The following is a 72,089-nucleotide window of genomic DNA, read 5'->3' on the forward strand; positions in this document are numbered from 1 at the left end:
TGAAGCCAACTTTAACTGGAATGGGCACAGAAATAGAAATATGTCAACACGATAAGTTATAAACCTCACGTCGTGTGCTAGTGTTACACTACAAGTTTTTATCCTTGATTAGATTTTGAAATTATTTTCAGGATCTTTAAGACTCCCACTGTCCTCTTGACATAGACATTAATCCAACAATGTTGGCTAGTACTACATTTCATGATTATGAAATATGATAAGTGGATGTCAAAACCACTTTCCTTAATGGAAAGTTGGATGAGGATGTTTACATGAGTCAGGCAGAGGGTTTTGTCAATGCAGAGTACCCTGATAGAGTGTGTAAGCTTGAGAAATCCATTTATAGATTGAAACAAGCATCTCGCAGCTAGAATCTTTGTTTTGATGAGAAAGCCAAAGAGTTTGGTTTTTCGAGAAGCGAGGATGAGTCCTGTGTATATGTCAGAGCTAGTGGGAGTATAGTTAGTTTTTTGGTACTGTACGTGGATGACATACTACTCATAGGAAATGACATCCCAACTTTGCAGGAGATTAAGTCCTGGCTTGGGAAGTGTTTCGCTGTGAAGGACCTTGGAGAAGCTGCCTATATCCTGGGGATAAGGATATTGAGAGAAAGGAGTAAAAAACTAATTGGACTTAGTCAGAGCACCTACTTGGACAAGTTGTTGAAGAGGTTTAACATGCAAAATTCTGAGAAAGGTGATTTACTGATCCAAAGCAATGCCAAACTAAGGCTCGGAGCCTGAGTACAAAGACTGAGATAGCTGAGATGAGTCGATTACCATAGCTTCTGATGTTGGCTCAATCATGTATGCTATAACTTGTACCCGCCCTGATGTGGCCTTTGCTTTGAGCATGGTCAGAAGATATCAGGGGAGCCCTTGCAAGGCTCACTGGACTACGGTAAAGAACATTCTTAAGTACCTGCGAAGGACTAAGGATTGGATTTTTACCCTTGGTGGGAGTGATGACTTGAGAGTCGTAGGGTATAGCGACGCCAACTTTCAGATAGACAGGGATAACTTCTGCTCTCAGTCGGGCTAGGTGTTTACCCTGAATGGAGGAGCAATTACTTGGAAAAGTTCCAAGCAAGAGACGGTAGATGATTCGACATGTGAATCAGAGTACATAGTAGCGGGTGAAGCAGTGAAGGAGGCGATATGGCTGAAGAACTTCATCGAAGACCTTGGAGTTGTACCAGCCATCAAGGAGCCTATGGAGATTTTCTGTGACAGCAATAGTACGATTGCATTAGCCAAGGAACCGAGGGATCATGGCAGATCTAGACACATTGACAGAAAATATCACTTCATAAGACACAAGATAGAAGAAGGACTCCTCGTGGCAAAGAGGGTATCGTCAGAAGAGAACCCAGCAGATCCACTCACGAAGGGACTGACTATGGTTGGCATTTATAGCATGCGAGGTGTATCGGGCTGAAGGACGATATTAGTTTTACAGATTAGATAGCTTTGAAACTTGTAAAATGTAATTGACATTTTATGATTAAATAAAAGTTGTTGTTTATTTATAAGTAAGGTGTTGCTATCTTGTGTCAATCGTTTACTATTCCTTCAACTTTGCATGTTTTGACTTCTAGAATAATTACTTTATTAAAACTCTCCACAGTCGGTCATATGTTGGAAGTAGGTATGAATGAAGACTGTCATGAATTGGGCTTGTAGATGTCTAAGGTGTTGGACATAGCAAGAGTTGCTACAACATTCATGAGTGCTCATAAGTTCTGAGTATTGGATTAAACCCACACTCACTTGTATCACTTCATGGAATTTGTCTCGAGTGATTGTGAGACGGTAATATCATATAAGTCTTCAAACCTAGATATATCAGTTATTGCTTATGAGTTGGTTGTGCATTGATTGAACGAAAACGCATCAGTAACTTGATGTTATAAAATGTGCCTTTGTGTATAATTCAACAAGTAGTAGAACAAGCATATGAGTTGAAGTTTATCTGTTCCTTTTAGTCCTTGGAGGATTAGAAGCGAAATCTGGGCCCCTCGATGATTTTGTTTTGACCTATGTGTCGGGTACGGTCAGAACCAAATTCATGTGTTCATTTTAGTTCTATGTCAAACAAATCCTAAATGGGGAAACAAACTGTTGGACAATAAGTACGACGTTATTCCATGTATTTTTCCGGCTGATATCTTGAGAGCAGATGATTATATGATCACTTATCTAAAATGGCATTTCATAGTTCAACAGAGTTTTAAGAGCTACGATTGTTGGTTGATTCCTGAAGTCATACTTGCAACTATAGTTATCAGACTTATCCAAGTGTGAGACTGGATAACGTGTCTAAGTCCGTAACTATATTTGGTATGTACTTGACCCGACCCGGCATGGTCCATTTGGGTTACACTTCACCGAAAAAATTTGGATTATCTTTTGAGAGTAGTATGTTTATGATTTATTAATATATTATAAGTTATAATATATTAATATGAAATCATATTATTTAATTAGTATTGATCAATAATTAATTTGGAATTAATTTGGTGATCAAAAAGAACTAATTAAATATGGACTCTTATATATATATATATATATATATATATATATATATATATATATATATATATATATATATATATATATATATATATAGAATGGGCCAAAGTTCATTTAGGATGGGCTAAGCTTGCATGGATAGTCCATGGAGTTTTAACCCATGGATCCTATGGAAATGAAAGGTCATGGATATTAGGGTTTACATATGGATGTAACCCTAATCCACCATACTATATAAAGAGGTCTTTGGCACATGAAATGGCACTAGTGTTTGTGAGAACAATGGTGGGCTGATTTCTAGTGTGCTTCATACTCTCTCAGAGTCTTCCAAGTTGTTTTGGTGATTTGTGATTCCACTTGAGGCATCCACATTATTGGTGCTAGGCTCTAGAAGCTCAAAGCAATCAACCACAAGAAAAGGTAAGTCATTCTACTAGTTTTTATTTTACAAGTACCCCATGATATGCTAGTAAGGATGAGAACCTTCGATAAATCAAATTTTCATGTATAATAGAGAAAACATAGATCCAAGGTTTCTAGGGTTGCATGTATACCATAGGAGTGTTAGAATGCTCAAAACCCTTCATAATAGATAACATGTACAAAATGACAGCATGTATTGGGTCCACATGTAACAGCCCGGAATTTCAGGTATTGTTTTAAAACTATTTTTGGGGCATTTTAGGAGGGGACTCGGCGAGTTGGTGCCTGACTCGCCGAGTAGGACCACAGACTTGGTCGCAGATTCGCGACTGGACTCGACGAGTCCATTAGGGACTCGGCGAGTCGACGCTGTTCAGCAGAAACCCTAGCCGTTTGGTTTTGGATCGTTTATAACGCCTCTTAGGCCGTCATTGTTCGTTTTTGCTTACTGAGAAGAACCCTAGAACGATTGTGTGCATCTGGAACAAAGATTGAAGACCATTGTTGGGTTTGGAAGAGTTGTGTGCAAGGAAGAGGAAGGTTTAGCTAAAGGAACAGCAAGAGGATCACGTTCTGAGGATTGGGGACACAGAAAGTGCATCAATCAGGTAAATCTCGGATTTCGTTCTTCTGTGATTGATGTGTATATGAAGTTAGGGTTTATAGAACCCATTTGATGATTAGAGGGATTATTATGTTGTTACCCAAGTGTTTATACCCCAGTAGTAGGATGTTTAGAGGTCCAGATAGTCCCATGAGTGTGTATTTCGGGACCATACGTGTTTCAGGAAGCAGTTGATCGACTGCATGGCATGGACTCGCCGAGTCGGATGAGCAGACTCGGCGAGTAGCTTGAAGATTCACTGGGACTCGCCGAGTTGTTCTTCAGACTCGGCGAGTGGAGTCGGGGTGGCCCCGCGATTCTTTCACGAGGACCTCGTCGAGTCAAGAGGGATACTCAACGAGTAGAAAGGGGAGCAACAGGGAAAATCGGGGAGTACGTCTAGACTCGTCGAGTCGCCTTTGCACTCGACGAGTCCGGTCAAGTTGACCGTTGGCCAGAGTTGACCTGCATGTAATTTCGTAGGGTCAGTTGTCTTGTTTGATAAGATTATTAATAAGGGTATATGGTATTATAGGGAGACTGCAGATCGGCGGACTGAGTGCGAGTGGTTTCAAGAGTTTATAGTTTACATACTACGAGGTGAGTCTTCTCACTATACTTCACCCGGAAGGGTATGACTGTGAGACCGGAAGGTCGTATATGATATGTGTTATTTATGCTATAAATAGAAAGGTAGATGCTATGCATGATATGTATGTTTATACGGGCCGGAAGGCGAAATGTTATGTGGCAGAAAGGTCAGGTATGATGTATGACGTATGTGCTATGTGTATTATATTAAATGTATTATGTGTTGTAAATGTTATGGGCCGGAAGGCAATATGATACGGGCCGGAAGGCAATATGTTATGGGCCGGAAGGCGATTATGTTACGGGCCGGAAGGCAATGTATTGTGGACCGGAAGGTCAGGGCCTGGAAAGGCGTATGTGTGTAAGTCGTATACTGGGGAACTCACTAAGCATTTATGCTTACAAGTTGTTATGTATGTGTTTCAGGTACTAGCGAGGACCGTGGGAAGGCGCCGGCATGATGCATACACACTGCTGCTAATTGAGATCTTGGGGATTTTATATATGTATTGATATGAAACATGAACTAAATATTATTGGTTGAATGAAACTACTTTATTTTTAATGAAAAATTTATTTGAAAATTTGCGTTGTTACACCACAGCTAAAAGACTGGATTACCCCTGATCCCACAGTATGAGTTTGGCTTGCCTATCAGGCCTACAGCTCATATATGGCTTGCTCCCAAGCCCACAACATAAGTTTAGCTTGCCCTCGGGGCCCTTAGCTTATATATGGCTTCCTCCCTCATTCATCAGACTTGAATACTAATTTTTTCCCTTAGTACGACTCTAGCATACCACCCGGTCCTCAGCTCATATCTGGAATGCCATTAAACCCTTAGTATGAGTCTGGCATACCACCCGGTCCACAACTTGTATCTGGAATGCCACTGAGCCCTCAGTGTGAGTCTGGATTACCCTACCCGACCCTCAACTCACATCTGGAATGCTACTGAGCCCTCAGTATGAGTCTGGTTTGCCCTACCCGGCCCTCAGCTCACATTTAGAATGCTACTGAGCCCTCGGTATGAGTCTGGTTAGCCCTACCTGGCCCTCATCTCATATATGCAATGCTCTAGGGTTTGTTGGCTATAGCACAAAGCAGTACAACCCCAACCCAACACAATACCCATATATATACCGATAATCATACATACAAATCACAGGTAGTCCTACAGATCTACCAGACCAGCATATCGACAACTAGCATAATCATGCATATATAATCCATACTCAGCATATCAGATAATAACAATATATCAAACCGAGGGGCTGGCCTTTGTGCCTTCGACCCGTAAATATAGTGAGGAAAATTCACATTGACAGACGAACCCACGAATAAATCTCTGACTGCAGATCCGCTATAATCCCCGCGCTATCAAACAAATAACACCCAATTAACAATTGGGTTCCAATATCAATCCAATAATCCATATATGGGGTAAAAGGACCATTTTACCCCTCACCTAGTTTGGTCCAAGACTAAGGCCCAAACTCCCAATCATAAAGGCCCACAAACCAATAATCATCTAAAGCCCACTTATGGACCAATTTTCTAAATTGTGCCCAAACCCTTACATGGGCCTTACCCTAAATCCCATTAACTTTTCCCTAATCCAAAACACATATTCTCAGATGGACCAACAAAGCCCCAAGCACCAAGCCAAAAAGATAGCCCAAACATACAAGGCCTAACAGACTGAATACACGGGGTGTACAAGCACGTATGCACAACGTACTCGCTTGGAGGCTTGTACGCTAATCGTACCTGCTTGTACACCCAGCGTACTCACCCTATTCAGCCTAAACTTGATTTTTCACTTAAACCATTAAGACAAATTTCCAAAACATAGATCTGATTTCCTTGAGTTGGATTATCACATAATGTTGCCAACTTTACATTCATACATGGCTAAATGAAGCTCTTAAGCTTAAAAGGGACTTAATAGATGAATTAATGCATTCATGACACCAAAATTCACATACAACTAGCACCTTGATACCTCAGAAAGCTTCCCCACAAGATGATGATCGTGGATCCAAAGCCTTTCCACCAAACAAAACAACTTCAAGCTTCTCTTCTTTCTTTCCCAAGGGAAAAATGTGCACCAAAACCTTCTAATAGCTCAAGAACACCACCAAGAGGCTAAAAGGGTTGATCTAGGGTTTTTAGGGTATGGAGGCTGGCTAAGAAATGAACAAAAGAGCCTAACATAAAGCTTATATAGGGTACATCACAAAATATTATGGTTTCTTACTCACCCTCGTATGCCCCACGTACTAGGTCTCACATCCCGATCCAAGCTTTGCACTATGCTAAGCGTACGCCCCACTACGCATGGCATAACACCCTTTGCATTAGTACTCCCCGCGTACTAAGGTTCCTTCTCAAACCCTAAAATACTCTGAATGTCATAACTTCTTTGTTACAGTTCCGATTTCGACGATCCTTATATCCATGAAAAGGTGACGAGAAACTCTACCATTTTATCAACTCATACTTGCTATTCAACTCCCCGAACGGAAATCAAATTTCCATAAAAGCCTGCTGCCATTTTATTAAAATACCCCTTGGCTCCAAAACCAAATCTAAATGCCCAAATCATCTACATATCATCACCCACACCCAAATGGGTAACAATTCGGAACATGGCGTTACAAACCTTCCACACTTAAATTAGATTTCTTCCTCGAAATCAGTCGGAAACAGTCCTTAACTTTCTGATTTCCAAAAGAACACTACCCCCTCCCAAAAATTGACCAAAAGGTCAAATGCCTGGAAGGTTTCCAACTTAAATGCTTTATTGACACCTACAAACGCTACCACCAAGTCTAGATGCGGCGGGAAGACAAGGAAAAGACAGTTTTCCACACCGATCGAGGCACGTTCTGCTACCCAAAGATGCCATTCGGCCTTAAAAATGTCGGGGAAACATATCAGCACCTAATGGATAAAGTCTTCACATAACAGGTCGGAAAGAATGTAGAGGTCTATGTCGACATGGTCATTAAAAGTTGTAGTGAAGCAACATTGCTCCGCGATGTGGAAGAGACCCTCCAGACACTAACACAAGCCCAGATGATGCTTAACCTGGGAAAATGCACTTTCGGAGTAGAGGGCCAGTTCCTAGGATACCAGATAACCAAAGAGGGAATCAAGCCAAATCAGGTCAAAATCCAGGAATTCATCGATTCCAAGATCCTCACATAATATAAAAGGAGACCAAGAAATCAATGCGAGGCTAACCGCGCTAGGCAGGTTTGTTGCCAAGTCAGCAAAAAAAGCCTATCGCTCTTCCAAACTCTGAAAGGGTGTGTCGACAAGAACCACTTCAAATGGACGAAGGAGGCCGACGCATCCCTCCAATGCTTAAAGGGGGGCCTATGTCAGTTACCAAAAATGACAAGCCCCCTCCCAGGAGAAACCCTACAAGTATACCTCACGGCCGCTAATGAAGCCATCTTGTCGGTTCTGGCAGTAAAGAGAAACAAGAAGCTGTCGCCGATACATTTCGTGAGCAGGGCGCTGCAAGGTCCCAAAACCAATTACCCTATCCTTGAAAAACTAGTACTGTCACTAATCTACACAGCTAGACGCCTACGACTCTACATTCAGGCGCACAAAATCGAAGTACTAACCAACCATCCAATAAAATAGGTCCTACTATAACCCGAAAATTCGGGACGATTGGAAAAATGGGCAATAGAGCTGAGGGAATACGACATAGAATACCGGCCGCGAACCAATATCAAGGCCCAAGCCTTAGCAGACTTCTTGGTAGAAATACCAAACACGTTCAGGGGAATACGAAAGGCCTTACCTGCAGACCAGCTGGAGCCCGAAGAAAGAAAAAACGTACAGGAACTATACACCAATGATGCTGCGAATAAGGAGGGTTTGGGCGCGGGCCAGATTTTGAAAAACCCAAGGGGGGAGGAAATAACATATGCCCTAAGATTCGATTTTCAAGTTTCAAACAATGAGGTCGAATACGAAGCGCTCCTTTCAGGCCTTCGCTTGGCGCAGGAAGTCAGGGCGAAAACACCTTGGAGCGTTTAGCAATTCGTTACTAACAACAAACCAGGTAAATGGCACTTACGAATCCAAAGATCGGAGAATGAAAATATACTTGGAAAAGACACAACATCTAGCACACTCAATTAACAGCTTCGAAATCAAACAAATACCAAGGGGGAAGAATACAAGAGCCGACGCTCTTAGTAAATTGGCCTCAACGTCCTTACACCATTTAACCAAGAAGGTGCTGGTAAAAGTACTCGAAGAAAGTGTCGGATTAGTGTCGAAGTCCATAACTATAATTGGTATGTACCTGACCGATTTGGCATGGTCCATTTGGGTTGCATGGCATCCGAACAATTTAGATAGACTTTTGTGAGAAAAAAATATTTATGATTTGTTAATATATTATAAGTTCTAATATATTAATATGAAATCATATTATTTAATTAGTATTGATCAAGAATTAATTTGGAATTAATTTTGTGATAAAAAGGAGACTAATTAAATATATGAGGATTAATTGTGTAAATCATTCATTCTTATATATGTGGGCTTATGATCCATAGTTCTTCATGTTAGGCTAAACCCATGAAGTAACCCATGGATACTCCATGGAGGTTTTAACCCATGGAGCATGAAGAATATGGAAAGACATGGGTTACATGGTGTAACCCTAATACCCACAATATATAAGGACCCCATGGCTCAAGAAATCGGACTAAGGTGTGTACACATGAGGGCTAGCTGATTTGAGCATAAGAACTTCTCACTCAAGTTATTTCAAGTTGTTGGTGGTGTTTTGTGAACCATTTGAGGTGTCACACTTGAGGCACTAGGCTCGTAAGCTCCATGGAATCAAGCTAGAATACAAAAGGTATGTTACTCTAACTAGTATCTTATTTGGTATATGAGAATGCATGTTAGTTATAGGTTTAACACCTTGGAATCCATTTGCATGTATAATTAGTGAAAACATAAATCCAAGGTATTTAGGGTTGTATGTGCACCATAGGATGTTGTAGTATAATAAAACCCTTTAGTGGTATCCGAGCCTAGGTTTGTTTTCAATTATACTTGATGCAACTTATTTTTCAAAACCGAGAATCTGACTAGACTGAAAACTTGACAAGTTCTAGCTATTAACTCGACGAGTTCATGTGTTAAGGCATGAACTCGATGAGTTTGTCTTCCAGTGGCAGATTTTCGTGTTTTAAGGCTGGAATTGGTCTAGAATCATTACCTTAAACTTTTTTGGACTTATAAAACCTGTTTTTGATGTGGTAGTGATTATGGTAAACCAATTTCAAGGTTATTATCAAAATTTCATGTTTTATATGTGTTTATGTAATTCTTGAAATTGTTGATATGATTCTTCATACACTTATGAGTTTTGGTAAATCAAAGGAATTATTTGCAAAATTGTTTGTTGTTAATTCTTGATCTAAATGTATTTTAATGGAGTCCATAATTTGTCCTCAAGTTACGGATTACCAAAAGTCATTTCTTTTAAAGATCCATTAAAATGCATAGGTTACAAAAAAATATTGAAGAGTCTTTCTGTTTTATGAACTCCATAACTTGTTCTCAAGTTATGGATGTTCAAGAGTCTCTTAATTAAAGTTTTAAAACCTTAATTAAACTCATAAGTTATGAAAATCCAAAAGTTTTTCAATAGTTCAAAACTTTCCCTCAAGTTTTGGAATTTGTAAAGTTTCCCCTCATGAATACTTCAATTCCAAGTTAAACCCTTAGAATTTTAAAAGTTAAAATTCAACCCTTATACTTTATAGTATTATAAGTTAATAATATATATATATATATATATATATATATATATATATATATATATATATATATATAAGATCAAAGTCAGTCTTACCGTTTGTAGGACTCATTCATGAAGTCGGTCTATAAGGGGGTATAAGGTTAGTGCCTATAAAATGACAGTTTAATGGGTGTCCACTCTCACCCACCGCTTCCTTGACTGGTGGAGAGTCGTTAGCCAAACAGGTAGGACAAAGACTATAATTCTCCCTTCATTAAAAGTATTAATGATAAATACTAAGTAACTAAACACTTATAAATTCCCAATCTTAGTTACTTAGGAAAATGTGAATTTGGTGCTAACCCATGAAGTTACACTTTGCACTTTGCCTAAATCGTTAGTGGAGCGTGTGTGGTTAACCGGGACACTAACCTGGATTTAACAAGGAAGGAAAAGGGTAACTTAATGTTTATCATAGAATCGGTGGAGCGCGTGTGGTTAACCGGCACATCGATTAAATGATAAATATTAAGGATACCAAGTATATTTGCATGGTTATTCACACCTTGTTTTGTGATCCTCAGCATCCCAGTCACAAAACTTGAGAGGGAACAATCGATATTGAAATATACCATTGAAAAGTTCAATGAATCTCAAAAGATCTAGGAGTTTTAAATCCAATTAAAACCTAATAAATTATTTCATTGTTCATGGTGGAAATTGGTGAATCGACATTCGCCTACCTTCAAATATTCTATAGCTTGGATTACGGAATCCCTCTTCCAAGTTATAAAATATTGTGTTGGGTCCTAGCCTTAATATTTCATATTGGGTGTTATATTAAAGACTTTAAATCAACTGACTTGAATTTCTCCCAGTCTAAATGTCTGGTTTAGACAACTACGATCTTCCCAAATCTCATGGAAATCATACTTCTCTTCCTCCACCTCCTCCAATTATTCTCCGTATCCCACAAGTTCTTGAATAGTTCAAGGTCACCCAAGCCCTATTGGCAAGCAGAGTCTATGTGTGCTCACATATTGGAGATAACGTCACATATTGACAAGCCGGGAGAGTTAGGTGTCAAGGTATTGAGAAAGTTGGTTGTTCAAACACTTTCTAAGTCACATAGTGAGTTCCTTTGGGACTACTATGTAACAGACTATGACATGACCCTTAATGATCTAATCTATTTGCTTGGTACTGCAAAATCAGCAATGATTTGGAGCACTGGTAAAGTAAATTTGATTGGAAGATCGACTTCCCAAACTTCCATAGACATTGACAATGGTAACAGTGGATATCCAGAAAAGCTTTCTCTTCCCAATGGAAAGGGATCGGCCATAGTCAACTCGGTTGACCAAATGGTAAAGAGAAAGGCTAAGTCTCAGATAGTACCATGTACCATTACCAAAGAGTCCATATGGTTATGTTGCCAAAGTAAGGGGCATTGGTTGCGAAGCTGCTCTAACTACTTGAAATATCAAAGAGAAGGGTAAGTCAAACAGTTTGACTCTGCTTCAGGTAAGCCCACTATCTAACTCTGTTAAGTTCCTTATTAAAGATTATTAATACAAAATGTGACTCGGTTACATTTTGATGCTTGGCAGGATCAAGCAAAGGGAAGAAAACTTAAAGAAATAGTATGTTGAATCTGATCGCGAAGATGGATTTCAATTGCATAGTTCGAAGATCAGATTCTTGAGCTACCACTTAGGAGTTATGATAGATTGCTAGAAAATATGTATTAGCATAGTTTTCATTTAAAGTTGCATTGTAAGGAAAATGTTTTTTCTGCATTTATAAATAAATAAAATTTTGTTTTATTTTATTTTATATCTCCTTGCAATGGCATTTATGGAAAATTGATGTTTGTATGTTTCTAGCAATAATGGAGATATGAATTTGATTCTTTCTTTTGTGGTAGTGTCTAAAATTACCAAACAAGGAAAGATTCTCATCACCTAAGTTTCAATTAGAAAGAAACTTGGAATCATGCAAGTCGTATGATGAATAAGAATTTTCATCTTTGGAAAATTAAGACTAATTCCTTGTTCACATGTATATGTGAGTCAAGTGAAACAACTAAGGGATAGAGTACACATTCTTGTGTACTGGTCAAGTCCACCACAAAATATTGATAAGACTATTTGTCATGATTTACTAAAGTTTAGTAAATATGGTTATACTTACAAGGTTAAGTATAATTCTAAAACATTGGAAAAGGTTTCGATGTATGGCAGAACGAATGAGATGAATCAAATTAGGCAGAAAGATAAATGTTTCTCAAATCTGAAGAGATGGGAGAGTACTTTAGTATCATGTTTTATGATCATCTTAATGATTAAGAAACCATATCACAATTGGTCCTCTAAAGATATCTTAGTGCATTCTTATGGCTAAGAAGAGGAGTCATGAATTGTTGAAATGGTTAAATCAAGAAGATGAGTCATACTTCGTTCCAAAACAAGTCTTAGAGTCATACTCCAAGATTGTAATTTTAGTGAAACATCTTAAAGAAGGTTTATTAACACTTGTCAAATGTAAGATTAAAATGTTTCCTACACTTATACATTTGAAATTGGTAAGTTGTGATGTTTTGGATAAAACAAATACCAACTAAGGCCAATTGTGTGAAGTGTTTGTCTTGATAAGAATCCGCATTATCACTTGAATATTTGGCAAGAGAGTCTTATATGTCAAGAGGATAGTAGGAGTCTAAAAGATACTGAAAGAATTTCAAGATCTAACCAAGAATAAAACTTATAGTTTCTCACTAGCTCACGACTTGAGGTTCATAACCTATCGTGTTGACATATTCCTATTTTTGTGCCCATTCCAGTTAAAGTTGGCTTTGCATATGAGTTCTGAGAGTTCTCAATTGGTTGCATAAGAACTTGGAAGCAATGGCAGCCCCTTATGCTACTAGGTGGCAAGAAATTAAATTGAACAAGTTCAGTCCATATAAGTTTGGATTTGTCACTTACCTTGTCTTATGATTATGGTTTTGACAAATTCACATGGACATGAACACATACACCATAAAATCTAAGTTTCATAAGGTTTCTCTCCGATTCATGAAAATGATGGTGAGGAAGCACTTTCACTAATTTATTTTAAGTAGATAGCAATTATGATATTTGCATTCTCAAAGTCGTTAGTGGAGCGTGTGTGGTTAATCGACACACTAACATGGACTTGTGAGGAATGGAAAAGGTCTAAACAATTGAGATTATGATTACGACATCCCTTTTCATAGTTCTGAAATTGTTTAGACACGCAGGTGTTCTATCTAAGGAAAGGTGTATGTTTTTGATAAAGTTTTATCAAAGCATCTCGTATCAAAAGTCTGAACCTTGGTAAGAAAGTCAATAAAGTATTGATTTCTAGAAGTCCAGCTGATTTCTAAGTACGTGTCAAAGCTAATGGGAGCATAAGTGTTATGCTAATAATTCTCATGTTAGTGGGAGCACGATAATTATGATAAGTGTTGCAAATTATAGAAAACAAAAGTTTCAATTGGGAAAAGTTGTTTTGCTATAATTAACGGAGAGGAAATTATACTTCATTTCAATTCTAAAAGCTTAGATTGAGATTTTAATCATCTTTAGTCAATGATATATATATATATATATATATATATATATATATATATATATATATATATATATATGAATTTTATGTTGGAATGGCTCAACTTAAGGAAATTCTATATATATTGCGTTCTCAAAATTCAATTACGATTACGGCATCCCTCTTCATAGTCGAATTATGAAAACATGGAAAATAAAAAATATTGTAGCAAAAGACTGATCTAGAATCATGTCTTTATGTGAGACATCATGAATCGTGTCCTGTATGCTTCGGATATAGGATCAACTGCATGTGCTATAATATTCATATGTTCTAAATTCTTCCAAATGTCTATGGCATTAAGAGGGAAAAAGTACTAGAACTGGATATGACTAAAATGATTAAGCAATTGTTGAGGACAATCTAAGGTTTACTAAAGATTGGTTGCTCAGGGACAGTTGGAAGTATAGTGTTAATTTTGGAAGGACCATATTGACAAATTCTGAAAGGAGGCAACTCTTGTTCGGAAGTGATAGTCAAAATGGGAATATGGAAGTGTCTCCATGGGTGGGAACTATTTAATCTGTGTAAGATTAGAAAACTTAATGCAAGAAGGATGTTCAAAGAAATGTACTTTGAATATGAGACTTCATTTCCATGGAGTTGATCTCTATTGGAATACTCTGTAATGTATGTTGACAAGTCTTTGTGACTTTGTGCATAATCATTACAGAGGATCAGTGCATATAAGTTTAAAATCTAACAGATTTCGGTAAATGGCAGGAATTTGGAATTCTTGCATTTGCGATAAGGATTTGGGATAGTGAAATGAGAATCATTGGAATTACGTTCAATCGATCTATTTCACAAAGTAAAGATCATACACAAACTTAGTGTTCATACTTAGTGTATGGCATAACTAATGTTTGGAAAAACATAGTGTGCGTACTTGGTGTATGGCATGACTACTGTTTAGAAAACATAGTGTACATGCTTGGAGCATGAGACAACTATTGTTTTAATTCAAGTATAAAGTTGATAATTTGAAACAGTATGCAATGAATGATGTGTAATCAATATGGTGATAAATAAAAGGTGTTCTATTTATATCCATAAGTTCTGAGACCATATTGGATTTGATTATTCTTATGTTTCACTTTGCATGTTTTGACTTCTAGAATTACTAGGTCATTCTTCCTAAATAACTAAGTTATTCAAACCATCCACAGTCAGTCATATGTTGGAAGTAGATATGAATCAAGACTGTCATGAAGTTGGCTTCTAGATGTCTAAGATGTTGGACATAGCAAGAATTTCTACAAAACTCATGAGTGCTCATAAGTTCTGAGTATTGGATTCAACCCATGCTCATTTAAATCACTTCATGGATTTTATCACGAGTGATCATGAGACGATAATATCTTATATTCTTCAAAACTAGAGATATGAGTTGTTGACTATGAGTTGGTCATACATTGATTGCACGAAAACGCATTGGTAACTCGATGTTATAAAACGTGCCTTTGTGTATGATTCAACAAGTAGTAGGAAAAGTATATGAGTCGAAGCTTATCCATTCCTTTTACCCTTGAAGGGATAAAAGTGATATTTGTGGGGCCCTCGATGATTTAGTGATGACACTCCGAAGTGCTTGGCTAAGCCTGGATTGATGTGATTTGTTCAATTAGTCAGTCGTTATAAATCAGAAATCAGGAAACAACAAATGGACAGAGGGAATGATTATAATCCCATGTCTCAGTCCATATGATATCTAGAATGGAGGAATATATGATCCCTTATCTAATGGATGCGTCATTGATTTGTTCAGAGTTCAATAGCAGCTCTCAAGAGCTACGATTGCTAGTCGGGTTGTAGAGTCATACGCAATAATAGTTTTAGACTTATCCAAGTGGGAGACTGTTGGATTAGTGTCTAAGTCCATAACTATAATTGGTATGTACCTGACCTAATTTGGCATGGTCCATTTGGGTTGCATGGCATCGGAACAATTTGGATAGACTTTTGTGAGAAAAAAATATTTATGATTTGTTACTATATTATAAGTTCTAATATATTAATATGAAATCATATTATTTAATTAGTATTGATCAAGAATTAATTTGGAATTAATTTTGTGATAAAAAAGGAGACTAATTAAATATATGGGGATTGATTGTGTAAATCATTCATTCTTATATATGTGGGCTTATGATCCACAGTTCTTCATGTTGGGCTAAACCCATGAAGTAACCCATGGATACTCCATGGAGGTTTTAACCCATGGAGCATGAAGAATATGGAAAGACATGGGTTACATGGTGTAACCATAATAGTCACAATATATAAGGACCCTATGGCTCAAGAAATCGGACTAAGGTGTGTACACATGAGGGCTAGCCGATTTGAGCATAAGAACTTCTCACTCAAGTTATTCCAAGTTGTTGATGGTGTTGTGTGAACCATTTGAGGTGTCACACTTGAGGCACTAGGCTCTTAAGCTCCATGGAATCAAGCTACTATACAAAACGTATGTTACTCTAACTAGTATCTTATTTGGTATATGAGAATGCATGCTAGTTATAGGTTTAATGCCTTGGAATCCATTTGCATGTATAATTAGTGAAAACATAGATCCAAGGTATTTAGGGTTGTATGTGCACCATATGATGTTGTAGTATAATAAAACCCTACAAAAAGGAGCATCGACAACAAGCAAGTCGATGTCGTGACAGAACTACCAGACTGGACTAAATCATTCCTAGATTACTTGCATCATGTGATACTCCTAGATGATCCGAAAGAGGCCAGGTAGATAAAAATCAAAGCCCCCCAGTTCTCGGTGAAAGGCGTACAACTGTACAAAGGGGGGTATCTAGCACCGTGGCTCAGATGCATCTTGCGCAACAAAGGTCAAGCTCTCCTAGAAGAAAGCCACTAAGGTGAAATAGGAGCACATGAGGGGGCGCGAGCATTCACAGAGAAAACACTATGCCTAGGGGTATATTGGCCCAACATGTACAAGGAATCAGGGGGAGTCACGAAGAAATTCCCGGAGTGCCAAGCATTCTCCCCAATCCAGGACCTACCAGCGACAACCATGACCATCATTAGCAGTCTATGGCCTTTCCATGAATGGGGCATTGATATAGTGGGACTATTCCCAACGGCCCCGGGGGGATTAAAGTTCCTATTAGTCGCAGTCGACTACTTTATGAAGTGGATTGAAGTATAGCCTTTGGCCACAATCACGGGAAAACAGATGATCAGCTTCATGTGGAAGGACATCCCGACTCAGTTTGGAACTCCCAGGATCCTGGTAAGTGACAACGGCACCCCGTTTGAGGGTATCCCCTTCAAAGAATGGTGCGAGGAGACGCAAATCCATCATCGCTTTACCTCAGTCACACACCCCAGGCGAACGGACAAACCGAAATATCAAATAAGACCATCATGAATAGACCTAAAAACGCCTAATGAAAACAAAAGGGGTCTGGACCGAAGAGTTGCCAATGGTGTTGTGGTCATACCGCACTACCGAGAGGTCAGGAACTGGAGAAACACCCTTCAGTCTAACATACAGCACGGAAGTGGTGCTCCCGCTCGAGATTCTGAGCGAATCACTACGGGTAACACACTTTGACACAAACTCGAATGAGGAAGAGCAACGACAAGACCTGGATATGCTAGAAGAGAAGCGTCAGGCAGCATAATTGCGACAAGCAGCCTGCAAAGCCCGCACGAAAAACTTCTAAAATTAACGAGTGCGAGCAAAAAACTTCAAAATCGGAGAATGGGTGCTGAGAGATAACAAGGCCAGCCACTCGAAGCCGCAGGGAAAGCTGAGTGCAACCTGGGAAGGCCCGTACAAAGTAGTAGAGATGCACCAAGATAGAGCATACACACTGGAAGCACAAGACGGAAGACATGTACCCCGAACATGGAACACACGCAACCTATGCCACTTTTACTTATAAAACAATTGGCGAATAGTATAGCAAAAACAAAAAAAAAAAGGGGGGGGGGGGGGGGGGGGGAGGACAATGCCGCCCGAACTTTTATCCTCGGGGCTACACCCAAGTCAAAGTGACAACACGTAAACCTTCGAGATTTTCTCCAAGCTCTTTCCAATTAGTAAATTCTTGCTAGAAAATAGGATCGATTTTACTCATCAACATATACGCATACGCACGCAGATGCAAATATAAAAACCAAAAACAACAAAGAAAGGTTGTGCAAATTTGCCAAATGGAATCACAAGTTGATCACCCACACTGTTTAGGCGGACCAAATTGCCAGCATGCAACTACAAATATCGAAAAGAGATGATTCCTCAGGGGACACGTTGGTTCGGCCAAACGACAAGGCCTCTAAGCTCTCGAACCAAACGTATTCAAAGGGTATGAAGGATCACAACCTTCCCCTAAAAATAAAAATATAACAGATGCGGATCTAGGGAGCCTCGAGGTGATGACCTCGGCTCACCTTAAGAGACCACAAAAGGAAGGTAGTAGGTCACCCGACTCAGGGCCGAAGTCCAAGCCTACAAAATACTCTCTGGGGAGATGCTTCCCCAAAATAAAGGAAAGCGTGATGATATTTCAAAAACATAAAAACCTAAAACATTGAAAGCATCTTCTGGTGTCAAACAAACAAAAAATAACAACAGCAAGCGTACAAAAAACATCCAGTAAAACATTAACCCTAACAAGACTGCGTTCACATGCTACCCTCAACGTCGTCGTCTGGAACAATGTCCTCCTCCTCAGAACATAATTGGCAGAGATCAACAAGACCAAGCTCGCCTAGTTTGAGATAAGATGCGAAGTCCGTCTCAGCGAAAGCCCTAACGACAGCGTGCATGGCATCAGTAGGCTGAGCGATGACGCCCGGTTCGGATGGGCCGAAGCCGCTACCAGAGGACAATACCTGCACCGTCTGTTTTCCCCTCTCCACACCAGCAGCCACATACCCGGCCTTCACGCCGCGAATCCCGAGCGCAAACTCATTGTTCTCAACAACATGGTCCACTACACGGACCACCCCATTTCGAAGAACCCAAGACCTCGGCCGCGAGCTCACTGCCTCGCAACGCCAAACGTTCCACTAATGTCGTTTTCTCCATAGCCAAATCTTGGACCTGCTGAGATAGGCGGTTGACCTCCCCATCCAAAGTCGCCACCTGAGCCTCATCAACGGTTTTCTCCCCAAATAACACAAGGTAGCGTTCATTGAACTTACGTCGCTCCTTCTCGAGGAGCCATATCTTCTCTGCAAGCTCGTCGTACTCCGATTTAATGGGAGCCAACTCCGCCCAGTCAACCCCGATGAAACAGAGACAGCCGACAGCAGCCACCAAATAAGGAGCCACCTGAACAGCGGCATACTAAAGATCATCTACCATATGAGAATAACAAAGGCATCAAGGGCCTCTAGGGTAGCAGAAGGAAATGCATGATGATACTATTCACTAGCAAGACCCTATTCCGATAGAAGAGAACTTGGTGTAAGGTTCTACCTTGGGAGATACACACCAGGGGGGCCCGAAAAGGAAGGCCCCACTTTCGAAGGGACGCCATTCGAAGCCGAGGGTGAGGTGGAGCAACCTACCGGAGTGATTGTTTTCCCTCGATGGTGTGAACAAACCGCCTCTGCCACTAATAACTCATCACTATCAGCAATATCGATAATAATAAGTGACTTAGCGAGAAAAGGTTCGATGTTGCGTTTCCGGCATAAGCGTCGTCCAATAGTACCACCACCAACATCCTCCCCAAGTGCAGAATCTGCAACAGCGGCCGAAGACGGGATATGAACTGAAAGCTAGGCACAACCGACCCCTTAGATGGAGAGGCAGCCTCGGCTCTCGCCACGGCAAGAAAGGCCTCGCATTTGGGAGCAGGCCCGACAATATCCAAGGCAAGTAGTGCCTCCACCAGGGGAACCTCGTGATACTGGAGATCACCCCCAAATAAGAAGTCGATTCCTTTGGGAAGGTGATGATGACAAGAGGAAAATAAAGTGGGTTGATTGGGATATTGTAATCAAACTGAAGAATCATGGAGGTCTAGGACTTGGTTGTTGTTGAAATTACCTCCATTGGACTGCCCTCGGTGTGTAGACAAAACTCTAACCAACCCCAACCTCGAACAACCGTCGGAGTTGACTTCAACGACCACCGCCACCATCGCTGCCTATTTTGGCCACTTCTAGCCACCCATTTTCAAAACCGAAACTACCACTAGAACCACTAAAATGTGCACAACAAACCCCCTCTAAGCAAACCCATGTGGCAAATCGTCGAAATTTCAACTGTTGAAACCCCAATTGTCGTCGCCTGTAAGGGAGGAAGACGAAGGTTAAGGTTAAAGTATGTAGGGGTAAGAGCGAGAGGAGACGATGACTAAGGAGACGACATTGTTATGGTTGAAATCGAAGATTAAACGTATGGTGGTGACGGTTAACGGGACAGTGGTGGTGGTTGTGTTAGCTGACGCTGATGAGAGAGGAGTTTAAGGGGAAGGGTGTTATTTATTTGATCTTTGTATTTTTTTTTTTAATCTCTTAATCATAAAGAAAAATGTAAAATAAATTAAAAAGCGTACAAATGTCTTTTTTTTATAGGTGAGAGACAAATCATGATAGAAATTACAGGAACCTCCAACGAAAAAAGTTAAAAACTAAACGTGATATTATAAGAATCCACTCACACAATTTATCAAGATTTGTCTTTAATTAACACAAAATTTCATAAATGGCCCTTATACATTTTCAGAATCTGAGCTTTAGCCTCTAATTTTTCTTTTTTTTTGTCCTTATGAAGGTTCTTATGATTTCAACTTCTATCGTGGTTGGTCCCGTGGTTTCATTTTGTTACAAATTTGATATAAAATTATTATTTTACCCTTGATTAATTTGTTTTAGTTTTTTTGTATTTTTAATTTACATTAATTATAAAACCATTTTTATTTAAAATTAAAAAAAAATATTAAACCAAAAACCACATTTGCGTCTATTGGCTCCCACTCCCTAACGAATTATTCTTCCCTTAATCGACAACCACCATCGACCATTTCCTCCCTCTATTACCCACTGCCCACCACCATAGACAATCCGATGGAGATCAAGATCCCAGAGCAGAAGTTGAAGCAACCATACATTTTATAGCGAATGGATCTGACAAACAAACTTATTGTCCCAATGATGTGATGGTTTTCTTTCGTTCCCTGTTCTTAAGCCTCGTCGGAGAAACAAGGAGGTCTACGGAAAATAGAAACTAAAACTCACTCACACGCACACATTATATATTTGCAGATATAGTTTTGGTGATGGTGGAGCAATAGTTACAAAAAGAAGGATCGAGAGTAGGAAATTCGTTAGGGGAAAGGGGATCGTCGATCCATAGTGGACTTGGCGATGTTCCCTGTGTCGATGAAGACGGAGGATGGTTCTTTGATGGCGATGATGGTTCGTTTGGTGGTACCGTTGTAGCGGTGGTGGAGGAAGTGGTGGTGATTTCGATGGGTTTAATTGGGACGAATCGTTTCCGGCTTCGCCATTAGGTCCGACGTTTGCTTTTGTATATGAAATGCTTTTATGTATCGCTTTCAAGTGTAAATAACGTAAGGCGTGATTTGGCGGCAATGTCAAGCCTTGGCAAGTCACGTCGTTTGTAAGGCGTGACTTAAGACGATAATTTTGTATATAATTCATATTTTATATGTATTTTCAACTATTATTTATTTTTATACACATATATGAGTCAAAGCGGTATTTTGATAAAGTTTGGCGGCACATACAAGCCATGGCGGAGCCATGACGAGCTTTTTAGAACCTTAATCGTTTTTTTGAACTACTTTTGATAGGATCTTGGCTGATGGGAGTTGCTGATCCTAAAAGAGAGAAGGTTTCCTTGAGGTTTAATCAAATATGGTAATCTGTCATTTACACAATCTGTGTTTCACTCCTGAATGAAACAACCTATTCTTTTTAACTAGAAATTGATGATGGATGTGGTGGTGGTTCGTGGATGATGAAGGTCTTTTCTGGTATTTATTGATTTGAAGCTGTGGGGGTGAGGTGGCGGAGGCGTTGACTTGTGGTGGTGGTGGTGGAAGAAGGGAGAGAGAAAAGGGTGGATGGAGAAGATACTGTCATAGTTGTTGTAATGGTGGAAGCCTTTTCTAGTGGTAATGGTGGTGGATGGTGTTGGAAGATGGTGGTGGTTGTCAGTGGCAAAAGAAGAGATAAGAAAAAGGGTGAGGGTGTAGACTTTTTCTAAATTCTGATTTGATAATAACATAAATATTAATTTAAATTCTAATTAACCAAAAAGAAATAACTAAAAGAAATTAAAAAGATATAAAAGTTATTTTACATAGACCAAACACGCTGTAAACTGAAACGCTATAAATTGAAACCATACAGATTTTCCATAATTTCCATGAAAAAAAAAATAAATACTAAAGCCTAAATTTTGGCAAACCACATGGCCATTTATGAAGATTTATCTTTTAACTAATTATACTTATTTATTCAAATTAATTCAAATTATAAAAAAGTAAGTTGAAATATGTGACTATTTCTTGGATTTTAAAAAGAATGATTGTAAAATAAGATGACACTTAGGTGGTAGGAAAAATGTAAAAGGTAAAATCAAGGTTTTAATCGGTCGAACCGGGAACCGGTGTAGTGTCCGGTTTAATTAGGACCGGTTTTATGTTAAATTTCATGCCGGTGTGAATCGGCCGGTTATTGTTATTTTCCGGTTGAACCGGTTGTAATGAATCGGATAAATACCGTTTAAACCCGTGGGTAAACATTTTTGGGCTAAAATATGGAACGTGGGCTTCACAAGTTGCAGCAAATATAACCAATTTAGACTGAATGTTACGCACAGTAAGTCAAGTTCTTGTCTATCGTCATCTCCATGGTCGACGTAATCAATAGTTCAATATTTAATCTTCCATAATCACGTTGCTTTTTTTAATATAACATTCATTGTCGACAGGTAAGAATTGAGCACATATGTTTTTTTAGTTCAATTTTAATACATGAACCTACGATCCATAGTTCATACATTATACATGATTTTAATCAAGTAAACTGAAAAAAATCAATACATAATTCCTATCCTCTTTACTTTCACCATACATTATTCTAATTAATTTTGGTTATGAATGATTACCCACTGTTTAAGTTTATTAATTTTGGTTATGACTTATGAACGATTACCCACTGTTTAAGCTTATTAAATTTTAATTTATGTTTATTATTCTGATTTTGAAATTGGTTATGGTTTTGAACATGGATTCTAGAGACAAACAACCAATGGAAACACAATCTCAATCACAACCTTTCGTTCAATCAAATGTAAGAACGAAGACGGATAAAGCATGGGAACATATAACTCTAGCTAAGGATGATAAAGGAAACAAGATTTACATATGTAATTTTTGTCAAAAAATTTGGCGTGGTGGTGGCATAAGCAGAGCTAAGAAACATCTTGCTGGTGTTACTGGTGACATATCACCTTGTACTAAAGTATCCCCAGAAGTCCGTTTCTTAATGCAAGGTCTTTTGAAAGAAACGGCACGAAGGGAAAAACGTAAAGCTAGTGGTGATGGCATAAACATTGTTACTATCTCGGATGACGATGAAGAGACGGAAGAAACACAAAATCAAAATGTCAAAGCACGACCTAATAAAGAAGGAAAACGGAAAGGTACATCAAGTTTTCATCCTTTCTTCACAAAAGGTATAAATGATCCTTCTCAATCCACTATTAAATCTATCATGCAAACTAAGCAAAAAATACATGATGTCGATTTAGCAATTGCGATGTGGTTCTATGATGCATGTGTACCTATGAATGCTTGTAACTCTCCTTATTTTCAACATATGGTAGATAAAATAGCGGGTATTGGTTATGGGTACAAAGCACCTAATTATCATGCTTTGAGGGTCAATTTATTGTCAGATGCAAAGAAGTCTGTTACAATGTTAATTGATTCATATAGAAATCAATGGATTGAAAGTGGTTGCACAATCATGAGTGATGGGTGGAGGGATACTAGGCAACGCCATTTGATTAATTTTTTGGTTTATTGTCCGAAAGGAATATCATTTCTTAAATCTATTGATGCATCTGATATAGAGAGTAATGCTTCAAATTTGTGTAATTTGTTTGCTGAGATTGTTGAAATGGTAGGACACAAGAATGTGGTTCAAATTGTCACTGATAATGCTGCCAATTACAAACTTGCTGGTAGTAACCTGTGTGAAAGATATCCTTCTATTACTTGGTCTCCATGTGCAGCACATTGTCTTAATCTTATATTAAAGGATGTTTCAAAATTAGATAATGTAAAAAGTTTGGTCACTCTTGCATCCAGGGTTACTGTTTTTATTTACAATCATAAGTGGCCCTTAAATTGGTTAAGAAAAAGAGATGGTTGGACAGAAATCATCCGTCCAGGTGCTACCCATTTTGGTACTGCGTTTATTGCATTGAAAAGTTTATATGACCATAAAGCCGATTTACACGCAATGGTCATATCTAACGACTTTAAGAAGATGTTGAAATTGAGAAATGCGGCTAAATGTAAATATTGTCTTGAATGAAAACTTTTGGAAAAATTGTTTGATTACGGTAAAAGTGATGACTCCTTTATTAAGGCTTTTGCGGTTATGTGATTCAGATGAAAAACCTGCATTGGGTTATGTTTATGAGGGAATGTATGGGGCAAGAAGAGGAGTAAAGGAATTATTTAAGAAGAAGAAAGAATTATACAGGCCTTAATTGATCGTCATTGGGATAAAATGCTAAGAAAAAGTATTCATTGTGCAGCGTATTGGTTAAATCCAGTTTTTCAGTATAATCATGAGAATGTTTGTTCTAAGAGAGAGGTGTTTCAAGGTGTTCTCGATATGGTTGAGAAGAATTTTTCTGGTACAAGCATTTTAGATCTTACACTATCTCTTGGCAAATTTCGTGACAGTGAAGGTACTTTTGGTAGATATAGTGCCATTGCTTCTCGTACTAGTACACGTCCAGGTAACATTTAACTTTTGTATACTATTATTAACTATATTATTGTGAAATATATTTTTTTTCTTACCATTTTATTTGTAGATGAGTGGTGGAAGTTATTTGGCGGAGATACTCCAATATTACAAAAGTTTGCTATTAGAATACTAAGTCAAACCGCATCGTTTTCCGGTTGTGAAAGAAATTGGAGTGTCTTTGAAAGAATTCACACAAAAAAAGAGGAATAGGTTGGAACATCAAAGATTAAATGATCTTGTATTTGTGCACTACAACTTGCGTTTAAAAAAATAGGTACATTATATTATAATAAAATATTTAATTAATAATAATGTCTTTTTATTTTTTACAACTTTTTTTTGTGAGTGATTTTGTATACTAAAGGTTGATAAAAGGTCTTACGATCCTATTGACTATGAATGTATTGATAAGACGGATTTTTGGGTGGTTGAAAAAGAGCCGGAAGGAGAACTTGATTACAATGATTTAGAAAATATGCTTGACGAAGAAGAGCATGAACCAGTTTCTCAAACACATTCTCAAACACAAGGTGACATTTTTTACCATAATATTAATGTAGTGTTATAATTTTAGTTTATTATTAATCTATTTTGTGACATTAACATTGTTTGTTTATATGGTAGAAAAAGAAACAGGCCTTATTTTTAATAATGATGAAGTTGACAGTGAATTTCATTTATTAAGCGATCGTTAGATTGATGCATATAACACTCCAATGTCTCAAGATCCATGATTTGATTTAATCTTGATGCGTTACTTTTAAGCTAAAACTATATTTTTATTAGTTATTATCTTTTATGTTATTTTGGATGTATTTGGATTGATATAAAACTTATGGGAATGTGTTTGGATTGATCTACAATTTTTTGTCATATGCATTTTTATTGTTTGAACGTGTGGATGTTAAATTACTGGTTATATATATATATATATATATATATATATATATATATATATATATATATATATATATATATATATATGTGTGTGTGTGTGTGCAGGAAAAAAATAAAAAACATAAAAAAAAAATTAGAAAACCGGTTGAACCGGAAACCGGTCACGAGACCGGTTCAACTAAACAACCGGTTTTTAAAACATTGGGTAAAATATGACCGCACCCTGCGACCTTAAAGGTATAGGAATCGAATCCCAACCATTGGCTGATAATTTGGTATTTATATTGCCACATCAACATCGGTTGGATGCCACATAAGCAAAAAGACATAATGTCAATCATTCAAAAACTAATACTACATTGCTATCATAGGTAAAAATTAAAGTTCATTGCCAATATATTAGTAATAAAAGAAAAAATGTGTTGCTATTTTCCCGGAATTTCTCTAACATTCTATAAACAATTGTGTAAAATGTACATCAGTTTACATTACATCTTTTGAAGTTCGATTTCCATAAACCAAGTGAAGCAGGAAAAAAAAACTTAACATTTTTTAACTGACATTAAACCTACTAACAAAAATAAAGAAACCTAACTTTTGTGATTATAAATTTACCCATCCAAAAAAAAAACCCTACAAAATCAATGAATTTAATTTTAACAAGACCTCAACTTGTTGGAAAGATAGAGCAATTGACTAACATTTGTAGAAGGGTAACTTTGTAATAACTTGAGATTTGCTGTGAAATCTCCAGCAAGCAAACGCCTCCTAACCAGAATCAGCATTGCACAGCAAACCCGAAGGAGAGTCTCCTGTAAATGTAATAGAACGAGAGAGTAAATGACCATTTTACCCTTGTATCTAGACAATATAGAAATGTTGGTTGTTGAGTTGACTCACTTGAGGTCCCTCAGGGTCGCTTAAGAGTGCATCCCAAATGTGAAGACTATCAGAAAAGTTAAACTCCTGAGTCAGTAAAAGTGTGATCCATCTAAATGCGTAGAACTGTGGGTTTACCTGTCATTACAAGAAGGGCATTTTAGTCTTTTCATCAACATTCACTTGATGTAAAAAAAAATGAATTTCCGTTTACTTTTAGACAAGAAGGAATCTTGGCGCATGTTCTTTTTTCTTTTTTTTGCAGCAAGTGTTGTATGAACATTGAACAGAGACCTTTTTTTTTCTTTGGACAGAGTAAATGACCATTTTACCCTTCTATCTAGAATAAAACTGACTATTTGAGAACTAACTATTATAAAATGGAACTGCTGTATGGATAGATGATGTCTGTTGTATTGAAAAAAAAAATCTACTTTTTTTGGATTGAATGAGTGTGTCTCAATGAGAGTAAATGACCATCTTACCCTTCTATCTAAAAGTAAATTTGAATAAAAAAGACTGCTTATTTGCAAACTGTTATAAAATGAAATTGTTGCATGGATAAAGTGCTCAATGGATAGTTGATGTTTGTCTTTGTTGTATTGACAAATACTGTTTCTTTTTTGGACTCCATGAATCATCTCATGAGTAAATGACATCTTTACCCTTTTGTCTATCAAAATTGTTGTACAGACAAAAGAGATCAATGGATAAATGTCTTTCTGTTTTAAGTAATGTATGAACACATACAGTTTCTTTTTAGACTGAATAAACTGTCTGAATGAGAGTAAATGTAAATGACCATTTTACCCTTCCATCTAAAGTGATTTCTTACTTTTGTTGTGACCTCAAGATGACGCCATAGCTCTTCATCATGTTGCTTTAAAAGCTGTGATAATCTTGAAATTGTGGATCGAATGCCAACAATACTATTATCAAGTTGCTGACAAAAATTATCTCTAAAACCACTTATTAACTCAACAAAGCAAAAGAAAGTATCTGCTTCAGCATTAACCTGTACAAATAAATCCATATCAACTAATTACTAAACCAAAATCATGATTGATATAATATGACAAATTGACAATCAATGTTATTTTATTCATTTACCAAAGAATCCTCATTAGGGTCATTTCTGAAAACATAGAACAAAGGGGCCAAAAGTTCATTCATCCCTTGCACATATCTTATCCCTGGGTTCAGTTTTGCAAATATGATGAGAATGTTTTTTAAAGATTCTTGATTGGCTTTTGAAGATGCTGAGTCACCAGAGAAAAAAGGGATGTCTGGATGAGTTCGTTTCACATCACGATCTATCTGCTCAATGATCTCAGAGTCCTACAAAGTATTTGATTTAAGAATTGAATCCAAAAATCATTCTTTCATGTGTGAGAGTGGAATCATACCTGAAAGAATTGGTTCCAAATGCTAGTCTTCCCTAGGCTTAATGGATGCTCCCCATGAGGTATTTTTGACCTTTCCAGTAACCCTTTTCCCTCACTTAGATCACCATTTTTAAGAGATGCAGAGACTTCCAATGTCCTGGTGATTTCTGACTGACTAGCCACAGAAACATTCAGAATCATGGAGCAAGAAGTCTAATAAGGGATCAAATGAACTAAAAACTTACTGGATTCATCAAAAGGTTCTCTTTGAACTGTTTGTACTGAGCTCTCTTCTTAGCCAATTCTGATGACCAAAGCCCTTTATCAGTTGGAAGATATGCCAACAACAACTGAAAGTATGGAATGGAAGAATCACAAATGAATCTATTTTAAGTTTCAAACACATAGAACATAGAGCTCAACACTCGACACAGGTCGCATTTTGTTACTCACCTTCCATACAGTGGAACGGATGCCAGCAGCATCTGGAATACCCAACAAACACAGTTGTCGCAGTTCTCCAATGTTTATAATCTTCCTCGATAGCTACATTCAACAGAATTCAACAAAAAAAGAGGTGTAGTGACTAATGATTGCGTTTGTTATCATTACTAGTATTTGAATTTCGGTTATTACTTGGGAACCAACTGTGTTCGCTAGAAATTGTTTTTCGTTCAGTAAAAACCTTGATTGATCGTATTCCAGAAATTAGAAGCATGAAAATCTTCTGATTGTGTAAATTCAGATGTCTAACCTCTTCTAATAACTGTGCCTGACGTGAAACATCTTCAATGGAGGAACTAACGTCGTTATCACTGTTCACGCTACGGGTCGATGAATCCCTAATTCTCGTCTTCGGAGTCGGTTCCTGTTTGATTGAAGTAGGAGGTGGCAACGGAACATGCGGTTCATTCAGAGAAGAATCGGATGACGTGACGGAGGAAGATTTGGAAGGGTAACTACCGATACCATATCGATCGTCGTTCGACGACGAAGGAGGCGGAGGCGGCGGCGATAGGGATCGTGATTTCGGTGGTGGAGATGTGGTAACTGTGGGAGAAGACCACATGGGGCTGTTGAGCCAATCAGGAAGGCGTTTCTTCACCATGATGATTCTGTAGATTCTGGTTCTGTGAATGAGGGTTTGATTTTGATTCACACAGTGGTGAGTGCGTATTGTATTTGTATGTGTGTTGTTTGTCTCGTCTTTGGAAATTGTTACAGCTGTGTCTCCGGCCGTGTGTTGTCATCGTCTTCCTCGTGGAACCGCCATATTGCTTCCAATCAGTGCTGTGTCCCACGTTGGTTGCCACATCTTTAATTGTAGAGTTTTTGAGGGGATTAATCCAAAACCATTTCATCTCGATTAAATCAAAAACTTTAGAGTTATCTATGATCTCATCTTATTATATAGAAATTAAATAAACCAATCAAACTTTCTGTTAAATATTATATATATTAGACTAATATTATAAAAATTTTAAATTTTTAAAGCGTAATTAGAAAAAGCTTTGATATTTTTTTTATTATTGTTTTGACCATAACTTTCTCGCAGAATTATCCCTCTACCTACTTAATAAGTTTCATGGTTAATTTGGTTAACTTTTTTACAAAACCAGTCCTAAAATGTTCAAATTTGGTTCCTAATTTTTGCAAAAAGTTACACCATATTATTTTCTAAGTTTATTTTTCGTTTTTTGTGTACTTTATTTATTTTCGGGTTTTTTTGTAAATATATATACATTTTTTATTTTCTTTGTTTATATATACTTTATTTATTTTCATTTTTTTTTAACTTTTCAACAATTTGATTTTTGTTTACCTTTTGTTTTCTATCTTTTTAATGTATATATAGAGTATATTAGAGTTTTTTTTTTCATTTTTCTTTTCGTATTATATTTTTTATTTTTTTCATCTTTTTATTTATTTTTTTTCTTATTTTTTTTCTAATTATTTGGTTTTTTTTGTATTTTTAACTTTTTTATTGATCTTTTTCGAAAAATGTAAAATGTATTAATATATTAGAGTATATTATAATTTTGATAATTTATAGTTTTTGTAAATTTTTTTTATTTTTTTTCAAGTAAATAAAATAATTATGTTTATATTTGTAATTTCGGTCCAACTTTTTTTCTTTTTATTCTTTTTTCTTTAGTGTTATTATATTTATGTTACGAAAAAATGAAAATTAAAAAAAATTAGCTTGCTTATTGAGAATTAGTGTTTCAATGTGCTCTATAACTTGCAAATTAAACCATATATCTATATATGATATCAATAGGTTAAATGCAAGATAATATTTTTAAATTTGAGAATAGACTAAAAGAAAGAACAAAAAATATAATAATAGTCGGTTTCTATAAAAAATAAAAAATAAAAAAAAAACTTGTTATAGTAATTTAAATTAAATTCAAGTTCGTTTACTTGAATCAAAATAAATAAAAACATTAGAAAAACCATAAATAACTAAAATAGAAAAAAAATAGAAAACAAAAGGTAAAAAAAACAAATAAACAAATTGTTGAAAAATAAAGTTAAAAAATGAAAATAAATAAAGTATATAAACAATAATATATATATATATATATATATATATATATATATATATATATATATATATATATATATATATATATATATATATATATATATATATATATATATATATATATATATATATATAAACGAAAATAAATAAAGTTTACAAAAAATGAAAAATAAACTTAAAAAATCATGTGGTGTACTTTTTTGCAAACATCATGGACCAAATTTGAACTTTTTAGGACTGATTTTGCAAAAAAAAAAATTAACCAAGTTAACCATGAAACTTGTTAAGTGGGCTAGAGTGATAATTATGCGAAAAAGTTGTGGCCAGAGCAATAATAAAAAAAAAATATTAAGGTTTTTTCCAATTACACGTTAAAAATTTAAGGCTTTTATAATATTAGTCCTTTAATATTTTTTTAAATATAACCTTAAAAAATGATCCACTTCCTCAAAGGCTCTCATTTACATAAATGTAGTCCAAAATTTTATCCATCAGGATTTCATCGTTAATCTGTCACTAATATTTCGTTGTCTGTCATAAATTTGTCATTAATCCATTGCTAGTCCGAAATTTTATGGACCCAATTTTTTACTTTTCGGCAAAAAAGTCTTAAAAATAAAAAGGACCCAATTTTTTTACTTTTCCGCAAAAAGTCTTAAAAATAAAAGGACGAGCCTAGGTTCTATATAAGTGTTGCTCATATCTCATATTGTAATGTGATTTCAGAAAATTTAAAAAAAAATAATAATAATAAAACTCAAACATTGAAGTTTTTCTTTGAAGAAAAACATGGATTTCAGGAACCATGTTAGTATTACATGTTTATTTGTTTGGATTTTATGTTCATATGTTTAAAGTGTCGATCTAGATTATAAATAGTGTATTTGGAATGCGAATATTTAATTTTCAACTTTTTGGTATTTTTTTCTGTTAGATTAATCACTACACATGTTAGTAACTTGTGTGTAGCCCAAGAACCCTTACAAAAATATAACCCCCCCCCCCCCCCCCCCCCCCAATGCCAAGAGATGTCTGTAGTTATAGTTTTTGTTTTGGAATGCGAAGAACTGTTTCAAATGATATGATCTCTTTCGGAATGGATTCTCAATTTATTTAGAAAAACACTCAGTTGATAAAGTACATTGTTGTATTATATTTAAAATAAAGTAATAATGGTTTGTATACAACAACAATATCAAATCTAAAAATCTGAAGAAGTTTGAATTCAGTTCGTAGGTGCATACAATCGATTTGCATAAGTGTTTCTTGAAAGGCAGGTTTTTACCAAAAAATGAGATTATGACATATCTATAAGAATTTTCAGAACTATAGCAAGCAACTTTGTATTTACATACTTATATTCTATTAATATTTTATAATACAAAAACTATACATTTTATTTGCAAAGACAAATATTAGATGTATAAAAAAAAACAATCATCAAAGTCAAATATAAAAGAAGAAGAAAATCAGAGACGGTGTTAAAGCTTAGACCGGAAGCAAATAGAGCTCTCAAAGACAAAAACGGGTGAAACCTAAACAAAACTGTCATTTTAGACTAATGTAACATGTGGATTGGATGTCCATAACTCGACTAGATACTTTTGTATAATATTTAATGTTCTTTTGGAACCATATCAATGTTTTAAAGAATTTTATATTTTATGTATCACAATCTTTAACACCCATTGTTGCTCTACCACTCCCAAATATAATATGAAGTGTTATGTGGTGAGGTTAAACAGCGGTGACTTGCTGATAGGATTATGTTATAACTCATTCATGATTTTCAGTGTATGAAAAAACAATTGTTAACATTGGAAATCTCATTACCACCTTCAGCAATCGACGAGCAAAGAAAAAGTTAGTTTTTTTATAATACGCATTTGCATATTATAAAAGTTTTTTATAATGTCTGAAGATATACAAAAGTTTTTCAACTCAAAGGAAAGAATCGAAGAAGCGTGTAGGGTTAGTGCAACACTAGAGGAGTAAGTTGAAATGGTTGATACTACAATCGACTTAAATAAAAGCTACATGCTATTGTTTGACGTTCATGTAGACACTGCTTGTTTGCACCATATGTAAGTCCCAAGTAATCATCATAATCAAGTATAAAGAAAAAAAAAATGTAATGTTTTTTTAAACATTGATATGTAAAGTTCTAAGTAATCAATTTCCCAACACAAAATGACCATTTTAGAAAATTCAAAGCAAATTAGAAAAAGACAATGAAGGCCAAAACTGTGAAGTGTCCAAGACATCTCAAACTCTAAAACCAGATTCAGAAAGAAAACTAGCCAAATTAGTCTATAATCTTGCCAATTAAAAAACCCAAATTTATTCATGAAGTAAATTTATGAGCTTTATCAATTATCATTCATGCTTTCCAAATTTCAAGGTTGATAAACATCAGGAAGCTGGAGACCCACACTTGCAGCAGATTTTCCAAGTATTCTCTTCATTTCATCTGTTCTATCAACAGCAATGTTGTATGAAAATAGCAACTCCTACAACATCACAATTCACAAGCATCATGAAACTTCCATTAACACGGGATTGTAACATGATTTTGCAAGATCAAGATGGAAAATGTTTACCTGGTGATGATGGACACTGTTTATAAGGAAAGTATAATCATGGGCAAGTTTGATTTTTTGCTGGATGAATGATGTCTCTAACCCATCTCCATTTTTCTTGAATTCCGACTTTATGAAGTCTCTGAAATGGGTTTTGTGTTCTTCCTTCCCAATGTGTTTCTTCACTGCTTTCATTAGCTCTCTGTAAACCTTTGCAGCTTTTAAAGCTTCACCAGACCCCATCCTCTTGATTCAAATCAATATCTACTGTAATTTTCCCTCTCTTCTTACTCAAAATAGCCTATTCTGGTTCAATTTAAGCAGTAAAAACTATTAGGGTTTGCAGTCAATTCAAAAGATCCGATTAACATGGGAAACTTTAGATTTTGATGTCAATCACAGAACTTTCCGGATATAAATTCCGCATTGAGGTCGTTTCCAGATTAACAGCGAATATATGTAATTTGTAGCAATACAAAATCTGTTTGAAACGCCTACTTTAAAGAGTTTAAAATCAATTTTCGTTTTGAAGTCAATAATTAAATCGTATCGAAAATTCAAAGGAAATATGTAGAAATAATGATGAAGAAACTAACCGTATGGAGCGTTAGATGTACCGGCGGATATACTGCTGCTGGCCACCGTTCGCCGGAGGAGGATTGGAGGTTGGGGGCGTATTGCTAGACTCGTAATGTCGGACCAAATGTTTGTGTTTTGTTGAAATAAAACGTCGATTCTCCCCTAAAGTTATTCCTAGTGTCGTTTTTGCACCAAATTTTGTTATAAAACCACTAAAACGGCCATTTTTTCATTAAAATTTTGTTATCAAGTTGTCAAGATCGAGATCTTACATTATGATAATCATGAGACGGAACACCTGTACTGATTTCTCGAAAACCGAATTTGATCAAAAGTCAATCTCGACTCATTCTCAACTTGATGAAGGTATAAAGCTTTGATCTTGATCATTTATCTCTTAGATCTCTTAGAGTGGGGTTTGGAGCATTTTGGTCCAAAGGTGGAAGCTTTGTGGGTCAATCCGATTTCTAAGACTTAGAGTTGCCACTCTCAGTGTTAAATGAGTCCTTAAGGCAGAAAGTTGCCACCTTTGATGTACTAATGGGTTCATGCATGAGTTAAGACCATTTCCATGGAAGTAGATTGTTATTTTTGGAGTTTGAGCTTATATGGGTCATGCAAAGCCATCAAGTAAGCAACTTTATGGTTTAAGACGTCAATAAGGACTTAGATCTGTAATTGTAGCTTCTAGAGTAGAGTATTAAGCACTTAATGGGAAAGTGACGTAACAGGGGGATTACGCTGATCGTACATGAAGGTACGCCTAGCGTACTCACCATTTGGCTTGTACGCTTAGCGTACATAGGAGTACGCCCAGCGTACCCATCATATATGGGTTTGGGCCGTTGTGGGCCTCAGTTTGGGCCATGCAAGGGATTTTTGTTCTTTAGGCCTTAGTGGGCCATCAAAAGTCAGATAATGTGGGTCACGGAGATGCCCGAGCTTAGGGTAAAGCCCATTAGTGGATTTGGGCCCAATTTGGCAAATTAGGCCATCTCCTCTCTTCTCGAGAATCCATACATCCCTTATCAGTGTATGGACAGCTATCTCTCGAGCACAGGTTTAGGTTCGGCCTCAATGGGAAAATAAAATGGAGCACCTATGGGCCACTAGTGGGCTTGGAAAGCCTACCTAGTGTAAAAGATATATTCAGTCATAGTAAATGAGTACAAAAAAGGATCTAGTCTAGAGCTTCATAAATATCTCACTCACTAATCACTATGACTACATCTCTCAAGCACACATCTACAAGTGGACAAACCCCCTCTTATATAGAGGTGTTTTAATGTGACATCCCCAAAATCTCGGCTAGAAAAGACCGATTTCATTTATGTTTTTTAAAATAATTTCAGAGTAAATCCTTTTGATTTAAAAGAGTTGTGGAATTTGTTCCCCAAAACAAAATATGATAAAATAATGTTTATCAAAGCATTTCATCAAGAGATGCATTTTCATTATATAATCAAAACTCGGGATGTCATGTTCCGATACAGACCATAAAGCATAAACGATAACATTACAAGTCATTCAACAAATATATACATATACATACTTGTAAACAAAACAACTTGATGATTCATCCATCTTATGCCCTCACGCCATGTCACAACTAGGAAATTCGATGCCTTGTAAACATGGAACAATGATAACAAATGTGAACCAACAATGTGAAAGCATGTAAGATGCTTATAACAACAAACTTTAATCAAAAACTTCATACAAGCACAGCAAATAGTAAACAAAGAATTGGAAACCTTAGAAATCCCGGTTTAAGTCCATTCTGGATTAGGATTTCCTTATTGGACCCAATGGGTCAATAAGCTTCCAATTTGACTATCTTGAACCTAGAACTTTCAAATGGGCCCTAATCGGACTCATATGCACGAACCATAATACTTTTGGGCCTTAGGAGCCCAAAATACACTAAGTTAACTTAAATGGCCTTAATGGGTCACAATCAATTTAATTTAGCCCTAATAGGTCATAAAAATCATATTTTTATTTATTTGGGCCAAAAATCACCTAACTTAACCATAAAATGGGCTTAATCATTCAAAGCCCAAAAATCTTCTCTTTCCCTCTCCATTTTCGGCCCAAGCCCACAAAGAAAGAAAGAGTTGACTTTGTGGTGCCAACTCATTTTTATTTAATGGACTTCCATGCATGCTCCCATACTTCCATGCAACAATCCCATCACCCTTCTCTCTTCTTCTCCCTTTCTTCCTCTCGGCCGAACCCAAACAAACACACACACACTTCACTCAAAATTCTCTCAAGAAACTCTCTCCATTTCTCTCCAAATTTTCGAGATCTAAGAGGCTTTCAAAGAGATCCTTCCACAAAAACCATCATCCAAGGTAAGTTAATGTTTGATTCATGCTTTAACTCCCTTCTTTTCATCAAATATCATCTCTTAATCCATTCAAATTCATGATCTTGCATCTTAGAACACCCTAAGTTCGAGATCCATCCAAGAAACTTGCTAGGACTGAAAATAGCACCAAACTTATCCCAATCTTCTTCAAAACAGAAACTACAACTCAAGGTGAGTTTCATACCCCTTTATTTTTGGTTTTCATGAGTTTTTATTGGGGAGAATACAATAAAATGTGTAGATCTATGTGTATGTGTATACTATGTGTGATTTTATGCATGTATGTGTGTGATTTCATGTGTTTTTGTGATGAATGTGTTAACAAAAGGGGTGTAAACCCGAGATCTATGACATGAGAAAGGAAACAAACATAATCTAAGCTATTTTACACCAAACAAGTCAATAATGATAGCTTATAAGGTTATGATGAACATATTCTAACATAAAACCCATTTTTGGGCTTAAATTGTCAAAATACAAAACTTGGGTTACAAATCGACAAGTCACGGTTTCTTCAGGGTCAAAAGTGTCAAAACAGTTTCTATAATCATTTTTTTGAATAATAAAATTTTCAAGGGACTTAATGTAAATTTTTAGCTTAACGAGCTAATTTTGGGCTTTTCGGCCCAATAAGCCTCAAAATGCGAAAAATGATAAATTTTAGGGGCTGAAATGAAATTTTCTGTAAAAAAGGGAGTAATTAGCATAAAAATGTCATTTTAAGAGTCAAAAATGCTTTCACTATCAAAAAGGACCAAAAATGTAAAGTTTTTAGATTTTGGGCCAAAACTGTAAAAGTTGTGAAAAATGGGGTCCTAACCGAGAATCATCATTATGGAAGGGCTGAAGCTGTCAACAAAATAAATTTTGGGTTAAAAATGTGTTTTCATCAAATAAATGATACAAAAGTATCAAGAAAATGTTTTAAGGACTAAAAATGAAATTCTTTTATATAAAAGGACCAAAAGTGTTATTTTTATAAAAGAAGGGTATTGAAAAGGTCCAATCCCCCTTTTAAACAAATTAATTCATTAATACAAAATACAAGATCCACAACTACCGACGAAACGAAAAACAAATATACTTTCAACAACAAATATCGTTACAAACGAAGTGATTCGGTCTCGAATCAATACAAAACAACAAGCGTTGAACAAACCATCTAAATAAATACACGATAAGTACGATGAGCAAACTTACAAACTTTGGGCTTGGAAGTTTCAAATCATGCTTGTAGGGCCTTGCTAGCCCATTAACACGATCTGTGGGCCCAAAGTGAATGCTTATGTGCTATTGGGCCTCCTATGACCCGATTTCATGTAAAAGGACTTTCAATGGCTCTGATGTGCTATTGGCCCCTAGTGGCCCATTAGTATTGCTAGTGAAGTCAAGAAATCAAATGCGAGTTGGGCCAACGTGCCTTTCGCATTCTCGACAGCCTAAAATAACTCACGGAAATAACGAGACTTTGTACTCCCCTTTTCCTCGTTTGTTAGGCTTACGAGTAATCAAGGTAAACAGATTCAGGGCGTTAAGCAAGAGTAATCATGGTTGTGGATTAAGTGATTAGTAACGGGCGACGCATTTAAGGATCGTTCGAAAACTGTAGTTATAAACTAGTCATTTGCTAATGTGTGGGTATAACAACTCACAACCCAAATTAATCCAACGCCACCCGAGTAAACAAAATCATTTGTCGTGACGGTATAACAATTGAGAAATCACTGTATTTTATGTATTGGGAAAACATCGGGTTTTCCTGGGAAGTTCAACATCTTCACTTGCGCGATTAATACTAAAGTTCAACATTTATACATGTTTTAAAAATCAACAAGCTTATACTTACGGATCTTCACACTTTTTATAAACAATGATCTTTTCAGAAAATATCGGATTTTCTGGGTTTTACAAACTACACCAAATCATTTTATCACAACATTGCTTATGAACTCACCAACATCTCATATGTTGGCGTTTTTTAAAATTAACTTGTATTCTCAGGTAACAGGTAAACTGAAGAATAAGTACCAAGTAATGTCAAGGTGTTTTGCTTATGATATCTACCAGACAATTATGTTATGAATTTGTAATGTTTAAAACAAAGTACTGGATGTAAACAATATCAGTTGTATTATTTTAATGCATGGTGATGATTTATGTTATGATTCATGTATATTCATTGTGATGGTGTAACAACGCAAATTTTCAAATAAATTTTTCATTTTAAATAAAGTGGGTTCATTCAACCAATAATGTTTATTTCATGTTTCAAACCAAATACATATGTAAAATCCCCAAGATCTCAAATAGCAGCAGTGTGTATGCATCATGCCGGCGCCTTCCCACGGTCCTCGCTAGTACCTGAAACACATACATAACAACTTGTAAGCATAAATGCTTAGTGAGTTCCCCAGTATACCACTTACACATATACGCCTTTCCAGGCCCGGACCTTCCGGTCCACAGTACAATGCCTTCCGGCCCATAAGATAATTGCCTTCCGGCCCATAAGATAATTGCCTTCCGGCCCATAACATGATTGCCTTCCGGCCCATAAACATATATAACACATAATACATTTACTCTAACACATATATCACATACATCATATATCATACCTGACCTTCCTGTCACATAATACATTGCCTTCCGGCCCATAGAAACATACATAGCATGCATAGCCACTATTCCTTTCAATTATAGCATATATAAAACACATAACATATCCGACCTTCCGGTCACACAGTCAAACCCTTCCGGGTACAGTATAGTGAGAAGACTCACCTCGTAGTATGTAAACTATAAACTCTTGAAACCACTCGCACTCGGTCCGCCGATCTGCAGTCTCCCTATAATACCATATACCCTTATTAATAATCTTATCAAACAAGACAACTGACCCTACGAAATTACATGCAGGTCAACTCTGGTCAACGGTCAACTTGACCGGACTCGTCGAGTGCAAAGGCGACTCGGCGAGTCTAGACGTCCACCCCAATTTTCCCTGTTGTTCTCCTTTCTACTCGTCGAGTATCTCTCTTGACTCGACGAGGTCCACGTGGAAGAATCGCGGGGCCACCCCGACTCCACTCGCCGAGTCTGAAGAACAACTCGGCGAGTCCCAGTGAATCTTCAAGCTACTCGCCGAGTCTGCTCATCCGACTCGGCGAGTCCATGCCATGCAGTCGATCAACTGCTTCCTGAAACACGTATGATCCCGAAATACACACTCGTGGGACTAACTGGACCTCTAAACATCCTATTACGGGGGTATAAACACTTGGGTAACAACATAATAATCCATCTAATCATCAAATGGGTTCTATAAACCCTAACTCCATTTACACATCAATCACAGAAGAACAAAATCCGAGATATTACCTGATTGATGCACTTTCTGTGTCCCCAATCCTCAGAACGTGATTCTCTTGCTGTTCCTTTAGCTAAACCCTTCCTCTTCTTGTCTAACAAATCCTTCAAGTTTCCACTAGTCTTCACTCCTGCTCCAGATGCTCACAGACGTTTAGGTTATCCTCAATCGGCCAAAAGACGAGCAATGACGGCCCTAAAGACGTTATATACGATCCAGAATCAAACGGCTAGGGTTTCTGCTGAACAGCGTCGACTCACCGAGTCCCTAATGGACTCGTCGAGTCCAGTTGCGAATCTGCGACCAAGTCCGTGGTCCTACTCGGCGAGTCAGGCACCAACTCGCCGAGTCCCCTCCTAAAAATGCCCCAAAAATAGTTTTAAAGCAATACCTGAAATTCCGGGCTGTTACAGATGGTATTCAATTTAAGTCACAAGAGCCTTCGGACGTTTCCGCCGTCTGGTTCCGGGGGTGTGACACGCCACTACCTGTAATACGAATAAACTGAGTGGGTCAGGCTTAGGAGCCTGGTGAGTATATAGGGTTTTCAACCCACAATAAATAATTATATTTAATTTCACCAACCAACAATAACACGATTACTCATTCCCGTTATCCTCACTTTATGTCCCTAAAACAACATCTATCTCAAGGGACCTAATCTAGGATTTTCATCGGGACGGACATTACTGATAAGGGGTTTCCTCAACAATAGATATCCTAAAGGAAACCATGAGGGGGATAGAGTACACCGGTGAACACATCGTTCACAACACCTACAGGTTATGAACCTGCTAGCGTTCCACTGGACTGTCTAGAAAGAGTCCGTGGTCGTCATCCATACTCCGCTAGATGACTAGGTCAACATCAACAACATCGAGGTCTCTCATCTGTTTATCACACATCAACTATCTACCCATGTTCTACCGAACATATTAGTAGATAAAAATATATATTTTTATACATAATTTAAAACCAGTATAGCATGTTCAATCAATACATAGTCCACATAACAGATGAGACACACACACATAACACGTATTTCATAGAGAATAAATCAGATCTATGAGAGAGAAGAAAATGAATATACATTCACACTTATAACAAAAAAATATACACATAACACGTATTTTATATAAAATACTTCATAATTATGCGTTAGAAGAAAGCAACTACACACTCACTTGATCAGAAGATGATCTACCGAAGAAGTAGTATTCTTTGGTAGATTTGGAAGATCTTCACAACAACCGGGCTCCTCGCGGGCAGAGCTTCGGCTAGGAAATATCACTTCTCGGGATCTTCGGGGCTTCAGGACTTGCTTCGGGGCTCGGGATTAATACCAGGGTTCGGGATATTTCTTGCACGAAAAACGATGCAAAAACGCGAGAGAAAGGGAAGAAATAAGCAGAGAAATAAGGCAGTCTCGCATCCCTTTTATAGGGGATGGATTCATGATTTACGCTGGGCGTAAATAGATTTACGTTGGGCATAATGGGGATAAGACCGCTGACTCCCCCCCCCCCCCCCCCCCCCCCCTTGGATAATATCGGATATTTTATAATTATATTGAACATCGAAATTATTTAATAACCTTCAAAAATTCATATCTTCCTCATACGAACTCCGTTTTTGACGTTCTTTATATTCCCGCGTAGGTGAGACTACGCTCTACAACTTTCGTTTAGACTCTGTCGGCTAATTTTGAATTTATTTTTATTATTTATTTTTAGTAGGTCGGGACAAGAAAACTCCGTTATAAATTCATAACTTCTTCATCCGACGTCTGTTTTCGTCTATCTTTTCATCGCTTCACTACAATAAACGAGATATTCGATTCTCGTTTAGATTGTTTCGGCTAAAAACCGCTCAGTCTTAAATCGAGTATTCGGGCTGCATACTGCTAAGTCGAAACTTCGAAAAATCATAACTTTCTCATATGAAGTCAGATTTGGGCATTCTTTTTATGCACGCTCTCGGTTTAACGAACTCTACAAAATTCGTTTAGATCACTAGGGCTAAATATCGCTCTAACATAAATTCACTTTTTACGTCATTCAACGTCGGTCGGTTCTGTCGCGAAACTTCGACAAATCATAACTTCTTCGTTATAACTCGGATTTCGACATTCTTTATATATTTGGAAACCTCATTTTAACTACTACAACATTATCCATAGATATCGAGCTTATCTAACATTTCATTTTGACGCTTATTTTTATTCTTAATTCAATTAAGTCACACAGTTAAGCACAAAATACATAATACTTAAATAATACACTTCTATTATTTCAAAACGGGTTACAAAGGTTAACCTAGACTATTATATCAACATTAATGACAAGCCAGAAACACAGACGTTACATTACATGTCTCTCTCTCACTCTCATTTACACATGTGTCAAAAGGCAAATACTCCACGTGCAAGTGGGTTTTACAAAAGTCAAACATTTACAAAGTCAATCATGAATAACTTTGCACCCCAATGATATCAGAGGGCATTTTGAACCTACATTATATACGTGGTCAATAACTATCCATATAGTAATAAAATTTTAGTAGATATAACTTTTAACACACTTACCGAAACGTATGGAGAGCTAAGATATTGAGAAGGTTTCAATAGCCTAACCAGGCGACTTGGTTTTGCAATAAGAGGCCCGGGTATATGATTTTCGCATCTACAAAAAAATATTAATTTTTTTAATATACTTTCAAAAAATAAAAAAATTAATATACAAAAAAAATTATAACCTCCTTCACGATTTGTTTTTGTTTTCTACAATCAAACTCTTGTTGATTATCAACATCATCATCCTTGTTTACTCGATTTGAAATCTGTGTACTACCGAATTATTGGCCTACTGGGCTTGGCATCTGATAATTAACATCCACATTCTCGTTCCCTTACATTTAATCAAAAAAAATAATTAATAAAAACAAAGAAAAATTAACAATTAATTATTTTACCTTGATAACTTTGTTAAAAATTGATAGTAAATTTCTAAAATTAATTATTTCACCTCAAAAGTTTTGTTAAAAAATTCTTCCAACTCATCCTCTTCTCGAAATCCCTATTTATTTTTCATTTCTCGGATTTCTTCTTCCAAATATTGAAGTCTTGCCGGTATTTATCGGGTTGTTCTTTTGTTAATTCTCACTGTATGAGTTTGTTCGGTGGACTGGGTAGATTGGTTGATTCCATAGGATGGATCAAATGAAGATGCCCCCTACATAAATTATTTGATTTATCAATAATAGTTGAAAAATATTAATATACTAGATTCTACTTTTACCATTTTACTTACATCTTTTTTTAAGTTGTAGCGTACAGAATAAAAGACTTCAAACGATTCACAATTCAAACTAGTAATATATGACAAATAACGTGCGGTGGAGGACTTGGCATCTGAGGCAATCATCTTTTTTTTTGGGTTGATGCGCCTCGTCCTGGTCAGCATCGAAAAATCACAAACTTTCTCCGAAGTCAACATCCTAATATGAAACCATTGCACAGGGCCGGTCCATTACTTTTTACTACGCAGGGCGAGTTAAGAATTTTATGCCCTTACATATAAAAAATTTGAAAAATAAAAAATGCAATAAATTTTATAATTAAACAAATAATACAAACTCTATTCTTCTTACAAACTCTATTATTTGAATAGATGTCAAAGGACTTGCACCTTTGTATGTGTTTCATGGCAACATTTTCTGCGAAATTTGTAATTCAATATATAAATCAATTCTTTTAATATCATATTCTTAGACATTTGTCAAATTAGACACAGGGTTTATGCAACATTTTTTAATTCGTCATCAACAAAAAAAAAACTAATTTGGAAGTATCAAACAGAAAAACAAATACATAAATAAGAAGTTCAATCAACCTCCTGATTCACATCACAGAAACAAGAAACAAGAACAAAAAAGTTACGAAAGAAACTTTAGAAATTTATAGCAGAAGCAAACCATAGTAGTATCTGAAGCATACCAATATCAGATACAATATTTCGAGCTTAAACAGAGGTGAAATTAAAGTTCAAACAAAGGAGAAAGACACTTTTTCTTATTGTATTCAAAGTCCAACATGCAAAAAAAAAAAAAAAAAAAAAAAAAAAAAAAAAAAAACCCTCCTAAAACAAACCAAAAAAATCATATTAATATGAGATATATTGATGGAAGAAGATTTCAAGCTCAAACAGAAAGTAAAATCGAAATTAGTAGAAATTGTAAGCAAACCTCAAAAAGTCAAGGTTTTACCTGAAGCATATCTCAAAAATCAAGCATAATCCAACATATTTAAAGCACAACTAGATAAGAAATCGGACCTTTGGAATTGATCAAACTCCCAGGTCCATTCTACTTTAATTAAACTCCAGCATATACAACCCCAACTCCTAAAAATAACACACAAAACTCAGGAATCAGACCCTTGGCATCAAGCATAGAGAGAAGATATAATCACATTAATACAATTCAAACTCATCCAAAGACCCAAACCAGTTGAAAGGAAATCAGAAATCAAGATATCAACTATAATTGAAATTAAACATGTAAAAATCAAAATCCTTAAACAAACCACAACCAAGGTCAGTAGGTTTAGAAAGAAATTAGAAAAAGATTAAGAAAAATAAAAGTACAAAACTCACCGAAATCAGTTCAAGTGAAATCAGATAAAAAAAAAATCCAACAAGACTTTTCTGGCTTTCTACTTTCGTTGGTGGTTTTGCTTCAGGTTAACAATTAACGGAATCATAAATCAAACTCCAACTTGCAAATATGAAATCGCAATAATATGAGATTATTGAGAATTTGAGATGATCGATTAAGTGAGCAGCAAGTTTTAAGAGAAATAGAATGAGAATAATGAGCAGAAATCGGATGTAGAAGGATGGTAAACAAATTCTCGATCTCTCCAATGCGATTTAGACTTTAATGGGGCTCCTCAATCTCTCAATCTCTATTGTTTTTCTTGGGGCGATACCAGATTTGGCGATTCCAATTCTCAATGTTCTTCAACTTCAATTATTTGGTGCTCAAGAAGTCCCGCTTTGGAAGACGTCGAGTCGACTGCGTTCTTGGCTTCTTAGGCTAAATTTTTGGGCCAAAGTAATATACATATAATAACTCAGTGGACTTAATTTATGCCCCCCTTAGTTTGATGCCCTGGGCCCAAGCCCAACTCGCCCATATATTGGGTCGGGCCTGCCATTGCAAAATACTAAGATATAAATTTTTTTTTTTTTTTTGGAAAGGGAACTTCCCTAACGAGGGTTTTCGGGCCAGCTTTCGCGCACCGACTAATCCCCCGCTGCAAACATAAAGCTTTGCTTCATGCCCTGGAGTCACTGCAGGCGAACCTCCATGGCCACAAGGGCTGAGTGGTGCTAGGATTTGAACATGGGTCAATAGGTTATCCACCATATCTTCCACATGCCTTACCAAGTCACCACAACCCAAGTGGTTGATATAAATTATTTCGTCATATCACAGCATTTCCCATATCCATATTTTTTATAAGTGTTAGCAATAAATAAAATTATCAAAAAATAAATACGTAAAAATTTATAAATATATTTTTTTAATTAATTAAATATACCTTCAAAAGAATAACGAAACCCGATAATGTATACACATAAGGTTTTGTTGGATGTTTGGACGTATGATCCTCAAAAATTTTAAACATACCCAACAATTTAGGGTATATTTTACTCCATAGATAACTCCCCCAACATAACCTATATTTAAAAACAAAAATATTAGTTAAACGTATAAAAATTAGTATTTTATTAAAAATATTAAATTAAAAAATACATATTCCATCCATCTAGGTTCCCCACCACCCACAAAAATTCCTTGGTGACTTTATCATTGAGCTCTTTTTCCAAAAAACCTTGATTCAGAATATTTAGCAAAATGGAACGAATACCGTCATGAGTCGATATTTCATCGAACCGTTGATTCAAGATAAGGAGCTCTAAATCTTGTACAAGTAAACTAGTATCCATGCGATATGGGAAGACTCTGGACCGAAATGTATTTTCACCGTATCCGTGTTTTTACATTGTTGAAAATTCGATCCTTGATCTAGGACACCGACCCATGTAAATTCCGAACACAATACAAAACTCCTCGGGCCCAAATGATAATGTACGTCTAGAAAACCTAAAATGTAGACGCTTAGTTGCGTCTATTTCAGCAGTAGGTGTGACAATAACATATTTTATAACAAACCCGAAACAACCAAAACAAAATGTTATTTATCAATACGCTACACATTATAAACATAAAAACTTCTTCAGATAAATAGTACATTGCTATTGTATGCTATAATCGAGACATAGAAAATAACATACTTTTCATAAAATGCAAACATGGAATCATAACATATATACAATCATTAAAATTCCGTAGAAACAATTTTTTTTTGAAGAAAAATGAATATATATATATATATATATATATATATATATATATATATATATATATATATATATATATATATATATATAAAACCGTAGGTTTTATGAAACCTACGACTTTTTTTTTTCAAAATAAAAACCATAGAATTGACAATATATACAAATGTTTATTGGTTATAATTTTTTTTTCAGAAAAAAACCGAAAAAAAAACCCTACGGTTTTGCTATTTGTTTTAGTTTTATAAAAAAAATCATGAAATAATACTATATATAAAATTCCGATCATGTTGGATCAAATTTTAAAAATAAATACACAAAAAAAAAAATTACGTACGGTTCTTTCTAAACCGTAGGTGTACAAGTCGACACTACACGACACTTGTACACCGTAGGTTTCGTATGAAACCTACGGTTTTATTTATTTATTTATTTGATTTTTTTCAAATAAAACTTAACCCCATATACAAAACCTACTCTTAATCACGAACAGGGTAAAATTTTGATGAAAAGTAGACAAACCTAGTTGTTTTTCGGGTGCTCCATTGAGATAAACAAAAAGTAAGCAAACTAACAAAACATTAGTGAAAAATAACCTAATCTGAAAAATTAAACATTATATACTTTGGGCTAATGGGTCACGAAAAAATAAACGGACCGTAAAACAGTAGTCCATTACCACGAAATAGTAGATTTCAAACAAAACAGTAGTCAATGCCCGTTGACCGCACTTTTATGGGTTATTTTGGGATAATGACTTAAAATGGTAATATATTTTTCAATTTGTACAAATTTGATCACTGAGTTTTTTTTCGTCCTCATTTACTCTTTCAACTTGTTAAACTGTACACATCCAGTCTTTATGACCGGTTACTCCAGGTTAGTCGGGAAAAATGACCTATTAGGGTAATATATTTCTCGTTTTATGCACATTTAGTCCTTAATATTTTTGTATACATGTAGTCCTTAATTTTTTTTTTTTTAGTTTCAAAATAAGTCATTTTTTGTTTTTCTACAAATTCAGTACTTATGAATGATTTATTTAGGATTTTTCTCACGACATCTAACATAAGACTATCATTGATGACAGGGATGGTTCTCTTTTGGTGCCCGCAGTGACACCGACAACCCCTGCCTTTTTCTATACGCAGTGTAAATTTTTCGATGTTTTTCGATTTTTTTTTCTTTTCTCTACTTACCGGCAACACTTACTACTGACCGACAATACCTACTACCAAATCCTGCGTCCGTCCCTCATTGATGAGGTGTTTGGGGCTGTTGATGCTTATGCCCATCACAGCCTCAACTTATTGGTTGCATATGTCTTGTGGTTTGGCTTATGTTTTGTATTCCGAACGTCGTAACTTCTTCATACGATATCTGATTTTAACGATCTTTATATCTACGTGTTCGTTTTTTAAGTCTGCTATAACTTTTGTTAAGATTACTCCCGTTAAAAAATAATATGTTTTTACTTACGATTTTATAAAAAAACATTCATACATGCATTCATAAAAAATGTGTGGATATAAAGATCGTAATAAAAAATATATTACTTTTTAACGAGAGTAATATAAACGAAAGTTGTAGTAGCTAAAATATAAACGCATAGATAGAAAGATCGTTAAAATCAGAGATAGTATAAAAAAGTTATGACGTTAACAACATATGACCTAAGTAACCAAATAGTCGAGATCGCGATAGACATAAGCATCAAAAGCCTAAAACACCTCGTTAATGATTGTTCCATGTAAGATGTTAGAAAAATTTAAAGAAAACATTCATAAGTATTGAATGAGTACAAAAACAAAAATAAATTATTTTGCAACAAAAAAAATTAAGGATTAAATGTGTATAAAATATTAAGGACTAAATGTGTATAAAATGAGAAATATATTACCCTATTAAGACATTTTTACCGGTTAACCTGTAATAACCGGTCATAAAGACTGAATGTGTACAATTTAACAAGTTGAATGGGTAAATGTGAACAAAAATAAACTCAGTGACCAAATGTGTATAAATCGAAAAATATATTACCCTTTTAAGTCGTCCCGGTTATTTTTGGCTAAGATGTATTTTTTAACTATTATTTGATAAGTCATTAACCATTTTAGCAAGATAAGGAATTTCCCCTGAAATAGAAAATCGTGGAGAAAAACAAAATTATATGAAGCAAGGTCCTACACTCCCACATAGGGCTGTAAACGAACCAAACGAACACGAATAATGTCTTGTTCGTGTTCGTTCGTTTAAGTTAGCCGAACAACAAACGAACACGAACGAATAAACGAACGAGATTTTCTTGTTCATGTTCGTTCGTTTAACAAATTACTTTGTTCATGTTCGTTCATTTATGTTCGTGAACATGCTAAACGAACATAAACGAACAAACATAAACGAACAAAAATAATAAAACACAATTGAACATATATGAACATAAACGAACAAACATAAACGAACAAAGATAATAAAACACAATTGAACATATATGAACATAAACGAACATATATTATAGCAATATAATAAAAAATAATTGAATATAGATGAATATAAATAAACTTAAACGAACGAACATAAACGAACGTAAATAAACATCATAAACGAACGTTCACGAACATAAATGAACGAACGGGACCATTGTTCATGTTCGTTCATTTAACTAAACGAACGATAATTTTTGTTCATGTTCGTATAAACGGACTTCCCACCGTTCATGAACGGTTCGCCTAACTTTTTCACGGGGGTCACCATTTTCGTACATAAGTCAAAGGGAAGTTTGTTGCTTCTCTTGGAAGCTACTATCAATTCCTCAACGTTGAACGAATCAAGCAATGACGATGATCTTCAATCCCTAATATTTTCCCTAATTTCTTAAAAAAGATGATGAGGTGGGTTCACACTGATTTACTACTTTTGATCCTCAATTCTCATCATCATCGATTACTGCAGCTATAGATGGAATCGAAGAAGAAACCGCTAGAAGAAACAAACAAGAACAAGGAGGAGAAATCGAAAATCATTCCATGGGAAGATTTCCAACAAGAGCTTGCTCGTCTTTCCAGTCTTTCCTCCGCCCTTCACGAAGCTAATCAGAAGAAATCCATAATCCGAGAGAAGCTCAACTCCCTTGTACAGGTAGGAATTAGGAATTTAGGATCAAGGTTTTTTAATTTTACTGTAAAAAAGGCGAAGTGAAATCAGGTTAATCAGAATCGTGAAATTGATTCAATGTTGCGCAGGTAGAAGCAGAATCGTTGAAATGGTCAAATGGGCTTGACGAGATGCGGGAGAAATTAGAAGCTCGAAAACTGTTAATGGGAAACATGTCAATGCGATCAAAAGCTGTACGAGAGAAAACGAAGAAACAGGAAGAACAACTTAACTCTGAGATTCGATCTCTTCTAATGGTTGGTTCTGCTCTCTCTGTAGCTACTAGTCGATTGCAGGTAATCAATTAAGTATTAACCCCATGTCTTCATCATTCAAATTCTGTCTTTTGTTCTTCTTGATTTAAAAACAATAAAGAAATATGAATTTGGCGTTGGATTCAGGAAGCAAATAAGTCATTGCGAGGAGAAAAAGGTTATGCTCATCACCTTAAGAATTTGCAGAAATTGTTGAGAATGCAGCAACAATTTATGGCGTCACAGATTTCATTGCTGTATCCTGTGAAAGTTGTGTGTGGGCATACACGTGAGACCTACAACTTGATTCATATTTATTCTCATTCCCATTATCAATTGATCATGTATATACCCTTTTTACCATCGGTATCAGTCCAATACATATCAAACACAATATCAAACACAGTATAACTTGTTGTGTTCTGTCATTGCCATTGTCACTTATTTCAGTCACTATTACTATCATTGTCACCCTTTGACTTCAGTCTGATTCCAATGAATGTCAAACACAGTACAACTTGTTTTCTGTTTCGGACGGTACAACATGTTTCTGTTTCGGCCGTTATTAAGTTCATAAATTTTCCTTTAACATCACTTAGAGTCCAATGAATGTCAAACGCAGTATAACCAGTTATGTGTCATGCCACTTATCACTATCGGTCACTATCAGCATCTTTGACATCAGTATGTCCAATGCACGTCAAACACAGTACAATCTGTGTTTTCTGTTTCTATCACTATAAAAGGGTCATAATTTTTTTTTTCTTATTGATTTTATATTTTTGTTAATTTGATAGGGAAACATGATGTACAAAAATCCCTAGATGCAACATTGACTATTTCAGGGCATTTGAGTGTGCACCCTTTTACAAAGATGAATTTTTTAACCGACAAAAAGGAGGCCTTGAGTTCGGCAACTGCGCTCGGTTATATTGCTCATGTCCGTGTTCTTTCTTTCCTAAAATAATTGCAACATTTGACTCTCAAAATTTCAACACGTGATTTAATAAAATGTTTTTTTGGTATAATCATATGAAATGAGTGGTTTTCTTGTAGGCTGTTTCATTACTTGCGTTATATATAAAAGTTCCTTTGAGGTATCCAATACGATTGGGAGCTTCTAGAACATATATATGTGATTATACTCCTCCTTTAGTTGAATCTATACCTGAATTCACATCAACAAAGCCGATTGAATTTCCTCTGTTTTTGGAAGGGAAAGAAACGACACGATCAGCTTATGCTGTATTCCTACTTAACAAGGTTTTACTTTGTTTTTTCTTTAATATTTATATTTAAATTATGGGGCTAAATTAACATGATGATGTCATGTGAATCTGTGTAGGATTTAGAGCAGTTGTTAAACTTCATTGGGGTTGAAAGTTTAGGGCCACGTCATGTGTTGGCAAATTTCAGAGAGCTGCTAAATAACATTGTTTCCCACGAATATATTAATTCATAAATAAATGGATTCTTTGTGTTTTTACGTTTTTTACTAATATTGTTTTTGTTCGTTGAGGTGTAAATGTGTAATTCGTGTATTTGAGTAATGAGTAGAGAGAAAATGGACAAATGGGTTCTCTCATTTGTTCCTTGATATTACATTTATAGTGAGATTGTGATTATGATTAATGAGCATTTTGTGTAAATATATATAATATATATTTAAGATTTAAGATCAGCATTGAGCATTCTACTTGGTTGGTTCTTTTTCATCTTTATGGATTTTTTTTGGCCCAAAAATATTCAAATTTTAGTCACTTTTTTTAACAATTCCGTACATATTCGATTAGTAATTAGGGAAATTGTTAGAAAAGTCTTTAATATTTTCGGAAATTTTACATTTGAGTACCAAATATTTATTTTAGCATTAGGTTCCGATTATTTGATTTTACATGATGATATATCATTTCCTATTAAAACTAAAAAATGATTTTTTTTGTTAATTTGAGCCAAATTGAAATAATCGAGACTTTTATGTTTAAAAAAAATGGATTGAAGTATAACTTTTTCGAAAATATTTGGACTTTTCTGATAATTTCCCTAGTAATTACAAAATGATTCAAAAAAACTTTGGAACAAAATATTATTATATTATTTATACAGTTTATAGTTACAAACTACAACTATAACTTGGAAAGTGAAAATATATATAAAATTTTCAATATTTTATTTGTTTCAGTTTTAAAGCATTATTGTAAGAATCAAAGAGAAAGAAATTTAATAAAAACAATATAAAAATATTTAGAAAAAATTAATATATATTCACAATATTACCTTTACGCATTAAAAAAGGTCGTTAACGAATCAAATCAACCGTATATCACCATTTGATCTCATTCTCATACCCTCTTTTCTAGGGCTGAACATGGTATGGTACCAATTTATTTTTAATCAAACCGTGTACCGTACCAACTCTATTTGGTATAAATTTTTTGCTACCGGTACCGAACCAAGTAAAATTGGTACCAACTTGTTTGGCTACCAACAAGTTTGGTTGGTACAGATTGGTAACGGTACATTACCAAATTCTATCTATTTTCCAGTTGTAATAGTTAAAAATCCGCAATGACAACATGATACAACTTTCTTGTCTAGTAATATAAATTAGTAAAATAACTATATTAGTTACTAAAGAATTTTATTAACTTTTTAGTTTTTTAGTTTAATGTGGTAATAACTATTGAGTAAGTGTAATGACTAAATTGTAAGGGAAAATATGATTTTGTTTATATATATAAATATATATATATATATATATATATATATATATATATATATATATATATATATATATATATATAGTGTTAGGTTATTTTGTTTTTGATAAGTATTGTGTGCCCATGTAAATGAATGTAGGCCAATCATTTGTGGTAATTTAAGAAAGTGATTTTCTTTTTAAATTAAATATAAAAAAATCAAATAAATGAGGTTTAATCAATTGACCGGTCAAACAAGGGTAGAATGGTATTTTGCCCCGTCATTTAATTAGGAAAACGGTGGATAATATGGAATGATCAACCGATAATCCCAAATATCTCACTTACTCTCATAATCAAGAACCCAAATCCTTAGGAGGTTGAAAAACATTCCGATTTATTGTAATCAGTCTTCAAAAATCGGAAGATCGTTTGTAGGTTTTCCCTATAAATATCGACATTTAACCCTAGAAAACGAAATCGACATTTGGGGGTTATATTAGCAGTATTCTGCAACAATGAGGAGTACACGATCCAGTTCATTTAAGTCAAAGTTCAAGAACACAGTAGAAACGGCGTTGAATCTTGAAGACGACAATGATGATTACGTTGCTGAAACTGAAGGTAATAATTTTATTGTGTTATTTAATGTTTATTTAGTTCGAAAAATGTAGTAGAATTTAGGAAGTGTTTTTGAAAATCTTTTATATGCATGTATGATTTGTGGTCTGGAAGAAAAAATGTGTCATTTTTTTCGTATTTTATTAAGAATGGTTACTGTGTATGGTATTCTTCAAGAATGTTCAGTTTATATGATCGTGGACGTGGTTGTTATTCTACTAGAATAAGTATGCTTGTTTTACTGGTTAAAATTGTAAAGTAAATTGTTATATTTAAGTTGTTAATTAGCTTTTAAACAGGTTTTAAATTCTAATGGAATCACAATTTGTATATGATTTAGTACCTAAAAATTGAAAAAATCGTAGTTATTGTATGTTGAATAATGTTACATGGTCATATTCTGATAGAATGCTCTGTATATGAACCAGAATAATGTTGATATTCTGGTAGATTTGTAATATTTGGAAGAAAAATGTGTTTAAATTTCGTATTTTATTAAGAAACTTGAAAATGTTCTGAACTTTAAGTTGTTATATCGTAGTCATTGTATGTTGAATAAGGTTTCATTTTTTATATTCTAATAGAATGTTTTGTGTATGTCAACCTAAATATTGTTAATAATCTGGTAGAGTTGTAATCTAATTTTTTAAATTTAAATAGTTAATTAGCATGTTTAAGTGAAAAATTCATAGTTGTTGTATGTGGAATAAGTATGCAAAAAACACGTTCTATTAGAATGTAATGTGTAGAAGAACTTGAACATGGTTGATATTCTGACAGAATAAGTGTATTTGTTTTACTAGTTAGCATTGTAAGATAAATTTCTATACTGAAGCAGTTAAATAGCATTTTATATATAATTTTAATTCTAATGGAACCATAGTATGTAGATGATTAATGAATGATACTGAAGAATTGATAGTTACTGTATGTAGAATAAGGTTACATGTTTCATATTTTGGCTGAATTGTAATCTAAATTTCTATATCTAAGTGTTTGTATGTGAAATAAGCTTAGATGTTTCATATTCTAAAAGAATGTTCTATGTATATGAAACTGAAAATGGTTGATATTCTGCTAGCATAAGTCGACTTGTTTGACTATTAAACACTCCTAAATAGAATGTGATATTATATATGAGTGTGAAATTTGATTGTATGAATCTGATAGAATTCTAAATTAAATGTATTTGATTCTTGTAGAGTTAGCCTACTTGTTTTATTAGTTAACTCTGTAATGAAAATTTATGCTATCTATTGTTTGTTGTAGCAGATCAAATTCATGAAGAAGAACATTTGAACCGAGAAAGAAGGTCAAAGAAAAAACTTGATAAATCAGTTGAACAAAAGACAACTCCTAAACCTTTAAATGCACTAATTTTGGAAAGAGAGATAAAGTCGAAGAGGCAATTTGATAGAGTTCCAATTGTAAAACATTTTAAAAATAAGGGAATTGCTGAAAATGTCAAAGAAGAAAAAGAAGATAATGTTAGAAAAACAAATAAGGAATACCCACCTGGTTTAAGATACCTTCCAACCATAATGAAATGTGATAACATCACTGCAGCTGTTATGGGAATGTCGCCGGAACAGAAACAAGCAATCTTGAGAATGGGTTTTGGATCAATTCTGCAAGTGAATATTACAAGTTATCCGGGACAACTTAGCTACTATCTTTTAGATGTTTATGACGCAGATAGTAAAAGACTTGTCCTACAAAACTCTGTTATTGAGATAACAGAACAAACAGTGCATGATATGATGGGGTTGCCATTTGGTGGAGAAGACATCAATGAGTTACCATTGTGTGATAAGGGAAATCAAATTCTAGAAGAATGGAGGGGACAATATAGTGGTGATAAGTTCAATGGTGAGGAGTATTTAAGAAGGATTCAGGCTACAACGAAGGATAATTTGATGTTTAGGCTGAATTTTTTGACCCTATTTGTTAACAACTTCATAGAGTCAATGTTGATGGGAACAAATCAAATAAAAGTGGTAAGGAAGTTGGTGTTGGTAGAAGACTTCTCAAAGTTAAATTGGTGTAAATATATGCTTGATTGTTTGGGATCTAGAAAAAAACTATGGAAAAGGGATGACAAATCAAGCTACTACAGTGGTCCTATTACACTTCTGATTGTAAGTTTGAAATATTTTTATATGAATGTATATATTTCGTATCGATTTATTATTGATGTATTGATTAAGTTAATGTTTTTTTTTTCAGTTGGTGTACGTGTATAACATGAAGTATTCTATCAAGATAGACAAAAGGCTTCCTTTTATTGGGCATATAAATGGTGCTAAATTGTTAGAGGTTCAAAAATTAGAAATCAGTTTGGGAGGGTTCAGGAGGCAATTTCGGGATGAGCATGATGATGTCGATATGGTCGATGAAACAGGAGCTGAAGAACAGCAAATGCTAAGCTTTAAGAGGGATTTTGGAGATGAAGAGGTAATATTATGGTAGATTATGAAGTAAATATTATGAAAGTAATAGTTAATGATATATTCTAATAGAATATATAGTACACATTTTTGTAATGTTATCATTTATTAATTATATGTGTTTCAGGCGTACGCAGCTGTTATAGAGCATAGTTATGGGGTTATTGTAACAGAGAAAAGTACTATGGAGGTTGCGTTGAAGGATGGGTTGTTAAAATTCCCTCATAGTGTGGTGCTGAATGAGTGGATGAAGAAAATGAATGAACTTTTTAAGGGAGTGTTTAAAGGGGCAGGTAACCAAAAAGTGCATGAGCCTGCCTGCTTTAATGAGGTAAATATGAATGATGTAGGTGATGGCGGTGAAGGAAATAGTTCACCTATTAGAGGATTGATACTTACTGAAGTAAATACTGAAAAGGACGACAATTATACCACACCTGTTGATACGACTTCTTTAACAATGACTCAGTTTCATCGACTTCCAGGGGTGAATGACGAAATGATCAAGTTGTTGGAGGAAACTGAGTTACAAGTGTATAAAAAGAAAAAGCAAATGTCAATAATCAGTGGGGATAATCTGGTAGGAAGAAATATAGGAGAAGCTGTTGATAATGCTGGAGGATATGATGATAATGACAAAAGGGAAAAACGTATTCCTAAAAAAGCAAAAGTATTTAATTCGCCCAATATTGAAAGAATTGTTAAGGTTGGGGAAAAACTGTCTAAGGATGAAACATGGATATGCAATTTAGTTTTTGCATCTACAAGAGATGATGGGTATATATATATATATATATATATATATATATATATATATATATATATATATATGTGTGTGTCACCTATTATATTTCTATAACTTTAAAATGAATGTTTTAAAATTGATGTTATACATATTTTTTTTCACAGGGATGAGATTTGGGACATTGGAACAGGTCATTTGCTGCACCAGGGTTTTGCATATCAATTTAATCATGGAATGTTTTTGCATTCTAAAATAATTGATTGTTGGGCTGCGTTTTTAAATAAAATGGAAAACTACAAGGATGAGTCATCGCTTTCAAGATTTTTCTTCGATACAACTATTGTGGTATGAATTTATGTTGTAAAAAAAAAAATTTAATTCAAATTTATTTCTGTAGAATTAATATTGATGTTGAGTTGGGGTTTTTCAGACAGAAGATATATTGAATGAGCTAAAGTCGGAAGATATGAAATGTAGGCTTTTTGCTACTTTATTGCGAATCTACACTAAGAAATTTGATGTGAAGCCAAGTTTTAGAGACGTTGCACTTGTAAGATTATTTTATAAATATAATATTTGTGGCATCAATTAATATTAACGTAACCTCTTCTTTTAATGTGTACAAGGTTTTCTTCCCAATAGTTGATGATGGAAAGTATTACTTACTCATCTTTGATCTGAAATCAAGTTTGTACTACATAGTAGATCATGTGAAGAGAACAGGAACTTTGGAAAGAAAGTATGGCATGATACCAAACCTGGTGGTAAGATAATCAATAAATTTCTGATTAATAGTTTTCCATTCTAAGGAATATTATAAGATTATTTTTTATGTATTTGTTGTAATTAATGCCAGAAAAAACTGTTTTGCAACTACTTGACATCACAACATCATCCAATGGCAAAAACGTTAACTTTTAAAGCAGCACGTGTGATGAACATATCTTGGCTAGTCGAAAAAGCTGGAACAGAATGTGGAATATACCTCATGAGGCATATGGAAACGTACATGGGGGAATATGAAGGGCGTTGGGAGTGTGGTCTTACAGGTAAAATGCCTGCTGATGTGAGTGCTACAATTAAGCTAAGGATAAAATACATGGCAAGATTGTTGACATCTGATTTCAATAAGTTCAAGAATATGATAGTTAAAGATATTGAAGCGTTTCGTAAGCTTGACATTTTGGAACAAGATATGCTTCTAAGAGAGTCAGCTGAAAACAGGAAGAAAAAAAGAAAAACAAAGGGTCGTAGGTAAGAATTTGGCGTGGTATTTAATAAGTTGACAGATAAACTTTGATATGTCATGAGCTGAACTTGTTTTTTTGAATGTTGAAACATGACTCTGCCTTATGTTAGATGTTTGAAAAAGTAGATTGTCTATCAGACGTTATGAAGTAATGTTATCAGTAGTATTCGATATATGTTATAATGGAATGGTAATTTTCGTATAATGGGTGTGTTGATGCGTTGTTTAAATTCTAGGATGATGATGTTGTGCATTGTGAAAATCTAAGGTTCTTGTTAGTAATGTAGTTTTCATATAATGCAACTTAATATTACTAATGCATGTGTTGATGTTTTTTTGTTTCTAATAATCTTGTTAATATAATTCAATGTTGTGGTTAATAATGTTTTGTGACTATTGTGAATAGAATTTTTTTTTTACAAATTATATGATGATGATGCAAGGTAGTATTTGTTATGATTCTGGTAGAATACGTTATGTAGATATTATGAAATAGGATATAAATATAATGAATTCTTGTATACAAATTGCATGTATCGTTTGTATATTACAGTAAATAATAAAACATTTTTGTTAACATTAAAATCAAACTTAAATTGATTGAAAGAATTTGTATATGTTGCTGTAAATTATACAATTGATGGAAATTTTGTATTAGAAGTTTTGAAAATAATGAATTTATACAGTCGATGGAATGAATTTTTGTATTACGTTTTATGAGTATTTTTAAGTAATAAGATAATATGAATATTTTTATGTTGATTGACAATGTCATCGTCAATAGTAATAAAAGTGAATACTTTATTGAACGACATAAAAGATAACAATAAGTGTGAATCGACAGAATTAAATCAAATGTCATTCTAATAAACTAAAAAAAAAACAAGGAACTTATTTCTTGGTGTTCTTTAGAGGACAATTTCTTTTGTCATGATGAACCATCTGTTCACATGTAGCACATTTTCTCTTTGGTTTCGAGATTTCCTTCTCAATCATCTCTTTTGTAGATTTTAATCTTTTTCCACGACTACCGCAACCTTTGTTACGAATATTTGTAGGATTCTGAATGTCATTAACATCAGATTCTACATCAGGAACAACCACACCTAAAAGCTGCTTGAAATGATCTGCTCTGGTCGGTAGATCATGATTTGAATAGTCGTCTACGAATTTTTTTTTCAAGTTATTCTATTCGTCAAGGTATAACTTTAACTTTGCTGCATCGTGGCTCAAAAAAGATACACAACGGTCAACAGTTGAAAAAATATCAATAGCAGTCATGTCGGAAGTAGAATCGTCGAAAGAATTATTGAAGCGTCTTTTCAGTAATTCTGTTGGAATGACATCCCTACGCCAACATTTCAAAATGTACTTTTCAGGAATTTGTTCGATGCCATAAAACTTAAACACACAGAATATGTGTCTGCATAAGATACCTAAATGTTCAAAATGCATACAAGTACATTTGAATGAACCATCTTTAGTTGAGTGTGTGACCTGGAAAATATAAGATGATTAGTGAAAATAATTAAGTTGTAAATTTTTAGTGTTTAAATGTAAATGATAAAATGACAATTAATGTGAAAAAAACATACCATGTATTCAGTATCCCTTATAAGACAATCGTAATTGTATTCCTCATCTTTGTCATCAACATCGACATCATTTGTTTGCCTAATAGTTATGTTCTTTCTTTTCTCCATAACAATAATCGTGTCAACACCGTTGGAAGATATCACATTCTTTTGGAAACAATTATCTTCAGATCTTGATATCTCCTTCTAAACCTGATAAAAAATCTTTCGTGTATATACATTTGAAGCATGAGGTTCATACGGAGTACGGGTAATGAATTTAGGAAAAGTGGTGGCAGTATTAAAATCATTGAGAATTTGGTTATGTCGTTGTCGTTCCATAACTGATTCAAATGTCATCATAAACATAACAAGATAAGAACCGGTTAGTGTCGTTGTTTGAAATGACCAATTCTGACTTTCAGACAACGATGTAGTCCGCATAAGACCAGACATTGGAATGTGCTTGAAAAATGCGGGGATCCAAGATTTCGCAATCCATACATTGTATTCATCCAAGTGTTATCAGTAATTTTAAACTCCTCCAACATCTGACGCCACACATTTTCGAATTCATGTGGTTCCAACTTAGAATTCCAAATTATAGAGTGAAAACGCTTTCGAAATTTTTGATTGGTTGTTGCGTCTTCAATTGATAAAATCTGTATAAATTCATTCTGTTAGAATATGATATCATGAAGTTAGAATGTGGACAAATAATTGTAGAATCAGAACAAACGTAAGAGTTAAACCAATTGATTCTGTCAGAATATGATATAATTGTATAATCATAACAAAAGGTAAGAGTTAAAGACAATGGGTTTGTTAACATGAATTGATTCTGTGAGAATATGAGATAACGAATGCAGAATTTTAAAAGAAATTGTAGAATGATAAGAAAAATTAAGAGTTAATGCAATTGATTCTGGTTAAAACAAAACATTCTTCCAGAATATGATATAATTGTATAATCATAACAAAAAGTAAGAGTTAAAGACAATGGGTTTGTTAACATGAATTGATTATGTTAGAATATGAGATAACGAATGCAGAATTTTAAAAGAAATTGTAGAATGATAAGAAAAGTTACGAGTTAATGCAATTGAATGTTTCTGTTTAAAACAAAACATTCTGACAGAATATGAGAAAACAATTGTAGAATCATACCAAAAAAATAAGAATAGTATTCTTTTTATGCATACCTTATTTGGCAACTTCTTCGTTATATGCCACATACATAACCTATGATGTGCCAATGGGAAAACCTTATCTATAGCTTTTTTCAAAGCTGGATCTTGATCAGATAAAACCAATTGAGGTTGTTTTCTAAAAGCTTTCAAAAAAGCTCTAAGCAACCATTCATAAGAAACTCCATCTTCTTTACTTAAAAGACCAGCACCAAATGTTACACATTTTTTGTGATTGTCAATGCCAGTAAACGGTACAAAAACCATATCACACCTATTTAAAAAAAATATATATTAGTTTACATAAATGGAAATAATGAAATTCTTATTGAAAAATATTAAAGGTTATAAATACTTATTCATGCTGAATGTGGCATCGAGTGATATAACGTCTCCGAATGAATTGTAATTATACTTTGCTGTTTCGTCAGCCCAGAATAAAGAATTCAATCTCTTGTTCGCCACTTTATACTCAAAAGTAAATGATGGGACATTTTTCTTCCTATCATTCATCTTGTCAACAAGGAATTTCGCGTCCCTCCCACCTATGTAACAATTAAGATTCCTCCTAGCATTCTTGAAATCAGTAACCAATCCACCTCGAACCGAAGGAAAAACCTGAAGAGCACTATACAGTCTATGTGCTTTTACAGGACCAATGTTCTGTTTTAACAAATTATGAATGAAAATTTCTTGGGAATAATCAAGTTTTCTTTTTGAACGAGATAAGTGCATATTGCCTTTGCTAAACAACTCATGATTATGTCGCTCTACAAAATCACTCACGACATATGTAAGAGTACCGGGAATTATTTCTAAAACAACTTTCGCTTTACAATTCCTCCTAAATAGATCTTTCCTTCTTTGAGTCTTCTTATGCTGAATATCTAGAGTATCTAGTTTACTAGTATTCGGATTACCTTCCCGATTGCACACAAGATGTCTATTTGTAATAATCCCATTTTTCATTTTTTGGACTCTTCCAAGCCTGACATCAAAACCAGATTCTAATGCATATTTTCTATACATTGTTTCTGCTTCACCATATGAATTAAATTTTGATGAATATTTTGGTTTGATGTCGTCTAAAACAATCAGAGTCCAATACAAGGTGCCACCGGGAGAAACATAATCATGAGTAACATGTGGTTGTCCTGCTTAAACATAGCAAATACAAAATTATTATGAAAGAATTATATAACTTTTATTTTGACACAATTTTATTTTTTCTGTAAAAAATATAAAAAAAAAATTCTGAATTAAAATTGGTACCTTCAATGAAATCAATATTAAACTCTATATCTTCATGAGTAACATGTGGTTGTCCTGTTTAAAATAGAAAATACATAATCATTCTGAAAGAAATTGGTACCTTCAATGAAATCAATATTAACTTTTTTCTGTAGCAACTTCAGTATCATGAATTGAATTTATTACCTTCACTGTAATCAATATTAACCTCTATATCTTCATCAACAAAGTGATTTTCGTCTTCATCATTATTTGCCTCCTCTGTATGTTCAGCAATGAAAGTATTAACAATATAGAATCTGAAAACAGAATGAAAAATTAAACAAAAAATCAAAAAACTAACCTAAATTAGGATTACTGCTTTCTCCTGTTTGAAATCCGTCATTATATAGTGTATCATTATCAGGAAAATCAAAATCTTCAATTCCATTTCCATCATCACTAGCCAAATAATGTTCCTCATACATATGATTATTGACATCTGCTTCTTGATCGCCCATTGCTAAGAAATTCTGAGAGTGTTTGTCTATGCTTTGTTAGTTAAAAAATCAAAATATTTAAAAATGTCATACAAACTAGATAGGGATGAAAACGGATTCTATGCAAATTAAAAGCCTTGATATTAGGGATCATTGATAAAAATAAATGATTCCGATTTGATTTTTTTTAAAAAACATGATAAAGGGAAAACATGAAAACGGTACTATATTCACATTCCAAATATAAAAAATTCCAACATTACATTATATTAACTACTTAACAATAAAATTATGTATTTTTTTAAAGAAAAGTTGCAGAATATTTTATTAACGAAAGTATTCGATTAGAATGATATATAAATATGCCTTACAAAACTCTGCATGTTATCGGAATGAAATAATTCTATCAGAATGCTATCGGAAGTATGACTTATAAAACATATCAATTTTTGTTAACTCGAATCAATGCACGCATAAACAACTCTTGTTAACTCGACTCTACTATGATATTCTGTTAGAAAGATAACCTGTATGATCATATAACACATAAATATATCATAGAACACGAACAACTTATTAATTTTAACCATAATACTTAAAGAAAAACACATAGAATTCATCAAACGACAACTTTATTACACTGAACTGAAACTTGATAATACCATATAATTCCTCAAAAATTACTTTTATTTTACTGAAATCCAACTAAATAATATCTAAAAACGTCCAATTTGATGAAGTTCTTGTAGTTCTATGATTTCTTCAATCCAGAAGGACAATTCCTGCTATCATGACCAACTCCAAAGCATGTTTTACATCTTCTTATTTTCTTCACAACTTTATTCACCGGATTCTTGGAATCATTGACATTACCCAAATCCTTCCCGGGATTTTGATCATCGTTTGCCTGGAATATTATCAAATTGAAGAAAAGGGTGTGTGGGGGAAATTTGAAACAAAATCAGTATTATCGTTGACAGAATCTTGTAAATATGTATCAATACCTGGTTCTGATTTCCAGAATGAACATCCATCGAATGAGTAACACAAATTGATCGGCAGAGTATGTATTCGAGAATTGTGATCTGTGTTTTTGATCGGACGTTAAAATCAATTATATAGAGAAAATTACATTAAAGATAAATAAATCAATCAAAGAAAATTGCCTAATATAAAGGGATAAGACTGGTGGTTGTCGAGGCCAACACAAATAATAACCCTAAATATTACACACTAAAATAGTGTATAGTGGTAAAGGGATCGAATCCACGGAGATTGGTTCAATTTATAACTCTATGAAAAATCTCTTTGTAAAATACTTGGAATATGACAATAAATTAAAAATGGGGGTTTTGATGTTTTGAAATACTTGAAACAAACTAGAATTAACTATGATTTAAATAGACAATTGCAACAAAAATAAGAATTAGATGTAAAATCGATAAGGGAAAGATGGTTGACTTAAAGTTTTCTCACTTTGACTTTTGATGAACATATCATTAGAATTCAATGGTGCAATACTTGTTTTAAATCCTCAATTTGGCTATGGTAATCCAAGGAGCTTGAGATTACCTAGACTTTTCTTAATTGTTGAAATGGCTAGAGAAGCTCATAACAATTTCCTTAGTCAAAGTCACTAATTCCAAATAGCATGTAATTAGTGAAAGTCAACTAGCATTAAGAACCAAAAAGTCACCAAATCCAAGAGGGGTCAAATGCTTTCACCACCATGTTGGAGGAAATGTTTTTATGATTGTGTGAAGCTAAAACAACACAAAAATCATTTGTTGCTTGCTAATTTGAGGATCCTTTACTTAATCAAGAAATTAGCCAACTAATCACCACAAACACATTTAAACTCATGAACTAAAACATACAAGTAATGATAAGATGTTAAAACACAAAACATTCCCATAAAGATTCAAGAACATGTTCATGGATTCTTCAACATTCAACAAAAGTTCAAAGGATTAACCAAAAGTCAACCAAGATTAGTTTAGCCAAGCATGGCTAAACACAAAGAAATAAAGTTAGAGAAAATTGTACCAAACATTAAGCAAGAATCAAGAGGTAAAAATATGATGTTCTTCAAGGGTTCTTGGCCTTCAAAAGTCTCCAAAACTCCAGAGAGAATCTCCAAAAATCGGATGTGCAAGTGTGTGCAAAAGATGGGCACCAACCTTCCTCAAATAGCCTTCCAAATGAATTTCCGAAATTACCCCTGCAGGGCCTTGCGCGACCCGCTTGCTGGTGCGCGGGTGGGTTGCGCGGGTGGTCCCTGGGTGTAGCATCTTTGAAGTTTTGGGCCTTCATAGCTTAGCCCACTTGGCCCAGGTCGAGTCCAATCACCTCCTAGCCCATTTTCTTCAAGTTTTTCTTCATTTAAAGCCCAATTTGACCTCTCCAAATCCTCCAAAGCTCGTGAACTCGCCCGATTAATAATTTTCATACGCTTGAATGTTCCCCCGCATCTTTCAAATTTAAAGCTCAATTCTTCCAAGCCTTCAAGCAATTGACAAGTCCACCCCATGAATCACCTTCATAGCCATCAAGCATGAAATCTCCAATTCCCTTCAAGCCCAATCGCCTCGCAAGAGTGCCGCCCCGCTAGTTTCCAAGAAAATCTGCAATAATGCTCAAGAAACTAGAAAGTACCCCGAAATGGTCATAAAAATAACAAAAGGGAAAATATGCATGAAAGTTAACTAAAATGCGAATGAAATGTACTAAAATAAACTATAAAAATAAGTAAATAAAATGAAGCTATCAAAGACCCAGATTAAAAAAGGAATTAAAATGAAAGATTACATAATTACCCTTATGGATTAAAAAAATTAATTAATAATTTGCTAAATTGTGATTGGTGCATTTAGGCACACAATACTTATTGAAAACATTTGAACCTAACTCTATATATATATATATATATATATATATATATATATATATATATATATATATATATATATATATATATATATATATATATATATATATATATATCCTAATCCTAATAAATGAAACCTTTTCCGCCACGTATCACTATACTTTGCCATTTCATATGTAAGTTAAATTACCTTCTTACCCCCAATAATATCTAATTGTATTGACCAATAAAAATCCATTTAAATTAGGAACTAATAAAGAAGTAAATGGTAAAAAATATATTTGTCATATATAAATTGATGTCCCTTAACATCAGCGGTTGGTTTAAATTCATATTTCAAATTTGAAATTTTTTATCAATATTTCCGGAAATTATCTTTAATATGTAAAACAATAATATACTTATCCATTTTATTTAGTCACTATATATTATATTCAATTCAATGAAACTCAATAACCATATACTATTCATCAGAGAAATCGTCTCATGTGTATCAAAAATATTATTCTCCAGTTTTTTTGCTTTTGTAGTTTTGTATTTGTGTGTGTATGTGTTATTGTGGTTGGCTGTTTGTTTCTATTGTTTTTTGTTACTACGGTTTTTTTTTTCACCACAGAAACATTCTACATCACAAAAAACAGTTACCTTATTACCTTATGATTCCTAATTTCTAATTAATTCTTTATTTGTTGTCTATTCGAAAAAAGAGTTTTCATTGTAGGAACCCACAAAATAATATTTATAAATAATTTTGGGTACTTTTCGAAATAGAGTTTCCAACTTAAAATTTGATATTTTATGCCTATTATTTTTTTACCAATTATTCATAAACAATTAAACATATAATCATAATAAAACTTATAACAACTCTAGGAATGTTCATCCACATTTTTTTATTGCACAAATTGCTATTTTTTTTTTACAATTTAAATAATATTTATTATATTGGTGGTGCTCAAGACAATAAAAAATTTAAAGAACTATATTTGAACAACATAAAATCTAATAAAACGTGTGCAACATCAAACGAACAAAGTTCATTTACACACATCCTTATATACATGTAGTTTTGTTACATTACCTCATTTTTCGGATTTAAAATTTCATTTTAATACCATGTATTGTCGTTTATTTTGCTATGTACACTATTATCATTTTCTTATTAATCATCATTCAAATAACATTTATTACAATTTTGAACCATTTGATATAGAGATTGTAGATAAAGATATTGTATCAAAAGAAGCATTTATAAATCTATCATTTTTTATTATTATTATCTAAGTTATTCTAATTTGTTACCGTTAACATATCAAATTTTATAAAAATATTAATATTTGCAAATATATGATTAATGATTACTTTTGTGTATAAATAAGTTTCTAAAAATTCGTAAAGAATTTGTAGAATTTATTTTTTTATATAATATTGTTTTTATTATTAGTAGAACACATTTTATTCATCATTTGAATTTGTAATTTATTTTATTGTGTTCATATAAGTTTCTTATATTATCTTAATTTTTTATTTGTATATAACAATGCCGTTTTCATGATTCGATGCGTTTGTTTCTTTTTTTTTTTTTTTCTTCAGTCTATTCAATTTTATATTCATTATATACAATTATCCTTTTTTTTTTTATTTATCTACACATAAAAAACATTGCTCCTACCTTCAAACCATTTTACATATTAATTTGAGCTAACCATTGAAGTTACCGAGAAAACATGATTTAATTCATTTTGAATTATCAATATTCTTCTACTTTATCATCCGAGGGTTCCACGGGTTGTAACCTAGTATATATATATATATATGAATTGGTTGGTACGGTAATACCGTGATATTTAAAATTTAATACCGTTACCATACCAAGTTTACTAAATTGGTATGGTACTACCAACCAAACATATTGGTAACCAACTATCTTGGTTCGGTTGGTAGCATGTTGGTTGGTTCTCCATGGTACATATTTGACAGCCCTACTCTTTTCATATTAACATAGTAGTATTTACTAAAGTGAACCAATCAAATTGTATATTTAGTTCTTATTTTTAAAAATTAATTCCAACTATCCCTGTAATATTTTTTTTTCTCATCCTAACAAACATAAAATGGTAATTTTACCCTTTCTGTTTCTTTTTTGATATATTTTTTTGATTTTTTTTGTTATTAACAATTTAAAAGAAAACCAAAAAAATAGGCGCACCACCAAAGGCACAAACATTTATCATTTACCTTAATTCCACCCACACCCTTCAATCCTTCAACAATTCATATTCTATTTGAGAGATAGGCCGTCGAAGCTAGAGAGAGATGGATTGTCGTAACCACCACAACTGTTTTTGCTGCAAGATCCCTTTCACCATTGTCAATGCGGATCTGTATTCCAACAACTCGTTCTTCTCAAAATTACACCACCATTATCTTTTACCCTACTGTCTCTAATTTGCAGGTCGAACATCTTCTACGTTTGACTATCACCGCCTACACCATAGATCTTCTCCGTTTGATTAGCGTCGTCATCACCACACCATCTAGGGTTTACAAATCTCTCTCTCTCTCTCTCTCTCTCTCTCTCTCTCTAAACAATTCATTTCTCTTTTCCATCTCTTTCCCACCCGGTGGTGGTGGTGTTGGTTGCCAAAGGTGAAAGGGGATGTTGATGGTGACAAGTGGTGTTTGTTGGAGCTACAAAAGAGGATAATGGAGAGAAAGAAAGATGACAATGATATAAGAGGTGACTGGAGGTGGCCAGTGGTTGAAGGTAGGTGGTGGCCGAAAGATGTTTGTTGGTTGGTGGTGGTGGTGCCGGAAAAACATATCTGGTGAAGTAGAGAGAACGAAATTTGACATTTGGATGAAGAACCAATCGTGTAATTTACTCTATTTTTTTTTTTTTTAATAAAATAACTATTTTTAACCGGTTTAAGGACCAAACAAGTGTTACTTGTGGATTGATTTTGGAATCAGCATATAATCTCTAATATAAATGATCTGCTATTTGAGGAGAAAAAAAAAAAGGAGGGGGGGGGGGGGGGGGGGGGTACAATCTCATTATAAAGAGTTGAGAACAAAAGGTGTAATAAAAAGTAAAAAAAAAAAACAAAGTATATAATAAGGTAAGGATTCTTAGAACACTATCAAGTATCTCCTGCCTCTATCATATTATCATGCCCTCAAGCTGGTAATTGAAGTTTTACATTGTTCTTCCAGCTGTGTTCATACCAAAAAAAAAAAAAAAAAAATCAAAATTTACATTTTCATCAAAATTTAATAAATAAAAAAATACTAATTTAAAAGTCATTATTACCTTTCAAAATAGTAGTAGAAGAAATCAGCATACAGCAATGTCTGAACTAGTCCTGCTATCCAAGCTGCAAGATATGTAGCAAATTTTTTTTACCACAATTTATATGTTTTTAATACAACATAAAAGGATAAAAAAAAAATCTTTTCTTTGTAATTTTTTCATTAAGAATATAGGAAAAAAAAAACATACTGATCCAATGGACATAATGAGTCTCAGTAAAGTAACGATAGATCCAATTGAAAATGTACAATCCACGATATGCTCTACACAAGAAAAATTAAAGACATTAAATTATTATTTAATATTTTTTTCATCACATTATATTATGAATATGAATAAAAGTGTGAAGGAGAAATAATGCATTACCCTAGAAGAAATACATATTGACCAGTCAAATTATCGATATTTCTTGTTCTTTGAAGCAAAACCAATTGAGGAAGAATTGCAACAGCTTCCAAGTATAAAGAAAATGTCCACATTATCTACTCAAAAAAAAAGTCACAATTAAACAGATATAATTTAAACCAACATATATTGCTCATAAAGAAACACATACCTCTTTGAAAGTGAACTTTTCATGAATAAGTAGGGCTAAAAGCAAACAAGGAAGCACAAGAAAATAATGGCGAAAGGTGTCTTGATCTTTATCATAGGATCTTCTGACAATTTTGTGGCGCCTTATATACCAGACTATAGAGAAAGAGCTTCCAAGAAATATTAATTTCATGGTTGTATTGTATAATGAAATGAAGTCTGTGAATATATCCAAGTAACGAGTAGCAAACACCAGTGCATAGAGCTCTTGAGTCTTCAGAGAAACCCCTGAATGAAACATTGGTGTTATTGATATGTAGTATGAACAATTTGTGATTATGTATCTTAGAAGAAGTGTAAATCGGAAAGTGAAAAAGAAGAAACATGTCATGTTGATCAGGAAGAAGGGAGAAGGACTAATCACTTGTGGAATCCATGGCTATGGCTAACAGTTATGCAGAATACTATTTCGAATTCCAAAACATCTAGCAAATCAATTACAATTTGCACGATATCATAAACCCTAAATGCCACCAGCAAAATTGTCGAGAAATCCACTTGATGTTTGTAGAAATCAAAATTACACGGACAGATAAGATAAAACAAGTTGAGAGTCCATTAACGAGCAATCGAGAAACAACTATTTCTCCAAACAGACTAACGACATCATCAAATCGGCTCCAAATTAACCCAAAACAGCATTTTGAGTAAACGAGAAAGTCATGGAGGTAAGAATTCCCAAATTTCGTATACTACAAACAGTATAAATCTGCAAAAAGCACAACAGAAGTATGGTGAAAATGGGGGCAAACCAGCGCAGGATTTGATGGTGTGTATCTTTAGCAGCAAGACGAGGACGCTGGCGAGATGAGTCATGTCTCCTGCAAGTCTGAATATATTCATCGTTGCTGTTGTCTATGGATCGATGAACACTCGAGTAAATGAAGGAAGAAGAATGTAATTGATGAGAAACTGGAACAGATCTGCTTGGAAAAGATGTTTATAGAACAGATCTCCCCGGCTGATCCAAGCAGACAAAAATCAGGTTCTTCTTCGCTGCCTGTTTCTCTTTCTTCAAGGGCGAAAGTAAAACCCCCCTGGAAACGTAGTTAGAGAACGACAAAAACGGGTCGGGTTTCTTTTCATGGTTCAGATTTGAAAATGGGCTGCTCTATATGATAATATCATAGTTTTCTTTTTTTCTCATTTAAACATAAACTAGATTACACTCACGTTCGTACTCGGAATATATATATATATATATATATATATATATATATATATATATATATATATATATATATATATATATATATATATATATATATATATATATATATAGAGAGAGAGAGAGAGAGAGAGAGAGAGAAAAAAAAAGTGAATATGTGGCTGTCATGTATGCAATGTTAGGTATAGAACCATCAAAATTGACTTCATTTTGGTACTAAAACATATATTTTTTTTATTGATAGATATTTTCCTATTGCCTTTGAACTCATATTATATTTGATTTCGATATTCATCCATAATATCTATCTATTTTGAATGTGTTTTTTTATTAGATCTCTAGTAGGTTTTATAACTTCCTTCTATAGTTATCTTATTTATACTTAATGGTTTTTCTATGATGGCTTATGGGAAGAGGTTTAGTGGGTTTTTTAATGAATAATTTCAATTTTTCAATACAATTTTCTATATTAAATTTTAATTTGGGGACCTATAAGTAGTTGGTAAAATATTCTTATACATGGTTTGCGATGTAAAATTAAACTTATAAAATTCCACAAATATATATATATATATATATATATATATATATATATATATATATATATATATATATATATACACACACACAAACTTTATCATAAGCTCTAATAGAAGATGCAAGAAAGATGGTAGAGATATTTGATTGCATTTTATTAAAACTGTGTAATTTTTTATAGTTCTATATATAACATTAGGTACATGACAACCACATATTCCCTAAGCCCATATATATATATATATATATATATATATATATATATATATATATATATATATATATATATATATAGGGTTAGATTCATGTGAGACAGCATAATTTTGTGAGACCGTGAGACGCATTTATTTATTTATTTTTTTATTTTTTTAAAATTTTTTTAGTTAATTCAAGTTCCGAAAATAATATTTAAATTTTTTTTTGGATTTTTCCATTTATTTTGCATTTTAAAATTATTTTTTAGAATATATCAGTGTAATATTCTATTAGAATATTTCACGTATTTTTCAAAAAAAATTGAATTTATTTTTATTTATTTTTATTTTTTTTAGTTAATTCAAGTTCCGAAAATAATATTTAAAAAAAGAATTTTTAGATTTTTCCATTTATTCTGCATTTTAAAATTATTTTTTAGAATATGTCAGTGTAATATTCTGTTAGAATATTTCACTTATTTTAAAAAAAAAAAAAACGGAATTTTTTTCTTTTTTTATTTTTTTTAGTTAATTCAAGTTCCGAAATAATATTTAAAAAAAGAACTTTTAGATTTTTCTATTTATTTTGCATTTTAAAATTATTTTTAGATTTGGTCTCACGATTTCACAAAATTAGAATGGTCTCAAATGAACCTGAACATATATATATATATATATATATATATATATATATATATATATATATATATATATATATATATATATATATATATATAAAGTAATAAAAAGGTAACATAATAAAAAAATAATAAGATAATTAACATAAAGAGATTTTAGCATGTTTGTTTACCTTTTAATTGAAAATTTAAGAGGTAACATCTAAAAAATTCAGACTTAACATGTTTGGTAGCCTCATATAATTTACATCTGAACTTAATAAATGGTTCTTAAAAATTCAGAGTTAAAGGCGTATCTGGAAAAAAAAAGACCTCGATGCCCTTACCCTAGTTTCATCGTTTCTTCTTTTCTCCTCAAACGCACGCCTCCGATTCTTTCTTCTCATTGACGCACACAAGCACCTCTGCTTCATCTGCTGTGTTCGCTCCCCAACTGCACGTCACCGGTGACGTCCCCGCCACCAGCTCCGACTGTTGTGCCACAATAGCTCCGATGTCGTCGATTTCGGCAGGTAAGATCATGTCTCCTCTATATTCTTCTGAAATCGACTCTAGTCATGTTATTATCTTATGATTTTCTTTAAAATTAGATGCTTTTTGCAACATCTAAATTTGATTTTCTTCTCAAACAAGTTCTGAAAATAAGATTTTATAGAAAACTTGTTTTTTCCTTTTTTCTGAATTCATGTGTGGTTTGCAATCCGATGTCGAATTCGTGATTTTCTTTTGCTTTTTTCTTAATTCATATGTGGTTTCAAACTCTTGAAATGGTGAAATCAGAAATGTAATTATAAATGTTTAAAATCTGATTTGAACAGTTGTTGTTGCTGATGATAAGAGTTGAATATGTTTTTTCTGGAACGTTTTGCTTCTAACATATTTGGATTGGGTTTTAAGTGTTGATGTATGTATAAATTTTGATAAAGCTGTTATTAGGAGGATCAATTTTAGTCTCTTAAAATGTTTAATGTGGGTGATACTTGAAATCTGACCTGTTTGAAAATCTTATGATGAAATGTTGGTACTTGAAACAATTATGAACTTGGATTCTAAAATTTTTGTTACAAACTTTGATTATTAACTTGTGTACCTGTTGCTAATGGGAAATTTCTTGCTTAAATGGATGATTTCTATTGATTTGTACCGAAAAGTTTTGGGTAATTTTTTGTTAATAAAAGAGTGATAAATTGTATGGTTGTTTCTTAAGTGTGCAGGAACTAGAAGGTCTTAGGTTCACTAGTTGCACCATGGATTAAAAGAAGTATTTTTATTTGGCTATTGTATGATGGAACTATAAAAACAATACAGTCTGGTTATCTTATACATAGGGTTAATAAATGGAAGTTGTGAATAGGAGGTCATCGTTCATTGTTAGTAACATTGTAACATCCTGTTTCGGATTATCCATGATTAGGGTTCGTGGGCTGCAAACCGGGCATCAGGAAGTCTCGTGGTTGCGACGATTTGCTAGAAGCGTAGGGCATCTAGA

General features: G+C 34.1%; 6 protein-coding genes and 1 long non-coding RNA gene across 12 annotated transcripts; 2 read left to right on the top strand and 5 right to left on the bottom strand.

Moving 5' to 3' along the window:
- Positions 1-22,816: 22,816 nt before the first annotated feature.
- LOC145029917 (uncharacterized) lies at positions 22,817-24,311 on the top strand. Its single transcript, XM_078978360.1, has 2 exons — positions 22,817-24,113; positions 24,211-24,311. Exons 1-2 carry the CDS (start codon positions 22,817-22,819, stop codon positions 24,309-24,311), a joined length of 1,398 nt encoding a protein of 465 aa, XP_078834486.1.
- Positions 24,312-25,902: 1,591 nt separating this feature from the next.
- On the bottom strand, positions 25,903-29,091 carry LOC145031244 (uncharacterized). The gene is made up of 8 exons (XM_078979764.1): positions 28,493-29,091; positions 28,192-28,284; positions 27,984-28,088; positions 27,760-27,909; positions 27,464-27,691; positions 27,189-27,368; positions 26,375-26,491; positions 25,903-26,286 (listed from the first exon to the last, which is right to left on the bottom strand). The coding sequence occupies exons 1-8, from the start codon at positions 28,844-28,846 to the stop codon at positions 26,131-26,133; spliced, it is 1,383 nt and encodes a 460-aa protein (XP_078835890.1). The 5' UTR covers positions 28,847-29,091; the 3' UTR covers positions 25,903-26,130.
- A 3,482-nt stretch (positions 29,092-32,573) lies between these two features.
- On the bottom strand, positions 32,574-33,607 carry LOC145028972 (complex 1 protein, LYR family protein). 2 transcript variants are annotated; one of them, XM_078977645.1, is made up of 3 exons: positions 33,462-33,607; positions 32,887-33,171; positions 32,574-32,796 (listed from the first exon to the last, which is right to left on the bottom strand). In XM_078977645.1, the coding sequence occupies exons 2-3, from the start codon at positions 33,106-33,108 to the stop codon at positions 32,683-32,685; spliced, it is 336 nt and encodes a 111-aa protein (XP_078833771.1). In that variant the 5' UTR covers positions 33,109-33,171; positions 33,462-33,607; the 3' UTR covers positions 32,574-32,682. The 2 variants fall into 2 exon arrangements, with proteins under 2 accessions (XP_078833771.1, XP_078833772.1); XM_078977646.1 differs by having other exon boundaries at positions 32,887-33,166; positions 33,462-33,596.
- A 7,839-nt stretch (positions 33,608-41,446) lies between these two features.
- LOC145031245 (uncharacterized) lies at positions 41,447-44,287 on the bottom strand. Of its 5 annotated transcripts, none has more exons than XR_013676910.1 (7): positions 43,841-44,287; positions 43,520-43,588; positions 42,497-42,638; positions 42,212-42,418; positions 41,943-42,094; positions 41,773-41,869; positions 41,447-41,697 (listed from the first exon to the last, which is right to left on the bottom strand). It is a non-coding gene; the product is annotated as an uncharacterized LOC145031245 (long non-coding RNA). The 5 variants fall into 5 exon arrangements; XR_013676909.1 differs by having other exon boundaries at positions 42,497-42,683; XR_013676908.1 differs by having other exon boundaries at positions 42,497-42,725.
- Positions 44,288-48,349: 4,062 nt separating this feature from the next.
- Positions 48,350-50,698, top strand: LOC145031247 (vacuolar protein sorting 38-like). The gene is made up of 7 exons (XM_078979765.1): positions 48,350-48,501; positions 48,563-48,748; positions 48,853-49,059; positions 49,165-49,306; positions 49,815-49,957; positions 50,074-50,280; positions 50,363-50,698. The coding sequence occupies exons 2-7, from the start codon at positions 48,569-48,571 to the stop codon at positions 50,477-50,479; spliced, it is 996 nt and encodes a 331-aa protein (XP_078835891.1). The 5' UTR covers positions 48,350-48,501; positions 48,563-48,568; the 3' UTR covers positions 50,480-50,698.
- A 6,971-nt stretch (positions 50,699-57,669) lies between these two features.
- Positions 57,670-62,303, bottom strand: LOC145029918 (protein FAR1-RELATED SEQUENCE 12-like). The gene is made up of 10 exons (XM_078978361.1): positions 62,274-62,303; positions 62,086-62,176; positions 61,134-61,316; positions 60,977-61,051; positions 60,812-60,865; positions 59,895-60,693; positions 59,555-59,813; positions 58,374-58,559; positions 58,026-58,275; positions 57,670-57,941 (listed from the first exon to the last, which is right to left on the bottom strand). The coding sequence occupies exons 1-10, from the start codon at positions 62,301-62,303 to the stop codon at positions 57,670-57,672; spliced, it is 2,199 nt and encodes a 732-aa protein (XP_078834487.1).
- A 4,920-nt stretch (positions 62,304-67,223) lies between these two features.
- On the bottom strand, positions 67,224-69,079 carry LOC145031248 (ER lumen protein-retaining receptor). The gene is made up of 6 exons (XM_078979766.1): positions 68,816-69,079; positions 68,026-68,291; positions 67,836-67,951; positions 67,659-67,732; positions 67,470-67,533; positions 67,224-67,372 (listed from the first exon to the last, which is right to left on the bottom strand). Exons 1-6 carry the CDS (start codon positions 68,904-68,906, stop codon positions 67,336-67,338), a joined length of 648 nt encoding a protein of 215 aa, XP_078835892.1. The 5' UTR covers positions 68,907-69,079; the 3' UTR covers positions 67,224-67,335.
- Between the last annotated feature and the right edge of the window lie 3,010 nt (positions 69,080-72,089).

Source organism: Lactuca saligna, chromosome 2, assembly GCF_052625555.1.
Source record: "Lactuca saligna cultivar CGN05327 chromosome 2, ASM5262555v1, whole genome shotgun sequence".
NCBI lineage: Eukaryota > Viridiplantae > Streptophyta > Magnoliopsida > Asterales > Asteraceae > Lactuca > Lactuca saligna.

Bases quoted from the DNA above. Each gene is read 5' to 3' on its own strand.
- LOC145029917 (XM_078978360.1), top strand. From the start codon at position 22,817: ATGGATTCTAGAGACAAACAACCAATGGAAACACAATCTCAATCACAA. The intron at 24,114-24,210 runs GTAAATATTGTC...TATGTGATTCAG, and splicing joins ATTGAGAAATGCGGCTAAAT to ATGAAAAACCTGCATTGGGT.
- LOC145031244 (XM_078979764.1), bottom strand. From the start codon at position 28,846: ATGGTGAAGAAACGCCTTCCTGATTGGCTCAACAGCCCCATGTGGTCT. The intron at 28,285-28,492 runs GTTAGACATCTG...TGTTGAATGTAG, and splicing joins AGGCACAGTTATTAGAAGAG to CTATCGAGGAAGATTATAAA. The intron at 27,369-27,463 runs GTAAATGAATAA...TTATTTGTACAG, and splicing joins ACCCTAATGAGGATTCTTTG to GTTAATGCTGAAGCAGATAC.
- LOC145028972 (XM_078977645.1), bottom strand. From the start codon at position 33,108: ATGGGGTCTGGTGAAGCTTTAAAAGCTGCAAAGGTTTACAGAGAGCTA. The intron at 32,797-32,886 runs GTAAACATTTTC...GTGATGTTGTAG, and splicing joins ACAGTGTCCATCATCACCAG to GAGTTGCTATTTTCATACAA.
- LOC145031247 (XM_078979765.1), top strand. From the start codon at position 48,569: ATGGAATCGAAGAAGAAACCGCTAGAAGAAACAAACAAGAACAAGGAG. The intron at 48,749-48,852 runs GTAGGAATTAGG...AATGTTGCGCAG, and splicing joins AGCTCAACTCCCTTGTACAG to GTAGAAGCAGAATCGTTGAA. The intron at 49,958-50,073 runs GTCCGTGTTCTT...GTTTTCTTGTAG, and splicing joins CGCTCGGTTATATTGCTCAT to GCTGTTTCATTACTTGCGTT.
- LOC145029918 (XM_078978361.1), bottom strand. From the start codon at position 62,303: ATGGATGTTCATTCTGGAAATCAGAACCAG. The intron at 60,866-60,976 runs GTAATAAATTCA...TATTTTAAACAG, and splicing joins TAATATTGATTACAGTGAAG to GACAACCACATGTTACTCAT. The intron at 58,276-58,373 runs GTATGTTTTTTT...TATATTTTCCAG, and splicing joins TAAGGGATACTGAATACATG to GTCACACACTCAACTAAAGA.
- LOC145031248 (XM_078979766.1), bottom strand. From the start codon at position 68,906: ATGAATATATTCAGACTTGCAGGAGACATGACTCATCTCGCCAGCGTC. The intron at 67,952-68,025 runs GTATGTGTTTCT...TTTTTTGAGTAG, and splicing joins AAAAGTTCACTTTCAAAGAG to ATAATGTGGACATTTTCTTT. The intron at 67,733-67,835 runs GTAATGCATTAT...TTTCTTGTGTAG, and splicing joins CAATATGTATTTCTTCTAGG to AGCATATCGTGGATTGTACA.